This window comes from Salvia miltiorrhiza, unplaced genomic scaffold (assembly GCF_028751815.1).
Source record: "Salvia miltiorrhiza cultivar Shanhuang (shh) unplaced genomic scaffold, IMPLAD_Smil_shh original_scaffold_354_1, whole genome shotgun sequence".
Classification (NCBI taxonomy): domain Eukaryota; kingdom Viridiplantae; phylum Streptophyta; class Magnoliopsida; order Lamiales; family Lamiaceae; genus Salvia; species Salvia miltiorrhiza.
Genome location: NW_026651532.1, coordinates 134,724 through 205,523, shown reverse-complemented (window position 1 = coordinate 205,523; position 70,800 = coordinate 134,724). Strand labels below are relative to the sequence as shown.

The 70,800-nt window shown below is 39.0% G+C and overlaps 6 protein-coding genes, 1 long non-coding RNA gene and 1 pseudogene across 10 annotated transcripts; 4 read left to right on the top strand and 4 right to left on the bottom strand.

Moving 5' to 3' along the window:
- The first annotated feature begins 3,280 nt into the window (after positions 1–3,280).
- On the top strand, positions 3,281–10,165 carry LOC131004206 (uncharacterized). Of its 4 annotated transcripts, none has more exons than XM_057930829.1 (16): positions 3,281–4,010; positions 4,795–4,916; positions 5,016–5,104; positions 5,194–5,229; positions 5,351–5,453; positions 6,327–6,369; positions 6,460–6,557; positions 7,122–7,186; positions 7,303–7,799; positions 7,970–8,084; positions 8,165–8,245; positions 8,587–9,155; positions 9,288–9,426; positions 9,500–9,568; positions 9,654–9,767; positions 9,887–10,165. In XM_057930829.1, exons 1-16 carry the CDS (start codon positions 3,793–3,795, stop codon positions 9,998–10,000), a joined length of 2,472 nt encoding a protein of 823 aa, XP_057786812.1. In that variant the 5' UTR covers positions 3,281–3,792; the 3' UTR covers positions 10,001–10,165. The 4 variants fall into 4 exon arrangements, with proteins under 4 accessions (XP_057786812.1, XP_057786811.1, XP_057786815.1 ...); XM_057930828.1 differs by having other exon boundaries at positions 3,282–4,010; positions 6,454–6,557; XM_057930832.1 differs by having other exon boundaries at positions 3,283–4,010; positions 5,351–5,444.
- Positions 10,166–20,396: 10,231 nt separating this feature from the next.
- On the bottom strand, positions 20,397–23,164 carry LOC131004203 (reticulon-like protein B2). Its single transcript, XM_057930826.1, has 5 exons — positions 22,759–23,164; positions 21,518–21,698; positions 21,273–21,414; positions 20,867–20,936; positions 20,397–20,783 (listed from the first exon to the last, which is right to left on the bottom strand). Exons 1-5 carry the CDS (start codon positions 22,964–22,966, stop codon positions 20,614–20,616), a joined length of 771 nt encoding a protein of 256 aa, XP_057786809.1. The 5' UTR covers positions 22,967–23,164; the 3' UTR covers positions 20,397–20,613.
- Positions 23,165–29,282: 6,118 nt separating this feature from the next.
- LOC131004205 (uncharacterized) lies at positions 29,283–31,069 on the bottom strand. Its single transcript, XR_009094931.1, has 3 exons — positions 30,882–31,069; positions 29,974–30,032; positions 29,283–29,504 (listed from the first exon to the last, which is right to left on the bottom strand). It is a non-coding gene; the product is annotated as an uncharacterized LOC131004205 (long non-coding RNA).
- A 3,975-nt stretch (positions 31,070–35,044) lies between these two features.
- LOC131004200 (protein PECTIC ARABINOGALACTAN SYNTHESIS-RELATED-like) lies at positions 35,045–40,840 on the bottom strand. Its single transcript, XM_057930822.1, has 11 exons — positions 40,214–40,840; positions 39,323–39,373; positions 39,140–39,230; positions 38,500–38,576; positions 38,113–38,201; positions 37,366–37,485; positions 36,724–36,840; positions 36,468–36,611; positions 36,208–36,331; positions 35,930–36,121; positions 35,045–35,798 (listed from the first exon to the last, which is right to left on the bottom strand). The coding sequence occupies exons 1-11, from the start codon at positions 40,838–40,840 to the stop codon at positions 35,439–35,441; spliced, it is 1,992 nt and encodes a 663-aa protein (XP_057786805.1). The 3' UTR covers positions 35,045–35,438.
- A 2,489-nt stretch (positions 40,841–43,329) lies between these two features.
- On the top strand, positions 43,330–45,987 carry LOC131004207 (protein LOW PHOTOSYNTHETIC EFFICIENCY 1, chloroplastic-like). The gene has a single exon (XM_057930833.1). It carries the CDS (start codon positions 43,608–43,610, stop codon positions 45,912–45,914), a length of 2,307 nt encoding a protein of 768 aa, XP_057786816.1. The 5' UTR covers positions 43,330–43,607; the 3' UTR covers positions 45,915–45,987.
- Positions 45,988–46,976: 989 nt separating this feature from the next.
- LOC131004210 (uncharacterized membrane protein At3g27390-like) lies at positions 46,977–50,914 on the top strand (annotated as a pseudogene).
- LOC131004209 (very-long-chain 3-oxoacyl-CoA reductase 1-like) lies at positions 49,527–51,928 on the bottom strand. Its single transcript, XM_057930834.1, has 3 exons — positions 51,618–51,928; positions 50,422–50,491; positions 49,527–49,938 (listed from the first exon to the last, which is right to left on the bottom strand). Exons 1-3 carry the CDS (start codon positions 51,698–51,700, stop codon positions 49,708–49,710), a joined length of 384 nt encoding a protein of 127 aa, XP_057786817.1. The 5' UTR covers positions 51,701–51,928; the 3' UTR covers positions 49,527–49,707.
- Positions 51,929–60,786: 8,858 nt separating this feature from the next.
- Positions 60,787–62,386, top strand: LOC131004199 (uncharacterized). Its single transcript, XM_057930821.1, has 3 exons — positions 60,787–61,567; positions 61,625–62,204; positions 62,296–62,386. Exons 1-3 carry the CDS (start codon positions 60,787–60,789, stop codon positions 62,384–62,386), a joined length of 1,452 nt encoding a protein of 483 aa, XP_057786804.1.
- The last annotated feature ends 8,414 nt before the right edge of the window (positions 62,387–70,800 follow it).

Sequence of the window (70,800 nt, the reverse complement as noted above, 5' to 3'; positions counted from 1 at the left end):
ATTTGGCATGGGTTGCTTTCTTTATCTAGGGCCTACTGTGCTGAAAACTTAGTTGATATAATCATTTTTTGGCTGGTTTAAATGCATTTATCGTTGTCGTGTTGTTGATTATGGTAGAACTGCAGGGCTGATGGGAAATTGTTGTTTTCGTGGGATCTAGTGATGGAAGGTTGCGATCAGCGATGTCAGGAGGTCAACCATCGGGTTCGGCGCAAGCCGATAAAGATCTGTCTGTTCAACAATTTGTTGTGAATGGGGAAATTGTAAAACTAGGGGATTTAGGCGAAAATTGGGGATCTGAGAAATTAATGCCTTAATTCTATATTCTGGAAATTCGAATTTAATAGCAAAAAAAAAAAATATAATTTCCTACATGGCTGCCACATCAATTAATTTTTTTTTCCAGCATGTATATGTGGCGTTTCCGGCATCCACGTCATTTTTTCGGTTGGTGGTTGACTGATCATGTGCAATTCCAGAAGAAAAAGAAAGGTTATGTATTATGAGGCGGATTTTAAAGGTGATGTGCAATTCTAGAAAATGGGGAAATATAATGTATTTAGAGGCAATTACCCCAAAAATTAATGCTACATCAAAGTTCATTTTACCGAGAAATATATAGACAAGACATTTTTATATTAAAAAAATGGCATAATTGGCATTTTTGTTAGTTGAATTTTGTTATAGCCTTTTCAAATTTCAGTTTCAATCTTTTACTAAAACATAAGTGTTGGGAATGGATCCAACAATCAAGAAATAGGACGTCGGGTACGTTCGGGTCGGCGGGCACTAGCAACCTGAAATCACAAATACGTTAGAGCCCTTCTCGGAGCATCGGTGGGAGTGTCGATGGAAGGGCCTCCGACACTCAACTCAGTCAAACAATTCGAATTAATTGATAGGAAAAACGAATACAACGCATAAAGATAATTGAACAGTAGAGTAAAGGTGAGATAGTGAATCTCGCCGGTCGGACTGGTCTGTCTGACTGGTCAGAGCAAGCCCCAATCCAGAACATGAGAGCGTGGAGGCGTAGAGATCGAACAAATGAAGAGAGTTGGGAACATGAGTAGGTGGAGTAGCTGAGAGTACGAATGAATGGATGAGTCTGTTGACCTAGTTGATGTTTATTTATACTGTGGTAGCCTGACGGCTAGGGTTTTGCTGGCACGTCTTCTTAAACCCTAGTCATTCCGATATCCGTGGGATTGACGTTCATCCTCTCTTCCTGTCTTCCTCTCCAAGTCATTGCCCTTTCTAAGGTTTGAGTCGATGGGCTCTGATGATTTAATATATGGGCTGAATTAATTGAGATTAATTCAGTTCTCGGATTGGGCCGGATATTTGGGGCCGCGAATATATATTTAAATGGATTATACGAAATTTGTCCACTACAATAAGTATAGCCATATTCTACGCTTGTGGATAAATCTTTGATAGGGGTAATTGAGGCAATAAATACCTAGGTGATGCTTAAAATATTCACAATTTAAATGATTCATGTACTTGACGATATAACTAAATTTTGCGTCATTTCACTAGTTATAATAACATTAATTTGTTGCTTTAGCTTGTCATGATGATATTAATTCGTCGAAAATTGATAATTGTTTAAAAATTAAAATATTTGAAAATTCGTGTATTTGAAGTCAGAATTTATATTCATATGTAAAATCATAATTGAGTGAAAGTTCATGTAATTAAACACAATTAGGCCATGTTTTATTCATGCTACGTGATAACACAATCCCACAAATAATTTAACTAGCAGAAAACATAAATGTAACTATAGTTCTCTCGGATAATCTAATGTGTAGGTATTTCAAATGTAATTTATCCGTTTTATATCATTAATAGTCCATAGACCTATAGGTATTTGGTTTGAGTGATAAGGCATGATTGATAAAATAATTCATTTTAATCAAGTGTTTTGTTTGCATGATCGAGCTTATGATTGATAATTCGGTCCGCATCTAATTAACCAATTAAGTGATTATTTATCATCCTAAAATTGAAAAGATTATTTAATTATTCTTTTAATCCTATCAACCTTATCAATTCTATGTATCTCATCCATCGAACGAAAGGCCCGTTGCATAGCCATTTGTATAGAAACGTAGATTTAACTGATGCACACGCCAAGATAGTTGTTGCGAATCTCCTGAACAAAAGTAAAAGTATATTACTCCAAAAAAAAAAGTAAGTATATAAAAATGTAAAATTATGGGCAACATATAAAAATTGAAACAATGGTGTCAAATGGCCACATTGAACATGCAAACACAATATTTGGCCACTAATTGAAAAACACAAATTATTGCCATTAATTAGGCAATATGCCTAATATACCCCTAATTGGGCGAACTGGGTAGGGTCAGGAGCGCGGGTCGCGTGCCGGGTAGGATCAGGCACGCGGGTCGGGTTAGGCACTTATGGCACTATTAGTGCCATAAGTGCCAACGAAATTTTTTTTTTACTCCCCCTGCCATGTCTACCTCCCCAGACCCCCCGACCCCACCCACCCCAAGCCAAAATGAACTTTTTAAACACTTCCCCTAGGGTTTAGATATTCCATTTAGGGTTTAGATTATCCATTTAGGGTTTAAATGTTCCATTAAGGGTTTAGATGATGTTGTTGTTTCTATATTTATTCTGCATGTTTGGCACTTATGGCACTAATAGTGCCATAAGTGCTAAAAAGACCATTTTACTTTATTTTGGATTTTCGTTGGCACTTATGGCACTTAGTGCCATAAAATAAAATAACAAAAGTAAAATTTAATTTATTTTTATCTAGGGGGAGTAATTTTTTTTTTGTTTTTGGCTTGGGGGTGGGTGGGGTCGGGGGTCTAGGGGGTAGACAGGGCAGGGTGAGTAAAAAAAAAATTTCGTTGGCACTTATGGCACTAATAGTGCCATAAGTGCCTAACCCGACCCGCGTGCCTGATCCTACTCGGCACGCGACCCGCGCTCCGGACCCTACCCAATCCACCCAATTAAGGGCAAAAACGTCTCAAAGCTATAAAAATGGCCAAAATTTATATTTTTTCAATGAATGACCATAATTTGTGTTTTATGATCCATTTTGACTATTCCAAAATTTTACTCTATAAAAATTTGGTATTGCTAAAGGATAAGGGGCAAGATGCGACGACCTTTTTTTACTGTAACCTGATTGGGTATTCAACTCGGCGTAGCACGCCAGCACAGCACACAATTATTATTGTTTTTTTGCTACGCGGTACATCCTAATCTTGCACTCTCGAGCACGAATCCGGTGCGCCAGCACCCTACCACAATCATACAGCAAGACAAAATCACAGCCGTCTGAACTGCCAGATCATGCAGCTACGTTAGCCCAACGTGTTCCGCCACCTTTTAGTTTTGAGAAACCGATGCCTGATAAAGCGGGAAGAACCGCCTCTATTTCTAGTAAAACAGAAAAATAACTGACACCACCACCACTTCCGTTTTCATCTCACCATCGCGCCGCCGCCAAAAATCTCCCGCCACCGTCTCAGACAGTCACCGGAACGGCCGTGACGCGTCTCAAACCCTTCGCTACGACGGTTTACTCCGAAGAAATCCGACTAATTTAATTACTTTAGGAAATATTAACGCACTTGTAAACTTAGAATATAATTTAGGTTTGAAGTTAATTTGATCGGATTAATTCACGTGTTTGTTGTAATTTTTTGGTAGTGTCTTTTCTTTTTTCGTGTGTTTGCTTTAATTTGATTTATCTAGTTTTCCCTCTGTTATTCGGTGAGTGTACGTGAGAGTAGAGTAGAAATGGAGTCGAAGCATATGTTGATGTCGGCGTTGGGAGTGGGGATAGGAGTCGGAGTGGGGTTCGGATTGGCGTCGGGATCGCAGGCTGTGAGCAAATGGGCAGGCGGCGATGCCGTGGTCGGCGTCACTCCGTATACAATGGAGTTGGAGATGTTGAGTCTCCTTTCTAATGGAAGGGATAGCAGTGTCACCTTCGAAAAATTTCCCTACTATCTAAGGTAAATAATTTCCAATTTTGTTTCGTTTGAATATTTGCTCTGTTTTATACAGTAGTATATTATTTATATGTGTGTGTACACTCTTTATGTTAAGAAATTCTGGTTGGTGAATGTTGTAGAGTCTCAGAATGGTTGTGTTTTGACTATGGTGTATGACATAAATTTATTTTTCTCTGAACCTTAGTGACATATGTTCTTAACCACAAGATATGAACTCGCATACAACACTTTTGTTTGATAACTGTTGGTGATAGACACCAGCCTTGAATAGTTGAAGTGTGTGTACTTATCTAGTAGGTAAGCTTATTTTAAGAAGCTTATAAGCGAATTTTAAGGAGGTTATAAACTCCTACTTATTTCTCAGGTTGTAAAATTATCTTATGTTGAAAATAAGCTCCAAGTACTTGGATGGAGTTCGTAGAATGTTAATAATATCAATACTATAGTTACAATGACACAAATATTGTTAATTTTCCTAAGCAAGATGTTTTTGTTGAGAAAAAAAAATTGATTATTAAAGAGTATGAGCTGCTAACACCTCAGGAGCAAATATTTCTTTTAAATGGTGCCCAGACACTTGAAGAAGTGGTCTTAAAGAGGTTATAAGCGCAGCTCTACACCATCTAAATCATCTTTGCAGAGTAGTGCTATAGAAGTTGTAACAATTCCAAGTCTAAAAAATTAATTGCTGATGTAGCCAAAATGCATTTTGCTGCAACTACTCTTACTGAAAGTGAACCTTAGAATGGGGCTGCACTAATGTCTTCCCTTATGAAATTGCCAGTGAGCAAACAAGGGTCTTGTTAACCAGCGCAGCTTTTGTTCACTTGAAAGAAGGCGATTTCAGTAAGCACATACGAAACCTTGCTCCAGCAAGCCGTACGATTTTGCTCTCTGGACCTGCTGGTAAGTTGTTATATATAATTATTATTTTGGTTTCTTTTCATTTGTGCATTTCCAAGCATCTTACGAGAGTATTAATTGTTTCACTTACTTCTTTCTAAGAGCTGTATCAGCAAATGCTAGCTAGGGCATTAGCACACTATTTTGAAGCGAAGCTGCTGTTATTAGATGTCACTGATTTTTCTCTGAAGGTAAGTGGAAGAGCATTGAAACTTGAGCTTCCAGTTCTGATTGTTGAGGATGTTTTTTTCCTAATATATGAGCGGTTTCATTTTAGCAGATGCTTAGCAAGTATGGAGGTCTTAATGCAGGATCTGTAAGTTCAGCAACACACACACATACACAAATATAGTTTCTTCCTAGCTCATAGACACCATTCTGGTGTTCTATGCATAAAGTGACATAACTTGTGAATGTTGCTTACATCTTTGGTGCAGTCTTTTAAGAGGTCTGTATCTGAAACAACTCTAAGTCGAATGTCTGATTTCATTGGATCACTATCGTTACTTCAACAAAAGGAGGTCAATACTGGTAAGACAGGTTGATTGATACTATTGTTCCTGATGAAGCTGAATGTAACATCCATTTTTAAGCTTTGAATGGCATATAAACTAAATATTCGATCAAGGAAGTTCTTTTTTGTTCAGAAACAACTCTTCTAAAATGGTGAACGTTTCGTGTAGAATACTTTTACAAAAGATTATTTGACTTAAAATTTGGCTCTAGAATCTTGTAATGGGTATTTAATATTTCTAAGAAGTCTGAGACTTCCCAATTCATATTTATATGCTTGCGTGTGAAATAGCCATCACAATGATGGATGATCTTGTATTCATTGTAAGCTTTAGGTCTCATCTAGGGAACTCTGTTGATGTAGCGCAAACTAATTCTTGATTTGTAGTGCTATTATATACTTGCAAAATACAAAGTATTTATGCAACTTGTGATACTACACCAGCTTTAGATACAACTAGTCCATATGTTTGTGTATGATAGTTTCATGCGGTTGGTGAAGTCACTCTACCTAGGAGGATATCTTTTATGGGAGGATCTTTTATTAGGTGGATGTGCATGTTTCCTACTTTTAGCTAGGTAGATCCCCGTGCTTAAGTGCTCAATTCAAGCACAAGTTAGCTTATGATGTCTCCCAAGTTTTATCTGGATGACGATTTTTTGAATACCCATGCATTCACTGCAAAGTTTGTGACATGGAGTTCCGACGAACTGTATGCAGTCACGATTAAGGTTTCAAAACCACCCGTCTTAGTTTGCATGGAAGTTTAATGCAGCCCTTATAATATGCGGATAGCTTTTGGAAAACTATATTATGCACATAAAGATGTTAATTCTTTCTCAGCCCCCCTTGATTTGCCTATAGTATTAGATTGAATCATGAATTCTACTTTACGACAGGTGGACTACGAAGGCAAAGCAGCGGAGTTGATCTGAAATCAAAGTTAGTGCTAGAGATTTCTTTATATATTCATTAATGGTTTCAATTTTTGTGCAATGGTAAATGTGTTTATGCCATGCTTATTAGATGCAGTACACAAGAAAGCCATAATCCTGCAAAGTTGCGTAGAAATGCATCTGCCGCAGCGAACATCGATTGCCTTGGTTCAACTAGTTCACCTTCAAAACCAGGTTTGAATTTGAAAACTCGGAGACTATGAATGTAGATAAAATATCACAGAGCTATGATATTCTGGCTGCAGCAAAGAAATACTCCACAGACCATAGAGTCTCACTTTCTTGGGTTGCTTTTGCATTGTAGCCAGTTCAGAACTGTAGTAGTTATACGAAAACTAAAATTGGAAATGAGGTGTGTATATCATCGCGAGTTATTGAATTAATGAGATATATTGAACGATTCACGATAGTTAGGAATTAGGGAATAATTGAACTTAATAAGAGGCACTGATTTATATGTTATTTGGTTTCTCTGTTTGCAAAATTAGGGAATAATAGAACTTAAGAAGAGGCGCTGATCTATATGTTATTTGGTTTCTCTATATTGCAAACAATGGTTCCAGTAGTGAAGTTTATTTGCTCATTTTATTTAGTCATCACATTCATCTTCAGAGAAGATTTAAATAACCATTTTAAGTTGGATAAAGTTCCATGTGGGAATCAACTCTAGGCTTTTCTATATTATGTAAGATAGCTTCATGTTTTTTCCTCACATTTTCTATGATATCCACTTTTCAGCTCCCCTCATGCGCACAAGCAGCTGGTGTTTTGATGAGAAGCTTTTCATACAGACACTTTACAGGGTATGAGCATCTACTGATAAATTTCTGAATACTTATAATTTCCACAATCACCTGACTACAACATGTGTTTAGTCCGGCTTTAATATGTGTTTTGCGACAAATTGCCAATCATGCAGGTTCTTGTCAAAACATCAAAAGTGTGTCCTGTTGTTCTTTATCTTCGGGACGTCGAGAGAATCCTCTGCAGATCACAGAGATCATATGTCTTGTTTCAGAAAATGTTGAAGCAGCTGTCTGGATCCATATTGATCCTTGGATCAAGAATTATCAACCCTGAGAATGATTACCGAGCAATTGATGAGAAAATTTCTTCTGTATTTCCTTACAACATCGAAATAAAACCCCCAGAAGATAAGAATCATCTAGTAAGCTGGCAATCACAGCTGGAGGAAGATATGAGGATGATCCAATTCAAGGATAATAGAAATCATATAATAGAGGTACTTGCTGCTAATGATATTGACTGCGATGATTTGGACTCAATCTGTATGGCAGACACCATGGTTCTTGGCAGCTATATAGAAGAGATTGTGGTGTCAGCCATCTCATACCATCTGATGAATACAAACGAACCCGAATACAGAAATGGGAAACTTGTCATATCTTCGAAGAGGCGAGTAGTTCTTTCTTCCTCCTATGTATATGAAAGCCATATTCTATAAAATATATAGCCATGGGCCATGGCGAGATCTGTATGTTGAGTTTTTACGATGCATATATTTTGTATTGAAGAAGAATATTTCATTGAACGTGTGCTGACTTACTGTCTTGGCCTTGCATCAGTCTGTCTCATGGGTTGAGTATATTTCAGAAGGGAAAATCTGCTGGAATGAATGTCTCAAAGTTTGAACCACAAGCTGAGATTCCTAAGGTTGAACCACAAGCAGAGGTGCCTAAGGTTGGTTTGTTGGTTGCTCTGTCTGTTTCGAATCTGTATGAGTAGATTTTCTCTCAAGAACTTCTGTTTGTAACTCTTAGGCTGAGGCTAAAATTGAACCGAAGGCTGAATCTGCAGTACCTGAAAAGAAGAGTGAAGATCCACCAGTTCCGAAAACTCCAGTAAGCTCAGTAAACCAACTTCTGTAATTTGGAATCTGCCACTGGCATTGTTTTGATTTACATGCTTTTCGAAAAATTGCTACAGCTGTTTGTTATCTTAGCTTTTATAATCCAATATTTCATCAACAAGCATTATATATCAGTCAAAATTCATGGAAAAATTATGTCAAACTAGAGTACTACGCAGTAGTTTTATAGAATTTGGTGCTTGCGTACTGCCATATTGAAGAGGTGTGTGCATCTAGATGATTTGATTGAACTTGGTTCCACTTTTTCTTTCTCCTGTTTCCTCTTTTCCTTCCGTCTCCTCATGCAGCAATTTTCTTTCTTGATTGCTTCAGGAAGTCATTCCAGACAATGAATTCGAAAAGCGCATACGACCAGAAGTCATACCTGCCAGTGAAATTGGCGTGACATTCGCAGACATCGGTGCCTTGGATGAGATTAAGGACTCACTGCAGGAACTAGTGATGCTTCCTCTAAGAAGACCAGACCTTTTCGAAGGTGGTCTTTTAAAGCCTTGTCGGGGAATACTGCTTTTTGGGCCTCCTGGTACCGGGAAAACCATGCTGGCGAAGGCTATTGCTAATGAAGCTGGAGCAAGCTTCATTAACGTTTCAATGTCAACTATCACTTCCAAGTGGTTCGGTGAAGATGAAAAGAATGTCCGAGCCTTGTTCACCCTCGCGGCCAAGGTCTCACCTACTATTATTTTTGTAGATGAAGTTGACAGCATGCTTGGCCAGAGGAATAGGGCTGGAGAGCATGAAGCCATGCGAAAGATAAAAAATGAGTTCATGACTCATTGGGATGGATTGTTAACAAAAACTGGTGAAAGAATACTGGTTCTTGCTGCAACCAATAGGCCATTTGATCTTGATGAAGCAATCATCAGACGTTTCGAGAGAAGGTAGAAGTCTGCTTAACACTTTGCCGTAGTAAAAAACAAATTATGTGGGCTAGAACTGGCTGCTTATTGAAGTTTCATTTGACTTATAGACGAGAGTAACTGCTAGTAAAGACTTTTTCCACCGATATACAGGATCATGGTTGGTTTACCAGCTGTGGAGAACAGAGAGAAGATCTTGAGGACATTATTGTCCAAGGAGAAAGTTGATGAAGATCTAGATTTTCTAGAGCTTGCGACAATGACGGAAGGATACAGTGGGAGTGACCTAAAGGTCTCTTTGTACTGCTTTTAGCGTTTATTTAGACTAGTCACACCTTGCTAATGTGTATATATACTGCGTGTAGAATTTGTGCATAACTGCTGCTTACCGACCAGTGAGAGAGTTAATTAAGCAGGAGAGGCTAAAAGATCAGGTACGAACTGTAAACATGTTAAATAATAACACCATTTTCTGCTCTAGTCTTCTTATAACCTGTTTGCTACACATGCATAAACCAGCAAAAGAAGCAGAAGTCTGAGGAAGGAGCCAATACAGCTACAGATGATAAGAAGGAAAGGGTTATCACGATCAGGCCGTTGAATATGGAAGATTTTAGAGAAGCTAAAAATCAGGTGGAAATAATTTTTTTTTTCTCACTGTGGAATATGATTTTGAAAAACTCTTTTGTTAGAGGCATTTTCTGGTTTGTTGTTAGTAGATTTGTAGTAAGTTGTTGTGTATTATGCAACAGGTGGCAGCTAGCTTTGCAGCTGAAGGGTCCGTAATGGCGGAGTTGAAGCAATGGAATGAAGCGTATGGTGAAGGTGGCTCAAGGAAGAAGGAACAGTTGTCTTACTTCTTGTAGACTGAGATCATGTATTTCACATAGAAACCAATCTAAATAAGTTGAAGGAGCTTTGAAAATGTGTTGTAACGGGCTGCAGCCAGTATGTTGATGATTTGATTAATGTTGTATTTTGTTTGTAACTAGTACATTCATTCGTGCGATGCACGACGAAATTAAAATTAATTGACATTTTAAATAATAAATAAATATAATAAACATAATTAAAGTATAAATAAGTACAATATATAGTTTAAAAATAAAATATCTATTATTTAATAAAAAATTGAATTTAAAAACGTAATTTTCAACTATCTATAAAGTGTAACAATAATTATAATTATTGAACAATTTAAACTATTGGATCATGAAAATTAATATACACAGTATCATTATAAAGTACTCCACATAATAATAAATAAATAAATATTTTCATACAAAGACATAAATAAGAAAGTTAAATATTAATTTTAATAAACTATTCGTTTTTAATTCATTTTTGATGAGTTTTATACCCTATTAAAGTTCTGTTACGATTTTAAATATAGGGTTATTAGCCTGTAAATATATTTTCTGAAATTTAACATGACTTTAATTTTTAGCCCACAAATACACAAACTTAGCATTTTTTCTGATTTTTGACATCGACATGAAAAAACTCTATTTATTGTTGAGGTGTAGACCGGAATACATGACTAATAACCCTTAAACATAAGATGCATACTGCATATTTCTTAATAAATCAAATTTGATGATATTGAATTAATTGATTTTTTTTTAATGATTTTTATACCAAATTAAAGATTATGTCATAAACTTTAATTTAACAATCAATATTGAATATATCTTTTTTATGCATCAAGTTAGACAATTTTTAAAAAGAATCAAATAGGAAAAAATAGAAGACAATAAACAGAAATTTATTGGAGAAAAGAAATAAGTGAAAAAATATAACAAATTGCAATTATTCTTTCATATATTATATAAAATTAGATTATATAAATAAGGCTTCATTTCTTTTTACTATTTTTTGCTATGTACATTTCTTTTTACTATTACTATTAATAGTAAAAAAGGTTATATCAAATCTATATCTTTATCAAACATGCGGATTTACAAATACTTTAGTCACATATATTTAAAAATATTTATAAATCGTCACTATTTTTCTTAAAATTTGTATATAAAAGATATTAAGAAAAATCTCATTTCTGGATGTGTTGGCCGGTGGATGAGTGGCAAGCACACCGAATAAACATATGGACAATAATTATTGTTGTTGTAATTAATTGACATAAATTTTTCATAATTAAATTTTATGTGAAAATATAAATTTGGTGTGTGGATAAGAGAATAAGTGGTGAACTAAAATGGAAGAACGTGGAACAATTATTATTCTAGATTGTAGCAATTTTTTTTGTAAATTCAAAAAAACGTGCATTTAATTTTGTAGACGGTTTTTTAAGAAATTTACCGGAAAATAAACGATCATAAACTGTGCTTTTATATATAACTAGTACATTTGCCCGTGTGATACACGGTGAACATAGTTTTGCATCAAAATTACACGATGTAACGTGTGTATCGGTTAAACAATTATGGGCTAATGTCTAAAACCGAAGGTCTTGGGTTTGAGCCCCTGTGGCGCGACCTTTAAATTTCTTTATTTAATCATGTTAATTTATCAAAAATAAATAAATTAAATGATGGAGTATCAAATAAATAAAAAATAAATATTAAATATAGTTAGAATATAAGTAAATGTAAATTATTTTTTCTTAAAAAATAAAATAATCTACATCAATTACTCAGTAAAGATCTTTAATTTTATTTTATAATTTTGAAAAGTATCATTTTTAATTTTCCATCTATTTGATGGAAAACTTTATTTTCTTCCGTAAAATTATAGAATAAACACATTATTCAAATTAAAAGAAACGAAGAAACAATAAAAAAAAAGTTTTCATATCACAATATATAGTTTTAAAACATAAGTTAATCATGCATAAAATTAATTTTTTCTAGGGTTAAGTACCAAATACCCCCAACGTTGGGGCCCCTATCGCGTATAGGATCCTATAGTCAGGGTAGGCGCTGTTTACTACATCAATGTGGCTAAACCTAAGCAAATCCCCCCCTGCGTTTTAACACCGTTAAGTCACCGTTAAAAAAAATTATTTTTTTAAAATTTTTAATTAAGATGGTCTCTCTCTCTAGTACACAAACAATCATTTCCGAAGATCTCTCACAGATTAAACATAAGCATAGCTTCACCATCAAAGCAGAATAGACATAACTACACCAGATTAAACATAAGCATAGCTTCACCATCAAAACCTTAATTTTACAGTATTTAAATAGGAAAGCAGATCAATAACAAAATAAAGGTTAAAAAAAAAACAGAGTCTTGAGCAGTAGACGGGCTGCCTCGCCGGAGACGTCTGGGCCATCGATTCCTAAAGTAAGAAATAATTAGGAGGTGATTGGTATGATGGAATGGAGGTGGGAATGGAATGGTGATTCCTACCTCCATTCCATTCCTATGTTTGGTATAGTTTTATTTTAGGAATCACCATTCTTAAGGGAATCACCATTCCTTTACATATAGGAATCATCATTCCTTCCCTCCAACATGGTATTACCCATTCCATTCCATTTCTAATTCCACCTAAATTTAGGTTTTGACAAAATTACTCTTATATATTTTGCACCCTCATCCCCAGCCCCCTCTCCCCCCCCCCAAAAAAAATATATTTTTTTATTTTTTTTTTATTTTTCTCGCCACCCCACCCCCCCACCCCCCACCCCCAATTTTTTTTTTATTTTTTTATTTTTCTCGCCACCACCACACCCCACCCACCCCTCCCTCCCCTCCAATTTTTTTCTCCCCACCCCACCTGCCACCCCCCCACCCCCAACATTTCATTTTTTTTTTCTCGCCACCCCTCCCAACCCACCCAAAAAAAAAAAATTAACCTTTTTTTAGTTTTTCTCGCCACACCCCACCCCCAAAAATTTTATTTTATTTTTTTAAAATTTTTCTCCTCCCACCCCCACCCCCAATTTTTTATTTATTTATTTTACTCGCCACCCCCACCCCACCCCACCCATCCATCCTTCATGATGCAGAAATGCGACAAAGATACATGCCACATTGGTATTGCAACTCAAGAAGATCCAATTCTTAGGAAATTTGGTATAAAATCATAATAAATTTCTAAATTTTAGTTTTTCCCACAATCTTTCATTCTTGTTTCAAAATTCATGATAAATCATTTTTTTTGGAATTTCCCACGATGACATATTTCGATAAAAAATTTAAATAACGTGGCAATACAATGTAATTACATGAAAATTATGTGACATGACAATCGAATTGCCCCCTGCGTTTTAACGGTGATTGATCCCATTAGAGCAGCGCTTGGGGCGGCCTTTAAAACGTGGAGGCATTTTGCTTTAGTTTTGAAACGTTGAGGTAGGTAAACAACGTCAACCCTGACGTTAGGGTGTTAAAGGTGACAGGGGTGTCAACGTTGAGGGGGAAAGTGGTACTTAACCCTTAAATATGCCACATCATTCAAGTTCGGCGCCACGTCATTTAAAAAATTCGCCGAAAAATCACACTATGGAAAATTTCAAAAAAAGTGATTTATTATGTATTTTGAAACAAGAATGAAAGTTTGTGGGAAAAACCAAAATTTGAAAATTTATTAATGTTCTAAACCAAATTTACCCTAAAAAAATTGGGAGGTACGGGGGGAGGGGGAGGTGGGTGGGGGTGGCGAGATTTTTTTTAGAAAATAAAAAAATAAATTGAGGGGGGGGGGGAGGTGTGGGGGTGGTGAGTAAAATAAACAAAAATTTGGGGGACGGGGGTTGGGGGTGGGTGGGGGTGACGAGAAAAATTAAAAAAAAAAAAAAAAAAGATAGGGGGTAGGGTGGGGGGTGGGGTTGTGGGTGGCAAGAAAAAATTAATTTTTTTTCGGGTCCATGTTTCTGTGTAGTAGTAATATGCATGAAAAATAAGTCAGTTTTTTTTAAAAAAAATTGATTAATATTCTTTTTTTTTTCTTTTCGATTTTACCCCAGTGCATATTTTGGATTGTCCCTACAAATATAACACAAAATAGAGGTGGAAGAGAGATGCAAAATAATGCCAATTTGATAAATTATGATGTAAATGTTAATTTAGCAAAACAAAATAATTCCATTCCATTCCTAAAATTTATTTTTAGATACCAATCATAGGAATGGAATCAAACAAGGAATTACAATTCCATTCCTTTTGTATTCCTTGTGCATACCAAGCAAAGGAATCACCAAGGTTTGTCATTCCTTTCCTCCCTTCATTCCATTCCTACCTCCATTCCATTCCACCATCATTCCATTTCATCATACCAATCACCTCCTTAGAGATTTATTAATTTGAGCAGTAGACGGGCTGCCCGTGCCACGGTGGTCCTCGATGGCCGCCGATAGCAGAGAGAGAGGGAGATTAAGGGAGTGAAGTAGAGAGGAGACAGAGAGATAGAGATTGAGCGAGGGAGAAAATGACAGAGCGGGATAGAGGAAGAGAGAAGAGAGCAGGGTGGCGACCGTCGGCACTGCATGCGCAGCGGCGCGACATCATGAGAGAGTGAGGAAGGGAGCTTACCTGAGACAGAAACGGTGGCGGCGCGACAAGCAGCAACGGCGGCGGCGTTATTCGTTGGAGAACAAGAATTGTGGAGAGGAAATTAGAAACCCTAGATCTATTTCTGATTTGAGGAAAAGGGGAAGAAAATGAAGGAAAAGAGGGGAAAGAAAGGAGGCGCCGGCCTCGCCACGCTGGAGGCGGCGAGAACCGGCGACGCTCACTGGAAAATGAGGGAGAGAGACGATATAGCAAAGAGGGAAAGAGAACACAGACAGCTCAATGGACGGCTCAGCGCAGCAACTCCGGCGCCGCTACGTCGGAGAGTCACCCCATATTATTCACCTGTGCTACTCCTCATCCCTCCGCTCCCAAAACTACGAAAAATCGTGAGAATTCATCCTCAATTTTACAGACCACCATTTCAATTATCCCTAAATCTCCACAGCCTATTGAATCTCGGAGGAATGTGTCACGCAGGGGGCCATGGGGAAGGCCTGTGTGTGCGTGGTCTGTGAAGCAGAGCACTCGATAATAGTAGTTTTGGGAGGTGAAGGACGACGCTAGGGATGAGGCGGTGCGCGTATCTGTCGGAGAAGATCAGCGGCGACGGCGATTTCCGAGCTTGGGAGGTGAAGGACGAGGCTAGGGATGAGGTCTTTGCGAGCTTGATGTATTCGCGGTGGGGGGGAAATGGATTCGCAGCGGTGATCGCGATTTGATGCAGGACGAGGCTTAGGGTTTCGGATTCTCCTCTGCAGATTCCGACGATGGGCGACGGCGGGTTCTACGTCGGCGGCAGCGGTGGGGGTGGGGTGGGGGGAGGGAAATTAAGGTTTGGGAGTGGGGGACGGGGAAGATGATGATGAGGGTTATTCTTTTCTTCTTCTTTTTTTAATTTTTTTTTTCCACATGTTAAAATTGTGCTTAAGTGTTAATTTCGGTTGCCACCACACCAATTCCGGCTGCCACCGTGTCATTTCCGGCGTCGACGTAAGAAAAAATCGATCACCGGATAAAAACGAAAGGTTATGTATTTAGAGGCGGAGTTTTTAAAATGAGCAAAAATAAATTCTGTGTAAACGTTATGGATTTACAGACAATTAACCATAAAATAAATAAGTTATGTTTTAATTTGTACAAATAAGTTTAAAAAAAAATTACAACAAAGGAACAAAAATCAAAGTAGACAACAAAGCAGATGAGATTCTCTATCCAACAATTTAGTGTGTATCACCGTGTTCTACTCTTAATTTCTCTATTATATAATTATTTGTAATAAAATAAAAATTATTATTATATAATGAACTCTAATTAATATTTATTATTAAATATTAAAATTAAAAAAAAATTATATACCTTAACTTTGAATTAATTAATCAAAATAATCAATTATTAATTCAAATAAATATAAAAAATAGTTATAAATCCTAATTGGTTGAGTGAGCCCTTGTTAATTATCTTTCTATGATATTAAAACATAATAACTTACATTGAAGGAAAATTAATTAAAATTTATAATAAATTAAGAGTGATACACGATGATATACACTAAATAAGATTACTGGAATAGAGAAAGGAAAAATAAGAAGAAAAAAACAAAAGAAAATCGGGAAAAAATTAATAAACAAATGGTAACTCAAAAGGAAAATAAAACATAATCCGAAATTTTATAACAAAGGTAAAAAAGCAAGGGAAAAAAGAAAAAAAAACAGTCACAAAAAAGAATAGAAAATCGAAATAAAATAAACAGAAGGGAACTTAATACCTGCACAAAAAGACAAAAAAAGTAACCAACAAAGAAAAGGCTTAAACATTAACATACGAAAATTACACAAATATATACTCCATATATGAACGGATCGCAGCTGATTGGGTAATCACAATCCATAGATAGGGGGTTTGAGGCTTTGAGCCACGAAAGGAAGAAATTAGAAACTATTATCGATCATCTTTTAAAAAACGACAAAAACTAGAAAGAAATTGATGTGGAACGCACCTGTAGGATATGAAAATTGATGGCTTCATTTGTGCCTATCAAATCCAAGTCTATACTCGTCCCCTACAAAAAGAAAACCCTCCATTTCAAGAACCCATATCTACTTTGCAGCTCATAAACAAAATTCGATCAAATAATCACAAAAACTATTATGTGTTGGTTGGAACTGAGGTATGGTTGCATGTTGATGATCAACATTCTTAAGTCATTGATTGATGAAGGCGGGTTGGCATGTTTTTGGTGTGATGAGCAGTTGGAACAAGTTTTCGTTTCTCTCCCTCGTTTTATTCGTCCTCTCCTTTTACTCCATTAAATTCTCCACGAATCACATGATCCTTCAAGTGCGATTCCAGTATTTCTGTCACATTGTGTTAATCTCTCTCATCTTCCCACAACGTGCTTGCAGCTGGCCCTATTTCCGGCTGCTTTGGCTCTTCCAGCCTCGATCAAGCCTCTCATTCACTGTATCTCTCGAGGATTCCTAGATGCAACACTGTCTTCAGTATTGTTCAAGTTCATTTGGAGATGGGCAACGAGCAAGAGAGAGACTGAGCGACTGATGTTGTATTTGTTTTGTTTCTTGTTTAACTCAATCTTATATTTATTAAATAATGTGTAGATTTCACTATTTTCATTATTATTAAAGTGTTTGGTGTTTTAATTGTCTTCAATGAGACTTGGCACTTTAGTGATTACACAATAAAATATTATGGAATTTTTCAAAATTACATTAAAATATTAAATTTTAGGATTAATTGGCTGTAAATTCATACATTACAGTCAAATTTTAGTTTTTTCCATATATACACTATGAAATTAGTGCCAAAATAAATATACTTTGAGACTTTTTGGAATTTCCCATAAATTTCAATTTCACCTAAATTAAAGCTTACGTGGAAAAATTAAAATGATGTAGCAAACTTATCGATCAAAACGACGTTGTTTTGATTTTTTTTAAATTAAAATATAAAAAAAAATTCAATGGACCACAATCGAAAGTCCCACGGCGACATGAAGGTGTCAACGATAAAGCGTCAAGCAAGATTTCTTTTTATTTTTCAATTTTAAAAAAAATAATAATAATAATCAAAACGATATCGTTTTAATTGATAAGCTTACCACATAAATATTAATTTTTCCACGTAAGCTTTGCTTTGGGGAAAATTGAAATTTATGAAAAATTCCAAACAATTTCAAAGTATATGTATATTGGCACCAATTTTATAATGTATGAAAAAAACCAAAATTTATGGATTTACAGTTAATATTCAACTCTAAATTTTACAAAAAAAAAAGTAATATATATTACGAAATTTAAAATATTAAATTTAGTAATTTTATAATAACTAAGACGAACACATTAAAACTGTGTACAGAACAACTTCCATATTCTACGCATGAGATCACATTAAAGAAGTAGTGGTTGCTCCACCATCGGAGCCCTTCGACTTTTTGGCGGAGTGGACATCCCCGGCTTGCGACGTGAATCTTTGGCAGTCACGAAGCACTTTCCAAGCTTTGACGTAGGAGAATTGCTTCTTGAAATTCGCCTCGAACATCGTCTGGGCTTGTTGGAAGATTTGATCGTCGCTCATACCACTCCCCCAATTCTCCTTGCACGTGTTGTAGCAGCCCTCGAAGAATTTTGTCTCCTTTTGGACACGGGCGAAGTGGGACTTGAGATGCTCCGACTTTCGCGGCGGTGCTCCCGAAGTATTGAGCGCGTTGAACTTCTCGGCGATTGCTCCCCAATATTGGAGCAACTTTTGGGAGGTCCCCAATATAGGATTGTGGGTTGCCTCCGCCCACAATATTGCCACGAGCTCGGTCTCCTCGCTAGAATATGCAGCGCGAGTGCCCTTGGCTTTCGGCTTCACCTCCTCCGGCTCTTCTTGAACGTTGGCGTTCGCCGCCGGCGTAGGAACATTTCCTGTAGCCAAGACATTCGAGGCTGCTGAAAATGGAGCAAACCCCATCATTGGAACCCTCGATCCGCCTTGTTGCTCCATGTATTCATCGAATTCACGATCCATCTTTGGAAATGTAGAAGAGAGAATTTTTTTTGGGAGAGAATTGTAGTTGAAGGTGTTGGTGATTTTGAAAGAATGGAAGAGTGATATTTATAGAAGAGGAAAAAAAGAAAAAAAAAACAAAATAGCCGTTCCATATCAAACGGTCGAATTTTATAAAAAAAATTAAAAAAAAAATAATAATCAAACGGTCATTTTTTTAAAAAAAATAAGATTTTCGAATTTTTTTTTTTTTTAAATGGGCGCGTCCTTCGGACGCGCCACACACCACCGCTGCTCGCCCCGAGTCTTCCCTTCGCCTCGGCCTCGCATCTGGCCGCGTCTCCAGCGCGCGGCGGCCTCCTTCGACGCGGGTCGATCCCGGCTTCGACACAGCCGCTGCAGATGCTCTTAGTACTTCCTCTAATCGGTTAATCAAAGTATTAATCGGTTACCGATTACCATAATGCCTCTTATTCGATTTCGATTAATCGATAAACCGAATCGGACCGGTTACCAGCCCTATTTCTATCAATGAAGAACGACAACTCCAAATGTTACACATCCACCGCCTACCTAGGTGGCACCAACTAGATCCAATTAAGGTAAGGTCATGTCATGGCTGCCCCACTTCAGTTTTGAGGTGAAGAGTGAAAAAATCAGAAGAATGATTCATTTGGATTGCCGAGCTTTTTCAACCCAAAAATCAAGAATTAATAGAATTTTTGTCTTCGATTATAACCACTTTATAGATTAAACATTTAGTACGAGTGATAAAAACATAATTGATAAATAATTCACTTATTAAATATTTGATTTACATAATTAAATCCGTAATTGATAGTTCATCTCATATTTAATTATCCAATTGAGTAATTATTTATTATCCAAAATTAGATCTATTTAATAATCCCTTCAATCTTGTCAATCTCATCCAAATTTCCGATGACATTTCATTCAAGAAATATTTTTGTTTCTAATCCAAATTTCGGAGGTTAGGATTTTCTGCTCCCACTCTCATTTGGCGTGTTTCATTTTGTTTCATTTTGCATATCAATTTATGCATACAACTCTGATTTCAACTCCACACGATGAAAAAGATTATTTTCCTATCAATTATTTTATCATCAATCTACACGACTTAAAATCTGCAGTCTCCACAGTAACACACAGCCACTCAACAATTATAATATTTGTAGCAGCTATGTTAAATTCTAAGTCAAATTTATGTCCCCAACATTTAAATGTTTCCTCAATAATATCACATGGTTCAATAAATTATAAATAACATCTTTCAATATTTTAAAAATTCTCAAAGTGACACTTGTGGTACGTGAAATATCACACCAATGTTATGCATGTGTAGATAAATAAATTATACAGATATTTTAACTTAGATTCAAACCAAGAGTCCACGTAATTACGATTTCAAGCGACACGAAATATCACATTGCGACATAACAATAAAACTATGACATACAATAACGACTCAACAAATATTCTCTGGTTATATTTCACCTAGTTCCTCAATCTAACCTCCAACACTCCATTCTTACACAAACAATGAAAGCGCAACTGGAACTTAGGTGTATCCAATATCCCCACTACAACAAGACACGAAATCAGACAACGAAATGCAGCTCAATCGGTAACAGACTTCTCTTCCAATCAATAGATTAGAGGTTTAAGTCACCACGATGAAGAAATAAGATATCATTATTGATCTTTTAAAGAAAACAAAAAAACAAGACACCGAGCAGAGCAAACACAAAAACATGAGAAACAAAAATAACTAGCGCTCCTTCGAGGAGTTAATCAAGAAGAAACATATCATACTTTACAAAGATGAAGTCAAGTTATAACCATGTATTTTAGCGTAATAATATCAACATAGGATAGGATAGGACAATCCAACCACAATGTGATCCATCAACTGATGATTCGCGGAAAGAACTTAAAACAGACGACGTACATGCAAATATGTGAAGCATCTTCAGTCTTTCTTCTTATCTTTCAGCGGCCCCCTCGGAATCTTGCTCAAAACTTTAGCATCAAATACTGCATACTGTTTCTTGAGCTCGGCCATTGCCTTCTCAGCATAAAAGTCCACCTTGTCCTCGTATTTCTCATAGAAGATGGGCACGGTGAAAAGCGCTATAGTAACTGCCAACAATAAAAATTGAATGAGAACCAACTCAATATGCAACAAAAATTTCATAGAAGATTCTTTCTTGATCAGTTATTACTTGTGTAGAGAAGTGTCAAGAAGTCGCAGCAACCACCCACCAAGGACAAAATCCACAAGCCAGCAATCACCTGTTTGGCATCAGCATAATGAGTAGCATTCAATTAATATAAAGAAGTTACCTCTTGCCGGCTAATTGCCTATAAAATGCATTCAGTAGCTTCAACGAACATACAACAATATTCAACTGGCTGTATATATCTAATTGCAGATCATTTCTCAACCTAAAGTTAGTATCTTGCATCTAACAACAATTGTGAGATGCACATGGTAATTTGTTAACCAGATATGATGATTAGGAACTAGGACATGGTAAAAAATTGGCTTCCTATCTCGAATGAAAAGCAGAATTTGAATGAAGGAACCAGAGCAATTATCTCATTCTTCTACATTTGAATAGTACATACCGATAGGAACTTCTTTAAATCCTTTCCGGATGCAATGTCCCTCAGAACTGCAAAGCCTCGATTAATTTCAATTCTCAATGCAGAAGCACACTTCATCACAGGCTCCTCCGGGATAATCACTTGTGGAATATGTGGTGGAGATCTACACAAACAACACACAAAGTAAGAAACGGATGCAGATAACACCAATTCACCCTACCACCACTGAAAGGGATCACTTGCAAGCCAAATGGGCAGCAGCTCACTTCTTTATGAAGGTGTTAGCGGTAGACCACAAGAAGAGACCCACTAGACCAAGCATCAAACCATGACAGAGCAATGTGAGCAAATGGTACTCGAGGACATCAAACAAGACCCAAGCAGCAGTAGCCCCTCCAAGCACTCCAGCTGAAACCTTCTTGTCCCTCCATAGGAAAACATCAGCAGCTGGCCATTCATTAAGGTTCAAGTCATTATGTATGTTTATCTTATGAGAAATCACATAAAGGGTGCAATGATACTGTAAGCTCATTTAAAATTTGAATAATTGTATAAAGTTATTAGCTTTTTCGGAGAATGTGCAACCAAAAACTGTAATCACCAGCAATAAAGTATAATGTAAAGGATAGATTATTGAAACGAATTTTTTGAATCATCAAAGCATGCTTAATAATCACGACTCTTAGGCTGCCTAAAGGTGCCTACCTTTTACCCAACCAAAAGCTAATGCATACCATTACTTTCGGGCCACAGAAGATTTTTTTTATTCGAAGTTACTAAATCAACCTACTAAGATGAAATTCATCATCATAACTTATCTAAACTCTTGATTTCCAAGAATCCCATTCCCGAATCAACTAATAACAAGCATTATAGAACACCAAACATGAGTGAAAAATGGAAGGATAAATACAAGCAAGAAGATGCATCCAATATAAATTAAACAAAAACACGATCGCAGAATATTTGATACATTGAAGAACATTTCAATCTCCGGAAAAAGAGGGGAAACAAAAACACGGCAAAACGTCGAGGAAATTAAATAATGGAAAATGGAGTTTTCAACATTTGACGACCCCCAAAAAATTGAAGTAAAAATAAAATGAGATATTATAAGATTACCATAGAAAGAATAGAACTCTCGGTGCACTACCAAAAATGCAATAACCATAAAAGGCAAGTTTGAACTCCGTGCGCAGTTCACATCTCAAAAAATTGGTGAAATCCCCCAAAAATTAACAGGAAAAAAAAAATCAAAAACCAAAATCTCGAGAAGTAACAGCCCTTCCTTCCCAAACAATAACCAAAAAAAAACCCACTAAGAAGAAAATCAATTTTGTAAAAGAACAATTTAGCAGAACACCTAAAACACAAATAATTAACTCACTAGAAACCTCGATTTTTTATTAATTAACTCAACGAAAAAAAGGAGAGGAAAGAATTAACTAAATATCCCTAGAAAAAGAAGCTAAACTTGTAGACAGAGGCAAGTAACTGGTGCACATACGTTTGCCGCCGCCAAGGACTCTGTGAAGAGGTTTCTCCCGGCCGAAGAGGCGGTAGACCTTGTCCTTCAATGATTTGGACTTCTTCTTCTCGTCGTCGGAATCAGACGACGACGACGACGAATCGCGATCGTGAATTTTGTCGGCGATTTTCTCCATCAGAGACTCGTCCTTCTTCTCCTCTTCCTTGTGATGTTCGTGATCCCCCATCGCAGCAAGCTCGTGCAGAAACAGCCCGTAGATTCACGCAGATTCCAAGTGTGTGTGTGCGGTAACTTAGCTGAAAAGAATGAATCTTGAAAATAAGAGGAGTTGGGAATCTTTAATAAAAAGGGGAAAGGAGAGTAAAGGGAGTGGATGGAGGGGAAGATTGAATCTGGTTCGTTGAAATTATAGGGCCCTATTTGTAAGGCTCAGATTTCGCCGCGGGATTTTTATTTTTGTAATAGCAATTTTTTTTCTTTGTGGCTAAGTCTGTCATCTCGTCTCGTTCATATCGGAATGTGCTAGAACAATATACGTGTTGTGCCATTTACACATCCAACAATATTTTATGATTATAAATGTTTTATGCCATTAACCGGTCTGAAAGAGCTTCCTTCCACAAACAGTATGTTAAAATAATTAAATCAATTAGCCGAATATGTTAGTCAACGCTAGTGTGGCTTTAAATTGGTATGTGACGGATGCAGGTAGCTAGAAAAAAAAAAATAGTAACTTAGTATTTAAGTTTGTTGTGTGTAATAATTAAGTTTGTTTTCTCATGTAATGATTTAAAAGTCGGATTTTTTCTATTGATTTCTAAATATTGTACATTCGGATTTAGAGTTATATTGAAGCTGGTCTTCTGTTTCAAAAAAAATTTTATTGTGTGTATGCGGTTTTATTAAGTTATTGAAAAATATCAAAATAATCAGGTAACATTATGATTTGTTATTGTAAGTAATCTGGTAGAAATAGTGTATTGGAAATAAATGGTTTTTTATTATTTTAAATTTTATTGAAATTATTAATTAATTATTGTTTTGAATTATATTTTATTATATATATATATATATATATATTATAAATTTAAATAAATTCAAAAAATTAGTGGGTATTATAATATGGGTTTATGACAAGAACGCGTATTAAAATCTAGAAAATAGAATAGTCCCATGTGACATTACCATATTTTTGTATTTTTATTTATCTTAATTGTCCAAGCAATTTTATATTTATTCATTCTTATTTATCTAAATCTTCTCGTCCCATATTGATTTTTTACGAGAATTCACCAATATATAATTTATATAAAAGGATGTTTTTGAACCCTAAACCAAAAACTTACATTTAATTGGAGGAGTGATTGACATTATAATAATTTCAATTGCCTTGTCAATTTAATTTGATAAAATTTATTTGGTTAAACAAAATATTTATTTAATTTTAAAAAATAAAATTGTGATTAAATAAATTATTTCTTCAATTTAATTTGGCCATATTTTGTACTCTTCATCACTTCATGTCTCCGAAAAACATGCACATTTTGCTATTTTGGATCGTCTCTAAAAAACATGCATATTTTTGTGCCCTAGCACAATTCTAATATTTTTTCTCTACTTTTTATACTTATTATCCAAAAAAAAAAAATCATCATGGCTCAGGCCCACCATTACTTTTTGTTAAGTAACAGAACATTATATAAGTGGACTCTTTCTCCACTCATCTAATATTTCTTAAAATTTGTGTCACCCACATCGCCACATGTTTTTTAGAGACGAAGGAATTACAATTTATAAAATAAACTTTGGGTTCTTCATTATTTTTTATAAAAATTTACCAATTGATATAATTTGAATCTCTCATCGATTTTGATGAGGAGTAAACCCTTATCAGCACTGAATACCATTTTTGACCATATTATATAATTAACACATTATTTGGATAACATTTCCAACGCATGTATAATCGAAGATCTTCCGTGAAAAGACGAGAATCATGCATGCGCAGGTGAATGAGAAGTCAATGTAGTAAGGGCACACGTGTCCAATGAAGAGAAGTCCTATCCTCCCATGTGAGTCCTAGAAGCCGATTCAAGGCGCCTGCACAGCCACCAAGAGATCTGTCTGCGCAGCTAAGAGAACTCCTCTGCGCCGTCTACCATATGAACAACCTAAACTGAAAAGCTGCAAGTTAGTTAATAAAGGATGAATTTCAGAAGACAAAGACGTCTATAAGCAACTATGCATGAAGAGTACGTGAGAAATAGAAAAGTCCGATCTACCCTTTGCCCTTGTAACCTCTATAAATACTTCATGTATGTCTCTGTAATAGGGATGGAATTTCGAGAGGTAAGGAATATGAAGTGTGCTACAAGCTTTGCTCTGTTTTGAAATATTTTTCTTGGTTCGAATCTGAAGCACTCAGGTTTAAATCTTATTCTTCTGTTATAATTATTTTATGGTGAAGTTTTTAGTTTCATCAGATTTTCTCAAGCTTAAGATAATATTGTTTTCATAACTTAGTTATGATCATTCAAACTTCAAATGACATAATGTTGACAAGTTAGTTCTTCTATTTCAAACTTCAGATGAGATGATTTTTGGAACCTGGTTATGATATTTCAAGCTCCAATTGAGATTATGCACAAAAGTCTACCATGGTTTTTGAAGCTTCATACGAGAAGATGTTTATAAGTCAGTTCTGATTTTACAAGCTCCAAATTCTATAACCTCACATGTCGACTTTGATCTTTAAACTCCAAATGAAATCATGTTCAAAGTCAATTATGATCTTTAAAGCTCGAGATAGCGATGCTCAAAAGATTGACGCATAAAAGTAAGATTTAGTATTTCAATATCCAGGTGAGATGATACTCAAAAGTTGGACTTTCAAAATTAGTTGTCTTTTTTCAAGGTCTAGATGATGATTTGCAGGTCTTACATGGTTCGAATGAGATGATGCTCAAATGACAGATGTCATCTTAAATTAATTCTTATTTGTTAATGTAAAAATATTGTACGAAAATTAATAAATATTTTCTGTATATAATTGTGATGAGGATGATATTTGGCGCAGATCTGACTACAAGCCAAAAGGACTAAAACCACACAGGTGCAAATCTGAGGATAGAGCTTTTCACTCTAATAAGAAGAACATAGATCTTAACTGCAAAGCACATGACGACAAAACATTCTGTTAACGTAACAACACATAGCGATCGATGATTTGCACTTCTCTGACACGCAATCTAAAGACTGTTGAGAAAAAATCTTCATCAACAATGACAGGCTACGTCATCCATTCACACCGAACATGTGAAGATCCTGAAAAGGCAAAAATACCCTCGACATAAAAGAGCATGGGTTTGAAAGGGAAAAACTAGCCCTATGCAAATAAAGCTGAAATGATTGTTTTACCCTTCATCTTGTAACTTCTATAAATGGTGTGTACACATTCGATTCTTCATATTGTTTTACGCATGTTCATTTATATTTTACACTTAATCATGCATTTTTCAGTTTGGATTTACATTTAGTTCTGTTACAGTCATATTTAGTTAGAATCTGATGTTGAGCCTAAAACTCAGGTCAACAAATTGACAATAAACGTGGCACATCAATTCCTCTATCTTATCCTCCATCCAATTTAGATATTTTTTCTTCTCATTTTATCAACTTTTTATAAAACTTCATCAAATGAACACTTATTTAATTGAAAGAGTATTTCTATTATCCTAATAAAAAATTAACATTTAATTGACAAAAATAGTTGAGATTAATATAATTTTAACTCCCTCCGTCTACCAATTCGTGTCCTAGTTTGTCATTTTGGTTTGTCCACCAATTCGTGTCCTACCCATTTTTAGTACTCCCTCCGTCCCATAAATAATGGCATGTTTTCCTCTTTGGGTTGTCCCACAAATAATGGCCTGTTTCTATTTTTAGAAATAATTAGAGCTTCAAGGCTGCTTAATTAGCTTACTTAATTAAAACTTAATTAACCCTAAGAAAATAAAAAAAGCGGACGTCGCACCCTATTCCTCTCTCTTCTGAAATTGGGGAGACTCTCACTCGAAATCCTAGTTTCGCCTCCTTCAAGGGGCGCCGCTGAGCTTAGCACCGATCTCCACCGTCCGCCGGCCCTTTCCACCGATCTCCACCGTCCACCGGACCTTTCCACCGATTCTCCGTTTGTGGTTGCGCCGCGATGACGAAATCCCAGTGGGAGGGTTACCTGAGCGGTGATTTCGTCCCTGACACTGAAGATCCGTGCGATTGAAGCTCGCCGCCGGAGATTGAATTCCCCTGCTGGTTGCCACCGTCGGATTTTTGATCTTCGTGTCCTTCACCGGTGTCTGGAGAAGCCTCTGTCGGGCTGCCTTCTACGGAAGGGACGAGTGGAGATGGATTTGCTCCAGCCTCACCCTTGGCCACGGTTTCTCCTGTGGCCAGGAGAACGATCTATCGCCGGCCTTCAAAAATTCATAAGAGATTTGCCGAAAATGCTAAGGTTACTCCCCCTCAATCGATGTGCGTTTCCTCTAACAATGAACCATGTTCATTACTTTGTGAGGAATCATGGTCCGACGTTCTGGACACTGAATGGATGCTCGATTACACACCGGCGGCCCTTTCCATGCTTAAGATCTATCTGCCGGTTCTATTTTGGGTGAGATCTACCTTTTTACCTAATTCTTGTGTTGTTGGTGTGTTTGTCGATAATTGCATGTTCTTGTACACTGGGTGATGGATATAATTGGGTATTGAAATGATAAAAAATGTTGCTCACTGTTTTTTTTTGCCTAAAACATCAATGATTCAAGTATATTTGAATGAGGTGTTGAATTGCTCCTACTTTACTGTCTATGTGCGGTTGTTGCTGTTTGGCTGCCTGTGGCTTTGTATGCTTTTGCCCTGTGTGGCTGTTGCTCTTGCTGCCTGTGGCTTTATGTGCTTTAGCCATGTGTGGCTTTGTGTGCTGTTGCTCTTGCTACCTGTGGCTCTGTGTGCTTTAGCCCTATGTGGCTCTGCGATTTAGCCTTGTGTGGCTCTGTGTTGCTGTTGCCCTGTGTGGCTGTGTGTTGCTCTGCCTTGTTTGGCTGCCTGTGGCTTTATGTGCTTTAGCCCTGTGTGGCTTTGTGTGTTGTTGCCCTGTGTGGCTGTTGCTCTTGATGCCTGTGGCTCTATTGGTCTTTGCCTTAGCCATCTATTGAACCAAACAACATATTTTCATTGCATAAAAATTGCATACAAAAGGCATTTTTTACATATTGCATTCATATACAAAAGGCATTTTTTACAACTGAAAAATGCATACAAAAACATCTGTATTTTTTCACAAAAATCAGTTTGGCTTTCAAAAAGTAATCATTCATCTTTCCTTCACTAAGTCATGGTTCTTGAATACCTAAGTTTGTCATTAGGTATTCAATCCCATCTAATGAAATTGATCCTATACCTAGATCATTCATTAGATGGTCCATGCCCTCCTCACAGCCATTATCCACAAGATATTGTAGGCATTCCTTCACTAACTCATTAGAGACTTCCAAATTTCTCGGAAGTTCATTTTGCCTAATGAGTGTGCCCTTCTTCATGTGCGGTATCTTGTATGCATTGTGTCATTTCACCTTCATCATTTCCACCATGCATCCTTGAAGACTCAAGAACACATTGTTTAGAGTAGTAGGTGAGAGGTCTTCATATGACTTCTCAACTGCAGCCACTAGCTCCTCCACATTGTTGCACACACTTTTTGTTTGCAAGCTTTGGATTGCTCTAAAAAATCCCAAATCATTGATATTCGTGTCTGGACTGTTGGGGGGTTGCTGAATAATTCTGATGTCAAAGCCATCAGAACTTGCAGCCTGCCTAAAATCTGGATCATCATCCTTGATGTGAGACCTTGCATTGTCTTGTTGAATGAAAATCACTTTACTTGCAAATGTTGGCCATTTAAGCTATATGGCTGGTATCATCTGTATGAAAACCACTTCATTCATTACTAATGATGTAGAAATACAGAAATTAATCTAAAATACAAATGCATTCAACTCCTACTATTTTACAGTTGCATATGTCACAACAATCGTCACTAATCCATACCTTATTGATAAAACAATGCTTTGTGACTTGCTTTGTTATGCTCTCGATTGGTTTTAACTCCAAAGTTCCAGCCTCCCGGTTTTTGCTGTTCCTTTTAGCAGGCACCAATTCTGTAAATGGTTAAATCCTTATTTTTCTGTCGAATAATACGCTGCCATCTTCTGCAAATATTGGCCTACACACTGCACACATGAACATCACTTTCTTGATGTGTTTCTTTGATTTGCATGTTCTGTGCGGTTCTGCCTCTCCTGGGGTTAAGTAGAACCTGTGATTTACTTTTGTGATATTGTCGTAGCCCGGCCTAGGAGAAAGATAGCTAGACCAGGTATCGTACGACTAGGGTGGAGAACGAGAGATGGAAAGTAATTGAAAGGAAACTAAGACAAACGTATAATTAACTTACATACATAGCCATCAAACTTTAACAAAAGAAGTTTAGACCAAATAAATATCATAACCAAGACTTATCACGCTCATATACCGGTTAAGGTTTTAAAACATTCTACAACACGTCAAAAGTGATAAGAGAAATAAAGTGTTGCAGCGGAGTACATCATGGGACATTATGTATGAAGACACAACATCCTGAGCCTATTACTATTTACATAAACAAAAAGCTCCAGCTCAGCACACTTCCATCTTCATCCAAACTTAACCTGCACATTTAAAAAGATATGCAGGGCTGAGTACCACAAGCACTCAGTGAACATATGCCGAAAACATTTAAAACTCTGCATGATAATGTTATATATTGAACTTGCCACTTTAAGCAATACACAAGGGATTTTCTGAAGCAACCTGTGTTTGCTAAACTGTTTTTACATAGTATTTGAAAGTGTCTGCGCAGACTAAGTTCTCATGTAAGTATGTACCATATCTACTAGTCTCAATAAACACGTTGAGAAGTAGGCCTCCTTCCCAAACGTAACGACAAGCTAACTCAAGGTTAACCGTCACTCTGTGTACACAAATCCTGACTCGCTCAAGACCCGAATTCGTTCTTCTATGTAGATGGTATCATACAAATCTTAAACATTGGCAAGTCAACAATTTGAAAATAAATGCATACACTTAAACTTTATATAGTAAAGTATGCATCATTGTTTCTTGAGTTAGTAAGCCCACCTGATGTATCTCCTTTACTCACTTTGTACCCTAGTGTCACGCTCGTTCCTAGCTGGAACCTTAAAATAGATAAAAATTTGTAAGAAAAATAAGTAAGGAAAATTTATATATATCTAATATTGTAATAATAACTCATGTTTGCTATTCCCTTATTATCCTAACATTTCCTCACATCACATCATCAATAAACTAAAATCATTTTTCTGAATTCAATAAGGAAAGATAAAAGAATGAGTTAAAAATGTTCATCAACTCTCAATAAACATATGCATATATAGTTTAATAAACTAATATATTTAATCATCTCAATCTCTTTAAAAGAAACCTTAATGAGCTAAAATTAAACCCCACCAATGCTACTACTCTCAACTACATGCATACACATAGCAACTTTATCACTTCCCTCTCTTTATACAACAGAGCTTCATAAAAGAATTGGGTAGTAGGGCTGTTCTAATCTCCATAATTAATAAAATCACATCATAATATACATATCTCCATCAAACAATAGCATATAAACCTTCTCAATTCAAAAGCCCCAACTTTCCCTAAACTAACAAAATCAATCTCACAACCCTATAGTGCAAACTCATAATATACTCATATATAACATAATTCCAGCTCAAGAGCATATATATAAACTCATTTATTCAAGAACATAATCAGAATTTTCGAACTCAAACCTAGGGTTTACACTACCTTGAGAAAAATCCCAAAATCAAGTAACAATTACTGCAATTACCCACCACAATCATGCTTAGGACATCAGAAACATAATATATACTAATATTAGAATCATACTTCAACTCTAGTATAAAATTCCCAAATTTTTCGAAGAACCCTAGAATTTGAAATAGAAATTTTCTTCAAGTTCGAACCATAGAGAGATAAAGAATTAAAGAATTTACCCTTTTCTTTCAAGATTTTGCAGTTATCACCTGAAATTTCTCTACGAGGTTAACTTGAAAGAAGAAAATGGTGGTTCTTCTTTTTGGGAAAGAAGGTCGACGAGCTGAGGATGGAGGAAAGGAAATGACTCTTCTCAATTAGAAATAATATAGTGCTTCATTATCCTCTTTTTTTTCCTTGGAAGTCGTGTAACTAAAACAATTTGATAGAGTTAACATTGTTAAAAAAAATCTGACTCTAACTCCTAGTATTTCGATCCACTTGCATTTTCTTTTCATTTTCATTTTTTTTAATTGTTTACTAATAAATCATATAAGACCACTTGACATATATCACTAAAATTTAGGGCCACTAGAGAATATATATATATATATATATATATATATATATATATATATATATATATAACTACATACTTAAACTTTAATGACATGAAAAGAAACATATTAATACATTGATTTATAAATAAATAAAATTCTTTTAGGAACACGCCTAAATAAATATTCTCCAACTACAAAAATTTAATGAAGCTATCTACCAACAATTATTCATCTTCAAGAAAATAAAATTAAATACTCTCATATTATTCACACTATTGATTTAGTAATAAATCTTAATTACTAAACCAATAAACTCGTTAGTAAATAATACTCAAATAATTAAATAGCATCTCAAGCTATTTAATTCCTTTAACAACTATATAAATACTAATAAAAATATTATAAAAATATACGGGTATTACAGATATAAAACCACTTCTCGTCGATATGCACAGTGTTGTGCATATCTTTGAACTGAAGTACCTTCAGAATACGATCGTATTCTATGGCTTCAAGGCTGAACCGCAGGCGTAGAAGTTTGTTAGGAGCAGTTAGGTCGGGTCGTATTGCACTTGTGTGAGCTTTGATCAATCCCTTGCTTATCCATCGACCCACTGTACTTTTACTGCAATTTATGCCACTTGCAAGCCTTCGAATAGTTGATCTTTTGCTCAATTCCAGGCTGGAGATTAGCTCTAAGTCGATTTGCACTCTTTTTCGATGTGGTCGATGTATTTTCATGCTTGCCGAATGAATGTGCTCACCTCTTTCTTGTTGTTTTTTTGCCGCAGCCCAAAGCCGACTCACGGTCCTCCTAGAGCTTCCGAATTTGACAATGGCTTCTTGGATCTTCCCTCTCTTCGGCTTGTCGTTTTTGCTATCTTGAAGAAGGAATTGAACAATGGTGTTCCTTTCTCCATTACTTAGATCTTTTCTTCTCATTTTCCCTTTCTTTTTGCTGTAATTTTTGCCTTTTAGGATGAAAAACTGAATCTGCACTTGTGCCTATTTATAAGGCTTTTTGTGGTTGTAAAGAGAGGGAAATTCAAATTCTATGCAAAAGTTCATTTAAATTTGGTGTTGAAATTTTTTTGAAGCCTTTACAGCTTTTGGCGCATTAGGAGGGAAGTGAAATTTTGGGCAGTATTAACTGAATCTAAAAGTGGCGCCCTAATTTATAAAAGTTCAATTAAAATTTGAATAATAAAATTAAAGAGAAACCTAATTGTAATAAAAATTAAAGAATATTTAAATTTATAAAAAAGTAAAAGTGGGCCACCACATTCTTAATGGTTACAATTACTTCTGCTAATTAAATGGTTAAAAAGGTGGGCCACCAACTTTAACACCTTAATTCAACACTCCTTAATCTCCGTGCCCAAAAGAAACAGGCCATTATTTCTGGGACGGAGGGAGTAACTATTTCCTTATTAAATATATCATTTTTTCTTAAAAAGCGTGCCCCTTCTCCACTCAACAAATAAACAATACACGAATTGATGGACGGATGAAGTACAATTTAACTCATCTCTCTATATTTTTCCTTCTCTCTCCTCTCTCTCTCTCTCTCTCTCTCTCTCTCTCTCTTTTCTTTCCTTTCATAATATTTCATATATTTTTTTACGAAAAAGAACATGAGATAAAAAGACTGAGGACCACTAAAATTCGATAAAATTTTTCTATCTTTTCTTTATCCTTCTTTTCTCATGATAAACTTACAATTAAAGAGGACACACCCTAAAAGAATAGGATTGGAGAAATCTCACTCTTAATGATAAAAGTATTAAATCATACATTTTATCAAGGGTTAAGGTACAAATCCACCCATAAACTAGACACCCCTAGAGCGTATCACTCCTCATTCTCGACCTTGGTCCAAATACACCCCAGAGTCCATAAAAAGGGTGCATTTAAATCCAACGAGTTAACGTCGTTATCTCTCCATTAACTTTTTTTTTTAATTTAAATTATGGATTTCGCCCCTTAAAACTTTTTCGGCCAGCCTTCGCCGGAACCCCGACTTTCACCGCCATAAAAAAAACTCTTGGCTGCAGCTCCGGTCTCAACTCTTCTACCTCCCGTTGTAACCGCTCCACCGGCACTAATGTCAATGAGCTCACCCCCAGTGCCGATACCGACAGCTTCCCCCCCTCTATTGTTTCATTGTCGCCGTCTCCCGGATAAATTAAATTGTGCAGTTTGTCGTTGAGCGGCGCGCCGAAGTAGAAGGACACGCTGGAGAATTTTTTGTCATCACTGAGGATGACGTCAGCGGGAAAATCACGGTCGATTGTGCCGGCGCCGACAGTGGTGAGCCACGGTGCGAGGTTGGTCACCGACATCCCATTGGGGCTGTCGTTGCCAGTTGAGGAGGAGTCGAAAATCCCCCTCGAAACAGCGCAGTATGTGCCGATTGCGATGAAATCGAGGCAGTAAGGGGAGGAGATCCCCTCTCCGCCGCCAATCGGGATCGAAATCACGTTGACGCCACTTTGCCGTTAACTTGCTGAGTTTAAATACATCTTTTTTATGGACTCTGAGGGTGTATTTTGGCCAAGATCGAGAATGGAAAGGTATACGCTCTAGGAGTGTCTAGTTCAGGAGTGGATTTGTATCTTAACTTTTTTATCAATGATACAAAATAAATGTCCCCTACGAGTTTAGCTATAATTTTATAACATTTTTTTTTTTTTAATTTTCCTATGGTTCTCAAGGACTTTGAACGAACGTGGAATAATTTTTTTGAATCTAGCCATCTAGGGGTTATCTCTTTCAAGTGAAAATTCTAAGGTGATGACATTATTTAACAATAAAAATATAGATAGATGTTGTGTGCCTATATTAGTCTAATAATAATATGACTAATATTTGAGATTAAAGGTTTTTCGAGTTATTGTCACATAATTTTTTAAAATATTTTATTTTCTCATAAAAATGAGAGGCATGGATATTATAGGACAGATCAATTGAATCACAATGCTATACAAGAAAAGGGAAATAACAATGCATGTGTAATGTGATTAACGTCAATAATACATGCGTGAGTAAATAGTAGTATGGTTAATGTTTGAGATCAAATATCTCAAGTTCGAATGTATCGAATATATCGTGAGGCGATCTTTAGATGATTTGTTAAAATAATGAAGTTAGGATATTGCGCATTTTCACTTTAAATTATTTGTGAAAATAATAAAGTTAGGATATTGTGCATTTTCTCTTTAGGACAATTCTTTCCCATCATGAAATCATCTAAATCAGATTCTAGCTTGAAGGCAGCTGCTTTCGAAAACCTCGTAAGAGATTGAACTTGGACTTGGACGGTGGCCTTTGCATCTTTCGGATTGGTTATAATGTAGCAAACGTATACCAATGCCTTTGCATCTCTCTCTCTCTTTCTCATCACTTCATTCTCGTCCACCATTGCACTACTGTTAAGCTGAATTAATATTACACAGATATTCGAGTTCAAAAAAAATATATATATTACACTGATATTCGATATTCTGCATATTTCCACATTTTCTATGTGAATCTATGTATACGATATTTCAATGTAATTATTTATAACTATATTAGATTGAGCAGAGTGAATGATACTGTAGGTTAATCAGTAGATCAGTAGTACTCAAGGGTTCCTCATTGCAGCTTAAATCCTAATTACTCCATTTGAAAGTGGCCCACAAAGAGCCAATAAAAATTCAGTTGTTCTACTAATTATAGGCATGAGATATTTTCAAAAAAAATTATAGGCATGAGACGACAATTTCTATTACCTAGTAAATAATCCTAGACTATTATATGATTTAAAAAGTACAGAATTCGAACTCAAATTGCACCTCAAATGAAATGAAACAATCGTGGATTCGTGCAATACTGACACAGCCATAGATTTTGCAGGATTTCTTAATGCAAACTCACTCAGTTTAAAAACTTGCATTCCATGCATGCAAATAACAATTTACAAATGAAAAATTATGATCTAAAATTAATCAATATTTCAATACAATCATGTAGTGTCTTTGCGCCCCCTGCCAAGAAAGTATAGTGAAAATCTGAAGCCCCTGGTTGGCAGCAAGAGACCTTTCATCACATCCACCCAGGCTCTGATGTAAAATTTCATCACCTGCAGCTATAGCTTTTAGCTTTTTCCCAACCAAAATTTCTGCCCTCGACTAGGGTACATTGCCTTCCAGCATATTGCCTATGGTATGCGCTACACTATAACAAGTATAGTAATCAGGTTCTGCACATGCAAGGTGTCAAGGGATTCTCCCAGATGTCATAGTTGGGAAAAGTTTCTTCGGGTAGTCCACTTCGAGTCTGGTGGGTTGTGATCACATCTTCTACAAATGTGGCCCAGCCCATGTAAGGGTCTCCTAAAGATTTGGACATTAGACCCTTGTCTGGTTTTATGGATTTTAGGTGGTGGCCTAGATACCTCCGATTCCCTATAATTAGTTTAGCAAAGTTTCCACCATGTGTCATGACAAAGACATCAGACTTCAAACAGACCAAAAAGTCTAGAGCCGCCAAACTTGTCACGTGCTTTCTAAATCCATCCAACTCCAACTTGGTTGCTAATTCCTCCTTCGTGACCTGTAACGGATCCTTAATGAAACTAAAACTATGGTGCATGGTCAACAATATAAATTTCGGGGCCAGCAGAGATTTCACAGTATCTTGTTTTTTTAGATGACAATGGGAATAGATTGAAGAATGGAACTTACAAGATTGGGGAACATGTTCCTCAGTGGTGCCATGCGGTTCTGTCCACCATAAACCTGCCCTGAAGCTACATATATTTGTGTTTCTTTAGGATAGCCCATAGCACGAAGCATCACTGCTACCTCACCGGGTTCAAGAGGGCAACGTCCTTCCTTTCGCTTCTGAAGAGCCAGTGCCCAAAGATGGGAACCATCCTGTAGCACAAAGCCCAAGAAAGATATCACAACTAGCCTGAATTTAAATCAAAATAGAAAAAAACGCAACTTGAGGAAAATGATACCTTGAAGCGTCGGGGCCATTCTTTAAGTCTGTATAAAGCCATCAGAGCTTTCTCCACCCTAGTCCCCACAAAATCACAGAAAGAAAGACCCACCATACCTTTCTCAAACCTTAAATGCAGAGCCCTGATGTACATGTGGAAATAGATACATATGAAAAGATTTTGGAGACCTTTCATCTGAAAGGACAAATTTATAGCAATTATAACTTTATATGATATGGTTCAGGAGAACCAGAAATACGATAGTGTACATCACTTACATGAAAGGATTAGAATTGCCCGTCCGATTTCTCATTCTCGATACAAGTAAATCAGCCATATTTTCAATTTCAGGAAGAAACTTCAAGGCATGATAATTCACTCTGCACCTTAGCCTGTTGATTTCTTGAGGAACATTATCATACCTTGTGAACAAGAAAGGTAGGTTGAGTCAACACTGACATATATACTGTCCTTGATGTACATGTTTGTGAGTGAAAAATGTAAGAAACACATCAATTGAAACAAACAACTCACCCCAGTCGATCAACAAAAGGTTTCAAGGCCATTATCTTCTTTTCCTTGACCCGAGGCAAAACATTGTCAATGTAGAATTGTGCAGGAGCATACTTTGGAATGTTCTTTACAGTACGTCTGTCATGAGTATATGCAAATAAAGTAAGATCCACAAGAAGCAAAACTCTCAGTTTGTAAAATAGAACATCCAAAGGGATCAGAGAAGTTCATCAAAAACTAGTACTAATTTTTTTGCTTTCTAGTTGTAGTGAATTGCTGAAAACCCTTTTATCATAAAATAAATAAATAAATAACTGAAAACCCTTGGGTTAAAACACCATTATTATTATTATCACAATTTAACTCCTTTTTCCATCCCAGACAGCATAACCTATGCTGACAAAGAACAAATATACACAGTAGAATTTTTAAATAAAGCATTAAACGAGTATGTTTTTGAGCAACTACTGGATAAGAATAACTCCTAGTTGTACATATGAAAAAACTAAGCTTCTATTTACCTATCAGATGTTTGAAATTAAGAGAAAGTATTCCAAATGTTTAGCAACTGTTCTTTAGATGGAGCTAGGTGGAGACATATTCTTTAGTCTATCAAGGCTCAGTAACATATTTAAAGAGTACGTACGCAAATAAACACCAAACCTTATGCTAGAAAACAGCTCTGCTTTATCTGTAAACCATTTCGGGATATCTCTCACGATAGTAACATCATCTTTCAAGTAGTCAATAAAATGATCTACATCAAATATATCTTCAAATTTCCTGCAGTCAACAGGTCAACATATAAGTGATCCTATTAAATAGAATGATCTACATCAAATATGACCTGAATTTTTTGCAGACAACTATATATTATAAACTCAGAATCCTACTATAGAATTTGCATCACATTGCAAAATATTGTTGGTGTTCATAAGCCAAGGGTGCAATGCATCAAACTTCAAAAACCCATCAGTAAACTGGAACCCACTTGATCAAATAAAAAAGATTTAAGTAGTAACAGCAGCAGGCTTGACAAAGGTCACCATGAAAAGACTCAGAAACCAGAATACATCATAGCTAGAAGTGATTAAAGCACATCGCTTGCAATGCAAAGTCATTTGCACCAGTGCATTAAATTTCAAGTACATGAAGCAGGCTAAGAAGTTAGGGTAACCATTTTGGGAAGGGCCAAGGTCGTTTTGTTCTAATTTTACAGCTGGGCACCAGAAACAAAGCCAAAGAAAGAGCTAGGGCAAATGTATATAGAGTGGCCTAACACAAAGTTCTCTTCAGTATTACAGATTTACAGTAATCTTGCAGTCACTATTGCAGTACAGATAAGAAGACTCTCAATGTTAGGGCAATATAGAATGAAATCCATATGTAGCTTTAGGAAAGTTCACCCACGTTTGATCTTTCCATATCTGGTCTTGCTTCAGCACAGGTAAAATAAGAGTAGCATTCATGATCTTTGCCACAGCAACAGCATTGCATATCTGTAGAGAAAGATAGATTCTCATAACCAAGTTCAGAATATAAAGCAAGTATTGGAAATCAAAGAGTACTCCATGGTCCATGCAATATCAAGATAAAAGAAGAAATATCAAAAACTAATCTCTGCAGCACAAAAACTGACTGTTATCAAATGGAGGAAATCAATTCAAAAGGTCAACAATTTTTTAAAAGTAAATAATTAGATGTGACAGCTGAACTTATAGATCCAAATAGCATATCTTCCGTAATGAAAAAATTGATGCAGACGATGATTTGAAACTTTCCACAAGAATCTCTTACAGCAATTCTTTGCTGATTGAGACCGCCCTCAGCATGAATAAAGATATAACCGTTTGTTGCATTCTTAGATGGAAGATCTGCAAGAAGAAAGAAAAAAAAGCCAATTTATATCTGCTAATACATTCCAAAAGTTTGTCTTAGCAAAAGCCATACTATATATTCTACAATAATGAGATAAGTAGACAGTATACTGTTAAAGTTACACCCAAGCAGCCAGCACACTATTTTAAAGAGTAAAAGACAATATAGTCTTCTGCTTTTACTAACCATCAAGAAAGAACTGTAACCTAATTCCTGAACCATAACAAACAGCAAATAAAATCATTGGAAAGATGCGCATGGTATGATGATTCATTACTAAAATACATAAAGCATTGAAGTGGCATATCTTAACAGTGTCTTATGTAGTTATGAGTAAACAGCCACCCGCCTGCACTTACATAATTCACTTTCCCGAATCATCACATAAGTAGTCGTATGTTTCAATCAGTTAAGCTTTCAATTATTAAGTTTAGTAAAATACCATTCAACAATTTAGCCATAAGGGAATTGAAAAAAGGTTTAATTTCAGTGCTGATGTCAGTTCGGGGTAACTGCACCAATGATTTTTGTTCATACATTCATCCACATATTTGAGTACCTGAAATTACACCCTCACGTCTTTCTGCACAAGGTTTCCATGATGTAGTGGCTGAATAAGGATTTTCCCAGAGTGAGGGAGGCTCCTTAACCTGCTTATAATGAAAGTAATGACATTAAGAAAACACAATCAGAATGAAAAGAAGATGACATGAGAGAGAAGTGGATAACCATTTTAGCTTACATGAGGGCACTGAAGAGTAATACCATCTTTTCTGCACAAGTAAGGGGCATTCTGCAGCCAATGTGGAGAGGTCAAAGAATTAATATGATCAGAATTTGGAGGAAATCATGGAATCGTAGAATAAGTGCAAATAAGATCAGAAGTTAGAATCCACAAGTGAGTTCTATCATGAAAAGAAAATCAAAAACCTCCCACGCCACAGGATGCGACATAGGGCAGACCCACCGTTCAATAAATTGTAGCAAAAAAGTTAGCACCAGCCATCATTTATAATGCATCAATGTGCACTCAAGGATATTATGTGATGCAAATTAACAATGCTCATCTGAGAAAATTCTTCTGCTGCAACTTCAAGCAAGCTAGGGTTTCCTTTGTTTGTTTCAACCAACTCAAAACTAATTAAATAAATCCCAATTCCGAGTAAATATCGTTCTCCTAACTTTGCACATCTCAACTCATGAACATTGCTAGCAGGCAGAAGCTTATTCATTTTCACAAATAAATGTATATTCTGTATTCACTATAGCTTGAATGATAACCATCTGTTGTCCAAAGTTGTTACCATCTCTGAAATCTTTCCATGGGATTTACATTTTTGGTCTCAAAGAATGGAAGGAAGCAGTAAATGCCAAATTTCCATGTTCAGCATATATTTTTCAGGTTTTTAGGGTCCAGATAATTTGATAAAAGTAAGTAACTCAATCGAAGTATCACCATGATATCATAAAAATAACTAGGAAAAAACCAATCAAAACAGCAATGAACTTTAAACCACAATGCACAAAGAGTATAGTGAGAGTTTCGGACCACCAAAGAATAACAAACCAAACACGCAAGCACATTCACACATAAACAAATAGGCAACTCACGAAGAGGGCATTCGGCATATACCAATCGTTGAACGACGGAAGAAACCGAAATCACGGCCGCGAAAACAATAGCGACGAGTATGACTATCGAGATCTTAGATCTATGGGGATGGGCTCTGTAGAGATCGTCGTTGGGGAAAAGGAAGTGCGGGAGAAAAGGTTGGAAATAGGAGCGGAATGAGCGATCCCGGGAATGCCGATCGCGGCCATTATCATCGTCGGCGGCGGCAGTGACGGAGTTGTAGTCGGATGAGAATGGGGACGAGGCCACGGCGGAGGCGGAGGGGGACGGGGTGGCGCGGTTGCCGATGGAGCTCGAGTGGCGGAGCTCCGCCGTCGCTCTCTTCGGGCTGTACGCCAGCTTGAGATTCGGGGATGTACTCGAATTGACGCGGTTAGGCTTCCTTGGCCTCCGATTTTGTTCCGGTGCAGGGCGATGGGAGCTCCAGAGTGTGTGGTGTGTGAGAGAGAAAGGGGCAGGGAAGGGGATTGAGTAATAATCTAGTGTCGCTGACAGTCCATGTGACTGACTCAGATCATCTCCAGGGGTTAATTTTGGTGGAGAAAATAAATAATCATTTATAGTAAGAAAGTGGCAAAATGATTCGAACCAGAGGTTTGGGTTCCAAATCAATGGTTCTCGTTCCATTGGAAACAATCGAACCGTGTGATGTATGGTTACAACTTACAACTCGGTCTAAGCAACCGTCGGTTCACATCAGGACCAACGGTTTATTATATGTTTTGTACACTTGCTAATTTGTATAGAGTCAATCACAAGTATTATTTTTTTTATTTAAGGTGTATTTGCTTTTTCATCCCTACTATACAAAAGGTATAAATTTATTATTTAAAGTGAAATTATATTTTATTTATTTTAAATAATAATATATTTATCTCTCTATTTATAAAGGGTTAATGCCGTGAAAAACCATGAACTTTGGGCCTATTTCCAAATTTTCCATGAACTTTTTTTTTTTATCAAATTTTCCATGAACTTAAGGGGTTGAACTATTTTTCCATGCTTTTTTGCTTCGGTGAACCTCCGAGCTGACGTGTCGCTTACGTGGTAATACCAAGCTGACCTGTCGGTAGAGCACAGCTCGGCAGAGCAGAGCTCTGGCAAGGCTTAGTCAGCTCTGGAACTCTTCGTCATCTTCAATTTTAGGCTCGCATCAATCCAGTCTCCTCCACCACCATTAACGGCAGCGTAGCCATCTGCCCGCCCCTCCACTGCCTTCCCCCACCACCACACCAAATTCGCCGCCTTCTTCTTCCCCCAACAACCTCCGCAGATTCGCCGCACCCCTCCGCTGCCCTCCCTCCAAAAATCGAATCTGCCATCCTCTTCCTCCAAATTAGGGATTTATTGCATGGGTGTGCTCCTAAATTGAGAAATTGAGAAGAGAGATCGAGAGATGAATGTATAACTTTACGAATTCTGTCATTGAGAAATTGTGTGAGTGTGCTCCTGAATTGAGAGATAGGAGTAGAAGCTGTAACGGCGGCGCAACCATCTGCCCGCCCCTCCGCTGCCTTCCCCCACCACCACACCAATCCTGCCCCTCCAGCGAAAATCTACACTCCGGCGAGCTCGGCCACCACCTGAGAGAGAGAGAGAGAGAGAGAGAGAGAGAGAGGGGTTTGGATTCAAAACGACGTCGTTTTACTCCTAACTAAACGACGTCGTTTTGATTCACCGCAGGTGACGCCATGTCACTTTTCAGGTCACTTAAAAATGCCATGTCAGCATTAAATTTGAGGATTTTTGAAAATCATGAAAAAATTGTTCGAGTGTTTAAGTTCATGAAAAATTTGATAAAAAAAAATAGTTCATGGAAAGTTTGGAAATCGCACCAAAGTTCATGGTTTTTCACGGCATTAACACATTTATAAACTACCATAAAATTATACTCTTCAAGAATTTTATAGTATGATTTATTCGAATTTTTTATTAAATCAAAACAAACGAAATATAAAGTGATAAATAAAATTTATTCCTTATTTATACTTCAAAGTAAACACACTCTTTAAATAAAAGAAAATATATATTATTAAGAGGATGAACACCTAAAAGTGAAACAAATCAACTACAACACTATTAGATGTCTCAGACTCTCAAGCTCAGGCCATATATAAGGATATGTAAACAGTTTAGCATTTTAGCTGAACGGGGTAATAGATAAAGATGATGTTTACGTTGCATGATTGAATATTTTTACTCTTACGAGTAGGATTTTCCTAACCACACTCTTTTAATGGAATAGGAATCAAGGACCTTAGGATTAGGGCTGGCAATTTTCGACACGACACGAAACCGCACGAAATTAATGGGTTAGTAACACGCACGATAAGGTTTGGATCCTTATCGGGTCGACCTGATAAGGACCTGATAATTTCGGGTCGGGTTCAGGTAACCTGATAGTAATATTATTATTTTTATTAAATATTTATTTTAATTTTTAAATTTTTGATTTCAAATTTTTTATCTTCACTTCAGTTTAGAGTTTTAATATCTTCCATTTTTTAACTATTGTTTCTTTTATTATACTTTTATGCCTCATTCTAAATTCCTCCTATGTCGATTGGATATGTTGAGCATATGTGACGAATCTTGTATTATTATTATTATTATTATTGTTGTTGTTGTTGTTGTTGTTGTTGTGAATGAATCAAATCAAATTCGTGTTGTTATCATGTCGTAATCGGATCGTGTCGTTATTGTGTCGTGTCAACCCGATTCAAATCGTGTTGTTATCAGGTTATTATCAGATCGTGTCGCTATCGTGTCGTGTCAATCCGGTTCAAATCGTGTTGATATCGGGTTCGTGTTGGGTTCGGGTTGAGTTTGAGCATTCCCTTATCAGGTCGGGTTCGGGTTCGGGTTTGGCCTTATCAGGTTGGGTCGATATCAGGTCGACCCGTTAGCGACCCGACCTGCACGATTTGCCAGCCCTAGCCGGATCTGGGTTTTAAATCTACTACTCTAGATCTGGACCCGAGAATTTAGAGAGTGGTCCAGATCCGGTCCAGTCCGTCGGGTCCAAATTCGAAAAAAAGAGTCTGAATCCGTGGATCTGGATCGGGTCTGGGATCCATTGACATCCCTACTCCGAATTGATTTCACGTCTTAATTCGGATATTGAATGGCTGTGAGAAAGCCAGCGACTTAAGCTCCTCTAAACAAAACCCAAAACCTCTACATGTCCATTCAAACCAAGGTATGATTTTATCTCCAAATTAATCATAAAGCAAGCTTTCTTTCTTTTTTTTGAGGCTTCTGTTGTTTGATCTTGATGGTTGGAAATCCTTTCGCGCAATTCTGTTATGGGGTAAAACTAGTATGCCACAATTTTTGGTTGGATAGTTCAATCTTGAAGTTTTGCTCTCACTTTTAGAGTTATTTGGGATCAAATATGCAAGCTCTGACGATTTGGCCTTCAACGAGTGAATCTTGGCACTCTTGTGTAGTACCTCAGTTGGATTTAGAATTAATTTCATTTTGTAGTTTGGTTAAATGGGGAGAGAGGAGGAAAAGATTGGATTTTTGCAATTTTCATGGCCATGGTTCATTGCGTTTGTCGAGATATTTTAAGGGTTGTAGAAATGGAGTGTATCTTGCTGGCCAAAACTATGAGTTGAAGTGCAAAATGCTTTATTTGGGCTCTGCAACTGCAAGCATGATTAATGGCTTTTATAAGCCTAAGAAGGGCTTTCTTGGTGCAGCGTGTGCTGTGTCGTGGGCATTGGATGAGCCCACGGTTGGAGAGAATTGTTCCATTGACGAGTTAGGCCGCGTAGATGAGGTTTCAGGGGAGATAGATAGGGTAGAATGTGCTCATCCCAAGCTGGATGTAGCGGAGGGGAAGGATTGTGGTAGTGAATTTGATGGTGCAAATAATAGTGGTGATGATGATGGAGAGAAAGTTAAGAATGTGAGTAGTCAAAGGGTTGATGTTCGTGCACTAGCACGTAGATTGAGCTCAGCTAGAACTGCTGATGATGTGGAGGAAGTGCTGAAGGTGGAGAGGATCCTTCCCCTTCAGGTCTATTCGACTGTGATTCGAAGTTTTGGTAAAGAAAATAATTTAGAATCGGCAATGGCTCTCTTTGAGTGGCTTAAGAGGAAGAGTGAAGAGAGTGGTGGTTTGGTCCGGCCGAACCTTTTCATATACAACAGCCTTTTGGGAGCGATGAAGGAAACTAGGAAGTTCGATTTTGTTGAGGATGTTATGAATGATATGGCCGCTAAAGGGGTGCATCCGAGTGTTGTGACGTACAACACTTTGATGGGGATCTACACAGAACAAGGGAGGGAAAGCAAGGCCCTCCAAATTTTTGAAGAGATGCCAAGTAAAGGTATATCACCATCACCTGCATCCTTTTCAATTGTGTTGTTTGCTTATCGTAGGCTAGAAGATGGATTTGGATCTCTAGCATTTTTCGTTGAAATACGAGATAAATACAAAGGAGGTGAAATTGGGAGAGGTGATGATGGTGAGGATTGGGATTGGGATCATGAGTTCTCTAAGCTAGAAAGCTTCACCATTCGTATATGCTACCAAGTGATGCGACGTTGGCTTGTGATGAGGGAGAACCGGAGCAGTGAGGTGTTTAGGCTGCTGAGAAAGATGGATGAGGCCGGCTTGCAGCATGGCCGTGCAGAGCACGAGCGCCTCATATGGGCGTGCACACGAGAGGAGCATTGTGTCGTGGCTAAGGAGCTCTATACTCGGATAAGAGAAGTGGACAACGAGATGAGCTTGTCTGTTTGCAACCATCTCATTTGGCTATTGGGGAAGGCCAAGAAGTGGTGGGCGGCTCTAGAGATCTACGAGGATATGTTAGACAAAGGGCCTAAACCGAATAACATGTCGTACGAGTTGATCATCTCTCATTTTAACATATTGCTCTCTGCAGCTAGGAAGAAGGGGATTTGGAGATGGGGTGTGAGGTTGCTAAATAAAATGGAGGAGAAAGGGCTTAAACCGGGCAGTAGAGAGTGGAACTCGGTTCTTGTTGCTTGCTCGAAAGCTTCAGAGACCTCGGCTGCCATTGAGATATTCAAGAGGATGGTTGAGCAGGGCGAGAAGCCCACAATCATCTCGTATGGGGCTCTCCTCAGCGCGCTCGAGAAAGGGAAGCTCTACGAGCAGGCCCTTCAGGTGTGGGAGCACATGATCAGAGTCGGGTTCGAGCCAAATTTGCACGCCTACACGATCATGGCTTCGATCTATGCCGGCCAAGGGAAGTTTGATCTCTTGGACTCCATCATCAAGGAGATGGTTGCTGCTGGTGTTGATCCCACGGTCATCACGTTCAACGCGATCATAAGCTCGTGTGGTCGGAACAATCATGGGGGCGTGGGGTACGAGTGGTTCGAGCGAATGAAGCTTCACAACATCACCCCCAACGAGGTCACCTACGAGATGCTGATCGAGGCTCTTGCTAGAGATGGGAAGCCTAGGCTGGCTTATGAGCTGCACCTGAGGGCTCGGAACGAGGGCCTCGAGCTCTCAGCCAAGGCCTACGACGCTGTCGTGCAGTCCGCACAGTTGCATGGGGCGACACTCGAGGTTGCTGCTCTCGGGTCTCGGCCGCCAGAGAGGAAGAAGAAGGTGCAGATCAGGAAGAATTTGTCAGAGTTCTGTAAACTAGCTGATGTTCCTAGAAGAAGTAAACCTTTTGTTAGGAAAGAAATTTATACATCAAAGGGCGAATAAACTCTTTGTTGAATGTATGATTTGTTGTGACAATTTTGAAATGGAATGTGATGAATCATCTTTCCAACTCCAAGTTATATTCGCACTATGTATATTTTAAATTATAGAAAATGATTTTTTAAATTATGAATTGTTGATTTTGTATCGATTGTACTCTTCATTCATTTTTTGAATCTAAAAAGTTGACGTAGCTTACTGGATGTCATAGTGTATATATTTATTCTTTTTTTTAATTACATGGTTGTTTTGTGCCTTACTAGTTGAAAAATCTTGAAGAATAATTGTGCATTTTTTTGTTGTATTTTCCAATTAACAAGACACAAAATAACGTCGTTTTGTACTATGTAAGTTAAAAAAAAAAGAATGATTCTAAATATATTGTGAGCTATGTGACTTTTTGAAGCTAAAACATGGACGTAAGATAGTTCATGATTTTAAAAAATAATTGTGATAATTAGTAAAAAAATAAAATGGAGTTCAAAGTGATATTTAATTCTTTTTTTTTTTTTATTATTAGTTTTTGAATGATCATATTTGATTTTCAATGATAACTTGAAATTTCACTTAATCAAGAATCCAAAATCATCATCCAATACACACTTTGTCCATGAAGGAAAGTACACATAAAAAATCACCATCCCATTTCTTGTTTCACAATTAGTAATCTGATTTTTTTTTTTTGAGAAAATGAAAGAGCTTTTGGATTTTATTAAACTTATTAAATCCATTCTTAGAAGTTGTTAAACTCTTTAAGTTAGATTCCTTTTGAGATTACCATTTTCTTTGTCTTGTTGTCTTGTTTGTTAATATAAGAGCATGTAATTTGGGAAAGAGAGGAAATAGAAAATGTAGAATTCTCAACTCAGTAGCAGTAAGATGAAAAACTATTTCATCCCCACTAATAAAAATCCATAATTTTTTAACCAAAATTTTCCCCTCATGTTAACAATTTGAAACTCTTAGGTTAGTTAATTTTTCCCCCTCGTTTTGAGAACCCCACTAGTCTTGTCTCCTAGTATTTGATGAAGAGATTAAGGTTAAGTGAAGTAAAAACCGGTCTTCTTTACTAATTTTCTACTTTCTTTTTCCTTCTTGAGGAAGCCATTGGCAGAAATTTTGAGATAGATTTTAGGTGATTGAGTTGATCAGAGGCAAAATGGAAACTTCTAGAGGGTTTTGGGCTTCTTTGTGGAACTTCCTATGTTTCTTGCCCTTCTTCATTGGCCTCCTCATTCTTGGTTCCATTAAAGGTTTGTACAAATTTCCTCATGTTTACTAATTGTTTTGCTTACTTGTTGTTTTTCCTTTACAACTTCAATTATTGCAGTTGAGCTTTTTTTGCCATTCTTGACTATGGGCTTTAATTGTAGAAGCTTGCATCATTAAATAATCAACAATTTCTTTTCTCTCATTTTAGGTATCATAATGTTTCCAATAATACTTCTCATAGTGACAGTAGGAATTTCTGGGATAATATTACTTCTTAGGCCTCTGCACTGTTTCTACACATATTATTGCATTCTAAGGTTAGTTCTTGAGCCTTTATTTGACCCTCATTTCAAGCACATTGCCTATTGTTATTGAGCTTATATAAGCACTCATATTTCTTGCAAATGCAGCACAAAGCAGTTTGGTCCAGCTTTGAAGCTCCTAATCTGCATATGTTTAGCTGTTGTCTTAATTTCATGGCCACCAATCGGCATTGCCTGCAGCATTCTATCCGGGGCAGCATACGGCCTCTTTGCCCCGATTCTTGCCACTTTCCGTGCAGTCGAAGAAGGGAAGACGAGCAAATTCTCCCACTGCATTTGTGTATGCATTCTGTTGCTGAGCTCAAGACCTTCAATCTCCTCACTCTCTCACTGGTGTTTTTCCCTCTCATTGCAGGATGGGACTTGGAGTGCTGTGGAGGGGAGCTTCACTATGATCCGGGATTTCACAGATGTTTGCTATCATTCCTACTTCTCAATCATGGATGATCTACGCCACGAAGAGGAAAAACGCTATGATATCCGGTGTGTTTAGATCAGTCTTTACTCGTGTTTCTGTCAGTAGGCCGTCTTGGGTTTCATGTTAGGTGAATTTGAGGTTGCTCATGCTGCGTGTGTATGCAGGTTGCTGCACGTTCCTCTAGCTCTCGTTGCTGGAGTTGTGGGCGTGGCTGTGGACCTGCCTGTGATCTCGACACTGGCCTTGTGCAAGAGCCCGTATATGCTCGTGAAGGGGTGGCGTCGCTTGTTGCAAGACTGCATTGGCCGTGAAGGACCGTTCTCGGAGACTATATGTGTGCCCTTTGCAGGGCTCGCAATCTTGCTCTGGCCGTTGGTCGTGGCTGCAGCCATTGTCTGCTCCATCTTGTCGTCTGTCTTTGTGGGCGCTTGTGCAGCTGTGATCGTGTATCAGGTTGGGGAGAGAGAGAGAGTCTTGTTGGACTTAACTTCAACTTGTGCTGAAATCCCATGTTTTCTTTTTGGGTGCAGGAGAGCTCAATCTGGTTTGGACTGTGCTACATTGTTGCCTCGGTGTCTATCTACGACGAATACAGCAACGACGTTCTTGACATGCCCGAAGGGTCATGCTTAGACCGCGTTACAGAGAGAAGGCCTCTCCGCTGCCAACTTCTCTCTCAACTCGAAACCCGCCTTCTCCTATGTCTTCCCGGATGCTCGATTTGAAGCCTCTCGAGGTATGGATTACGTTTTCAAAACTTTGTCTCGACTGCTGCTAAGATCTTCGCCATCTCTTCCGTGTAGCTAGCTGATGCCTTGTTCAAGGAGTGTCGGCGTCTGGGTGAAGTTTTAGTGTCCAAGAGCACAATAAAACTGACCGATATCGAAGAGGCGAAGAACCGGCGATACCGTGGGAGAATGCTGACCGTTGGATTGCCTGCTTACTGCATTCTTCAAACACTTCTAAGATCAGCTAGAGCTGATTGTGGTGGCATTTTGCTGAGTAAGTTGAAGAAAAAGTTGCTAATATTCCATCTTGTTTGAGTAATTTTGTCGTATTTTTTTAAGAAATGTGAAAGAAAAGATCGTTGGTACAGGTGACGACGTGGAAATAACGTCTTCGAATAGGCCTAAAGACATGTTTTATGAGTGGTTTCTCAAGCCTTTGCTGATCATCAAAGAGCAGATCAAAGCTGTTAGCCTCTCTGAGATGGAAGAGCAATACTTGTGTAAGTTAGTGCTGTTTAGTGGCGACGCCGTCGAGCCAGAGCCGGAGCCCGAATCGGAAGTTAAACGAGCCGAGCCTGAGGCTCTGGGGCGAAGGCTTGTCGGGATCACCAAGTCGATATCGAGATACCCGACTTTCAGACGCCGGTTCGATCAGAGCATGAGGGCCGTCTTAGCGCAGCTCAGTAAGAAATCGGGCAGCGGCGGACTGAGGAGATCGACGAGCTTGTTCACACGTATTTTTACGTGGAAACGCAGCCGTGAATCAGGTCAAGAAGATCCAATCCGACGGTGTAGAAATGAATTTTCACTCAATTCTTGATTTGTTACTCGTTAAACCACATTTGGTTTCGACTGAATGATCAGCTTCGTCTCCTATTTCATTTCATCAATACATGTCACGCACACGGACGCACAAGATTATCAATATAAGCAATAGTACAGGAATTATTTTTCAAGAATATTGAGAAAATACTTCAAAGTTGTAAACAAATAAAGTTACACTAGTCTTGCATATTAAGTTACACAAATAACTAACAACATTCTTGGTTGATGAGGGTGGAAACTAAAGAATGAAACATAGAGATAGAATGAGTGTAAGTGGATTGACTTGGCTTCTACTCCTGCTTCCTCGAATCCTTGAGCTGTCCTCGCTTTCGAATGGCGAGGCAGAACTTGAGGCGCCACGCATCAATGGCTGACTCGGGCAGAGAATTTGCCACGGCCCAGAAGAGGGTGTGTGGCCAGTAAGGAGTACAACGTGGCTCGTAGCCTATCCAACGCAGAGCTGCACGAGCATAACCATCTGCTGATGGAACGAAGAAGGACGACCTTCTGATTGATGCCATCTTTGTGGCAACGTACAGTGCAGCATATCAGATTTAGCCCTTTTAAATGAAACAACACAAGTGATGCTATTTTCTTGTTATTTAGTAGCTAGTCATCCATGTTAGTCATGACGATGGTATATAAAGGCATCAACGTGGAATCAAACGACAGTCATAGCGAGTCTCTAAGCTGTTCTATAAAACCAGCTAAATTTCAATTTTTTCTTTTCTTTTCTTTTTTCTTCTACTAGCCCGTGATGATTTAGTCATGCTCACTCGAAATGAATGCTACACAGCGACTCATATCCAATGGAGCTTGAAATCTGTTGGTTTCATCAGACAGGGACTTATAATCATGGCCTATGGAGCTTGACCTAAACGTGAGTCCCATTTCTCGAAATCTAAAGGCAATACACTCAGCAACAGAACAATACGATCCCCGATACAAAATACTCCAAAGAACATGTAAAAGAGGATACGTTGAAGGTAGACGAGTGCGCATACCTGACAGTGTACATCAATCCCACTCTTTTTGTACTCCACGTAAAGGCATCTTGAGAACTGATCGATGTACCTGAAAAAGCCAACCTCAACTTAGTACTAGTAGTTCGAACAAAACACATTAATCACCTTTGTCCGGTAATCTCACGCAAAATTAGTACGCCATTAAGATTCCAAAACTTAGTACAAGTATTAGCACATTCTTAATCATTCAGATTCCAAAGCCACAAGAATCTTGTTCTCTATAAGTAACGTGAAACCAAATTCTAAAATAGGAACAAAACGTAACCACTTTTACATCTAACAACTTCTAGCCTACAATACTTCAATTCCAGCATCAAGCAAAAAGACGAAACTGGATAGATCAAAAGCCACCAAACTTATGACAACTCATTAATTACCAAGTATGCCATTCAGAAAGCTTCGATCTTAACTCAATGAGCCAACGAATCAAGCCCAACTAAGATTTAAAAATAAAAAAATAAAAAATAAAAAATTAAACATCAAACAGAAGAACCAGATTCTAAAATAGGCACAAAAGGCAACCACTTTTCACATCCATCCACTTCTAGTATACTAAAATTCCAGAATCAAGAAAAACAAGGAAGACATGTAAGGAACTACCAAACCAGCTGCAACTCAGTCTCAGATTCGTTAATTTCAAACTACGCCATTCAATAAATTTTACTCTCAGCACAAAGAGGCAACAAATCAGCCATCAACAAGATCAGCTAATCAAATATCAAACAATCTAACCAGATTCTAGATTTGGCATACAAAGCTAAACATCAAACAAGCAACCTCAAAACACTACTTCGAACTAAAAAGCAGCAAAGCAATCGATCCAAGTAACAGATCAGAGAGAGCCAAACACAAAAACAACAACAAAAGGGCCAAAAACAAGAGAAAACTTTCAAGAAAAGAAAAAAGACTCAATCTAACCAGATTCTAGATTTGGCACGCAATGAAACCATTTTTCCCCCATATTTCACATCTACCACTTCCATTATACTAAATTCCAGCATCAAGCTAGATAGATGAAACCCCACGACGATAAACTAAACATCAAACAACCAACCTCAAACACTACTTCAAACTAAAAGCAGCAAAGCAATCGATCCACGCAACAAAACAGAGAGACCCAAAAACGAAAACAGCAACAAAAGCAAGAAAAGAGAAATCTTTAAAAAACGAATCACGCTTTAGTAGCAGCATAAACAGAGTAAATCTGTGCCCTGGGTTTATTTCCCGGCGCATGGAAGTATTTTGATCGGGAATTCATAATGGCCTTCGCGCTAGTATTCGGGATTTCTTATGTCGAGGATTCCTCTGACAGGGTATTGAATAGACTAGGCTGTAGATTGTAGACGAAGAACTCATGTTTATTGAATATGAAAATCAGATCTACAAGATGTAGAAGCTGCTCTATTTATACAACGAAAATAGAAGCTTCAAGAAGATGATTACGATTAACTTGCTAACTACCGTCTACTGTAGCTAACTAACCTCTGTTATAACTAACTAACAGAAACTAACGCAACAAAATTAACTTTGCTGCAACATTTCAAATATACTCCAATACTCCCCCATGAAACTAGACCTTCATCATGTGCGATGCTCAACAAGATTTAACCTTTCCCGTAACATACAGAATCGTGTATCAGCTAACAGTTTGGTGATTATGTCAGCTAATTGATCCGTGGAAGGCACATACCCTACGTCCACAGCGATTGCACTCACATTATCACACCAAAGCTTGTGAGGAGTTGTGATAGAGAGGCCAAGTTCGTGACATAAGGCTTGCAGCCAAACAATTTCTGTAGTGGCATTAGCCACGCTCCGATATTCGGACTCTGCACTACTTCGTGACACAACCTCTTGCTTTTCGGCAGACCATGTAATGAGATTAGGCCCTAAGAAGACACAATGCCCTCCGGTGGATCGTCTATCATCCGGGCAGCTGGCCAAATCTGCATCTGAGAAACCAACAATATGAGATGAAGAGGAAGAATGAAATGCTAATCTGAGAGAAGCAGTGCCCTTCAAATAACGAAGTAGGCGTTTACACACATTCCAGTGAACAGTAGTGGGATTTGTCAAAAACTGACTTAGTTTATTGACAGAAAAGGTAATGTCTGGCCTTGTGATAGTGAGATATTGCAATGCTCCAATAGTACTGCGGTATAGAGTAGGATCAGGAAAGAATTCACCATCATTTTTGGAAAGCTTAGCAGCTGGAAGCATAGGCGTAGGGCAAGGTTTGCTGTCAACCATCTTTGTTTTAACCAAAAGCTCATGAAGATACTTATGTTGGCATAAGTAAAAACTCTTGCTGTGATGAAGCACTTCAATTCCCAAAAAATAGCTAACACCCCCAAGGTTTTTAACTGAAAACTTATTGTGAAGATGATCAATAACAGAGTTGACAATAATAGGATCATCACCAGTAACTAGTATATCATCAACATATACCAAGATTAAAGTAAGGGCAGAACCTGATTTCTGATAGAATAAGGAGAAGTCAGCAGTGGACTTTTGAAAACCAAGACTGCAGATTTCAGTAGTGAGGATGTCATACCAGGCCCGAGGAGCCTGCTTCAAGCCATATAAAGCTTTCTGCAACTTACAAACATAATCAAGGTGTTTAGGATCCTCAAACCCAGCTGGTTGAGCCATATAAATCGTATCAGTTAATGCTCCATTTAAAAACGCATTATTCACATCTGTTTGTTGTATAGACCACCCATGTTTTGCTGCAAGTGAGAACATTAACCTGATAGTGGAAGCTTTCACCACTGGACTGAAAGTTTCAACAAAGTCTACCCCAGCCATTTGTTCGAAACCCCGTGCCACCAATCTAGCTTTCAACTTGTCTAAGGTGTAATCTGGATTGAGTTTTACCCTGAATACCCACTTATTACTGATAACCTTTTGAGTAGGGTCAGGTGGAATAAGTACCCACGTGCCTTTGCCCAATATAGCATCAAACTCTTGAGCCATAACATCATACCAACCATTATGAGACAGAGCTTCCTCCAGTGTCAAAGGTAAAGCAGGAATAGACTTGTGAGCAGGAGGTCCATCAAGTACAGCTATATATGCTTTAGGTTTGAAAATACCATTTTTAGATCGTGTAACCATGTGATGAGTATTAGAGGAAGGAGATGAAGCTTCAGCAGAAGATGGACTAGACATATCTGATGCTAAGGGAATAGAGAGATTAGAAGTGTCTGTGACAGAAATATCTAGAGAAGAAGAGGCAGGAGAGATATCAGGAAATGTAGTAGCATGAATACTTATGACAGGAGAAGTAGGTGTAGCAGACTGAGGATGAGTGAGAGTGTTAGTGTGAGTGGATGGAGTGAGAGGAGTAGATTCAGTTGAATTAGAGCTAATAGCAGGAGAGAAAGGTGTAGTGTTTGAGATGATGGGAGAGAGACTTGGGAGTGACCTAGGGATAGAGGGAGACTGTGAAGCAGATGAAGGAAACAAGGATGTATATGGAAACTCAAACTCATTAAACTTGACTGTATCAGCTATGTAAAGTCTGCCACTTGAGTGTAAACACTTATAACCTTTGTGATGAGCACTGTAGCCTAGAAAAATGCACTTTGAAGACCTAAACTGAAGCTTATGATTATTATATGGTTTTAAGTAAGGAAAGCAAGAGCAACCAAAGACATATAAGGAGGTATAATCTGGAGCTTTTCCATTTAGAACGAAAAAAGGTGATTTCATTTTGAGTGTGGCAGAAGGAAGCCTATTTATGAGATAGGTGGCAGCTTCAAACGCATGCCACCAATATTCCCCACCCCAATCTTGACTAAGCAATGTAAGTCCTAAATCTACTATGTGTTGATGTTTCCTCTCAGCTTTGCCATTCTGAGTATGAATACGTGGGCAAGGATGTTGAAAGTGAACACCTAATTGCTTGAAAAAAGGAACTAATGGCCTATATTCCCCACCCCAATCGGATTGAAAAGTTTTGATAGAGGCAGAGTATTGGCATTGAACCATTTTAAAAAATTGATGGATTACTGAGCTGGCTTTAGATTTAAGAGTAAAGGGATAAATCCATGTGTACCTACTGTAGTCATCAACAAAATGAATATAGTATTTATAGCCTTGAGCAGTAGGTATGTATGATGGCCCCCAGATATCTGAGTGAACTAATTCAAAAGGATGAGTAGTTTTCTGAGGTTGAGTGATATAGGGTTGTTGATGAAGTTTTCCTATGCTACATGCATCACAAAATGTAATGGCAGAAACTTTAGCTGAAACATTAAGTTTATGAAGCACATGAGTTAACACATTGAGATTAGGATGACCTAAACGTTTATGCCAAAGATCCAATTTATTAATAGTAGGAGCAGAATCAGTACATTGTTGCTGAGTATTACAAGTAAAAACAAGAGCCTGATGTACAGATTTGGATTGTGCTAAATTAGAAGAAGAAAAAGTGGATGTAGAAGGTCCTGACCGATTTTGTAGCTGAGAGAGCTGAGAGAGATCTAACTGATATAATCCTTTATGAAGCTTGCCCTCCATCAGAGTTCTGAGGCTCTTCTTGTCCTTAACAAGATAGCAAGAATCATGAAATTCAAACAATACATCATTGTCTTTTGTAAATTGAGAAATGCTAATAAAGTTTTTTGTAATTTGAGGGACAAAGAGAATGTTGTTTAAAAGAAGAGAAGTGGAAGGAGATGGTTGTATAATATTTGAACCAATAGAGGCTATAGAAATTTGCTTACCATTGCCTACTGTGAGAGCTTCTGTCCCATCATATGGTGATTGAAGCTGAAGATTGCTCATATTGTTTGTGATATGATTGGTGGCACCACTGTCAACATACCAAAGACCAGCATCCTCATCAAATTCATACTCTGGTAGTTGAGTGAGATCTGTGATATAAGCCTGAGGTGAACCAAAAGAGGTATCTGCACCAGTAAAGTGAACATCAAAACGCTTATAACATTTCAAAGCCACATAACCTGGTTTACTGCATAATTAACAAACGACAGAAGCTCTGCCAGGTGCTTTGAATCCTCTTCCAACCATGCTTCGACCCCTTGAATTAGCACCACCTCTCTGAACATAATGAGCCATTGGATCAACCACATAGGAGGTCTGATGCGATCTGATTTCATGAGATTGAAGAGCAAATTGTATTTCCTGAAGAGATGGAGGCTCAGTTCTATGCATAAGAGTGACCACAACTGCTTCAGATTCTGGTCCACAGCCATTTAGAATAGAATCGCCGAGTTCATCATCGAGAATTTGATGACCTGCAGCACTTAATTGGTCAGCATAGCTTCTCATTCGAATAAAGTAGTCATCAACACACAGAGAGCCTTTTTTCTATGAATGAAGCATTTTCTTCAATTGAAGAACGCGCGCTCGTGATTGAGATTGGAACAATTGTTCCAATGTGTTCCAGATATCAGATGCAGAAGTGCATCTAACAACGTGACCAAGCATGGTTTCGCCAATGGAGGTGAGCATCCAGCTCATCAAATGTTGATCCTTGCGAATCCATAGAAGATAGTCAGGATTTGAGCGTGGAGGTGTGCGTGGTGCGATCTGAATTTGAGGAAGAAGTTGAGATGGCGGTGCAGCTGTTGGAGCAAATAGATCTTCCAGACCATGCGCTCGAATTGTGCTTAACACTTGTATTCTCCAGAAGGTGTAGTTGCTCCGATCAAGACGAAGGAACAGAGGATGCAAATTTGGAAGTGAGGCAGCGGCGATGGTGGTGGTGAGATGATTTGCCATGAGATCTAGATCTAATACTTCACAGGAATTGTGGATCGAGAAAGAAGAAGATTGACAGATACTCAATTTTGGAGAAAAAAACTGATGCAGTTTCAAAACTGCCGAAAAACTTTTGGATGAATTGAAATTTCAATCATACAAGCTCTAGATACCATATTGAATAGACTAGGCTGTAGATTGTAGACGAAGAACTCATGTTTATTGAATATGAAAATCAGATCTACAAGATGTAGAAGCTGCTCTATTTATACAACGAAAATAGAAGCTTCAAGAAGATGATTACAATTAACTTGCTAACTACCGTCTACTGTAGCTAACTAACCTCTGTTATAACTAACTAACAGAAACTAAGGCAACAAAATTAACTTTGTTGCAACATTTCAAATATACTCCAATACAGGGGGTGGATCGATCTGTCTTTTATTGGAAATTTTCTCACATTTTCTATGTGTAGGTACCATGGACTCTTCTGACGTTCGCCGCACCCTTGAGAAGGACCTTGACAACACTGGGCTCAACTCTGTCACCCGTACTGAAGTGCCCGTTTCTCTGCTAAGCAGTCTGCCAGTCAGCACTGTTTTCTCCACACCGCCGGGCTTCCTCAACATCTCTGCTACCCCGCTATCGGGCCAGAATGTCACCCCCAGAGATCTGCTCTGGTTGCTGCTGGGTCTGAGTTACAAGGCTTGGTCCCCACGTCTGGTGGTGGGCCATTGAATTTTGCTTTGGCAGAGCAGATGATGGCTCTGTTGAATTACGCTGCTGTGCGACAGGCACTGGGAACTCCGTTTTTATCAACTGTCCCCACTACGGCTCCTCTGCTGGGAGTGCTCAACCAGCAGGGCACTGAACTCCCACCTCATGCCGCTCTGGAGGTGAACGAACAACTTGCCAACAAACAACGTGCACTTCCGAAAGAAATACAAAAATTCCTCACTGAGAGGGAACCGGAAAGGAGGCCAGAGGGGAGCCGCATTGTGTTGCATAGCATTTTCAGAAGGGAGGGGGTGGACGAGTCTGATAGTCATTCCATTACTCCTATCTTTGAAGAAGAGAGGCCAAGGGAAACTGCAAAGTTGAAAAATCAGGTGTCACAACTGAAAAACCAACTTAAAGATCTGGAGGATACCCTGAGGGAGAAATCTCAGAGGGTTGAAAAATCACAGAGGTCAGAGAGATCCCACAGAGCAGAGAAGTCATACCGGTCAGAGAAGTCCCGCCCGACTGAGAGGTCAGAGGGACGGGAACAGGAGCACACCTCTGGCAAGCAGGGACACAGGGGCCACAAACGCCACCACGCTCATGATTCACCAAGAGACAGGAGGGAACACGGGAAATACAAGGATGAAGGGCGTGCTAAAACATCAAGTATCCAAACCACCACTAGCTGGAGCCCATTTTCCGCTGATATCCTGGCAGATACCTTGCTAATGAGCTACAAACCTATTTCACTTTACTACGATGGTACCACTGACCCGGAGGTGCACCTCAACCGGTTCGAAGGGCTAGTCACGCTACACATGTATTCAGAGGGCATCAAGTGCCGTATATTTTCTACCACTTTGTCTGGACCCGCCCAGCTATGGTTCGGGACGTTGGCCCCGAACTCCATTCACTCTTTTGAGGACCTGCAAACACGTTTTCTCAGACAGTTCGCGAGCTCGCGAAGGGTGGGAAAGTCAGCCCTTTCCTTGATGGATATAAAACAGGATCAACATGAAACGCTACGGGAGTACACCGCCCGGTTTAATCTCGCTGCTCTGGAGGTTCCAGAGGCAGAGTCACAAATAAAAAACTGCGCATACGTCAGAGGGTTGAAGCCTGGGCTTTTCTTTGACGAGTTACAGATCAGGCCAGCCTGAGATTTTGATGACATCATGTCGAGACTACCAGGGTATTTGCAATTAGAGGATGCTCGAACAGCACGAAAGACAGAAAATGATAAGCACAAGGCCAAAAGGATCGAGGCCGCGCCAGAGCAGAACAACAGGAATCAGGATCGGGCACCCCCTTCAGAGGGTTGCCCCCTAGGGTACTTCCTCCTCAGACAGAGGTACCACCCCACCAACAGCGCACTGTGAACGAAGTCAACCACTTTGATGAATACACTCCCCTGAACAAGCCACAAGAAGAAATCTTTCACCTGATTAAGAACCAACCGTTTTTCCAGGCACCGGGCACTTACAGGGATGGGCAGCCACAGCCGGGGCCTAATAATAAATTATGTGAATACCACAACTCTTATGGGCACTATACTAGGTATTGTGGGCATCTCAGGCATCAATTGGAACTCTTGGTACGCCAGGGCAACCAGGATCAATTCATAGCCAGAGGGAATGAGATTCAGGGTCAGCAGGCCCAAGGAAATGATCAGAGGCAAGCTCAAGGAAATGACCGAGACCGATGTCCAGAGGAAAACCGCGATCAACGTAGAGGAGTCGTACAGGGTTGAGTACCTCCCCATCCAGCTAGAAGGGAGGTGCACATGATCTTTGAGAAAAACGGGCTATCAACCTCCAACCGAGCCAAGAAACAGGTTGTGCGGGCAGTGAGGTCAGGATATTACCCAAAACAAGTAATGGAAATCACGGGCGCAGCAGAGGAACCAGCCATAACCTTCGGGTCAGAGGACCTGAGGACACTCATCTACCCCCACGACGACGCGTTGGTTTTCACGGCCGACATAGCAAGCTATATCGTACATCGTATTTTTGTGGATTCTGGGAGTGTGGTGAATATCTTATATTTGGAATGTCTCCAAGCTATGGGGATCGAGGCCACTATCGAACCCACGAACGCTCCTTTGTTCGGATTTGGCGGAGAAATAATCATGCCGCTGGAGTTTGTGGAGTTACCAGTTAGTCTCGGCAGAGCAGACACCAGCAAGACCAGGGTGATACGATTTTTGGTGGTAGACATATCCAAACCATCTTACAACGTCATACTTGGGCGCCCTGCTCTGACGGCGTTCAGAGCAATCATTTCAATGTTCCACCTAAAAATAAAATTCCCAATCGGAGGTGGAAGAGTGGGGGAAGTGTGGGGTGATCAAAAGATGTCAAAGGAATGTCATGTGCGAATGCTCACACACTCTTCAGGTCAAAAAAGAGATAGGGTGACAGAAGGATTAGACACTAGGAAGAAGGGAGAGACGGGTGATATCGCTGCTCCGGCAGAGAAACGGCGGGAATGGACAGAACTGTTAAATGCTCGAGAAAATTCAGAGAAATCTGCCTTGATATCTACCAATGACGTGTGTAACATGATTGAGCTATTTCCGGGAAAAGAGGGCTTCCAGACAAAAATCGGGTCATCCATGGATAAACAAGCCAGAGCAGAGTTAATCAACTGCCTTCAGAGGAATGCAGATGTGTTTGCTTTCAGCACAGCTGACTTAAAGGGCATTGACAGAGGATTGGCGGAACATTGCCTTAATGTAGATCCCAATGTAAAACCAGTAAAACAAAGAACGAGACACTTTGGGGCCGAAAAAGATGCTGCGATCAGAGAGCAGGTCCAGGGATTACTGGATGCGGGTCACATCGAGGAGGTGCAGTACCCGGAATGGATTTCAAACGCCGTGATGGTGGCTAAAAAGACAAACACTTGGCGCATGTGTGTGGACTACAGGGACTTGAATGCTGCTTGCCCTAAGGATCATTATCCTTTGCCGAGGATTGACCAACTTGTGGATTCTACCTTGGGTTGCGCATTGCTATCCATGATGGATGCATATCAGGGGTATCACCAAGTCAAAATGCATAAAGGAGATATCGCCAAAACGGCCTTTGCCGTCTGCGGCGGGGTATTTGGCTGGCGGAGCATGCCGTTCGGTCTTAAAAACGTGGGGGCTACATATCAAAGAATGATGGAAAAATATTCAAGGAACAACTCTCGAAGAATATATCAGTATACGTGGATGACATGCTTGTGCGAAGTGTCAGAGCGGAGGATCACATTTCTGACTTGGAGGAAGTTTTCACAGTCATCAGAAATCACAGACTCATGCTTAACCCAGCGAAGTGCACCTTCGGGGCCACCACAGGGAAACTTTTGGGGTATAAGGTCACCCCGGCGGGGATCGAGGTCAACACGGACAAGGTGAAGGCCATAATGGATATGACATCACCCAGAGGAATCAAAGAGGTGCAAACTTTGAATGGGCGTATCACTGCCCTGAGTAGGTTTATTTCTCGATCAGCAGAGCGAAGCTTGCCATTTTTCAAGATTTTAAGGAAGGGGACCAGATTTGAATGGGAAGCGGAATGTCGGAAAGCCTTCGAGGATCTCACAGCATACTTAGCAGAGCTCCGACTCTGACCAAACCAATTCCCGGGGAGGTATTATAAGCAGTGGGTGAGGAATCAGTTAGCTCTGTCCTTATCAGAGAAGAGGGGAGTCATCAGAGGCCGATATACTTTGTCAGCAGGGTAATTCAGGGGCCCGAATTAAACTATTCAGAAATTGAAAAGGCTGCTCTGGCGGTCATGGTCACAGCTCAGAAGCTAAGGCCTTACTTTCTATCACCGCGTGGTAGTTCGAACTGCCTTACCTTTCAAACAAGTGTTAGGGAGGCTAGACCATTCAGGGCGCATGGTGAAGTGGGCCGTGGAATTAGGGAAATATGAGGTGGATTATGAGCCGATGATGGCTATCAAGGCCCAAGCCCTTGTGGATTTCATTCAAGAAACTACTCGTCACCCTGTGCAAGAGTTTTGGGTGGCTTTCGTGGATGGATCGGTTACAAAAGAGGGATGTGGGATCGGAGTGTATATCATCTCTCCAGGATCAGAGGTATACCAATTCGCTATCAAATTCACTTGTAAGATGTCCAACAATGAAGCCGAGTATGAGGCCGTGGTCAGAGCAGCACACATTTTGTCAGAGTTGCGGGCGGAGTGTGTCATCATCAGAATCGACTCACAATTGGTGGCCCAACAATTTTCGGGAGGATATCATATCAAAGAGGATCGGATGCGGGCATACCATTGTAAGATTACTGAACTGAAGAAAAAATTTATAGAATTCAGAATAGAACAGATCTCTCGAGAAGAGAACACTCGGACAGATTTACTGGCACGAGTCGCTAGTGCAGTGGAACAAATGTGGAACGATGAGATCACGCTGCTCTGCGACACCAGAGAAATGGGGAATTCTCAGGTTTTTGCGGTGGAAATTCGGGACGATTGGCGGGCTCCAATTATACATTTTCTCAGAACAGGGGAACGACTGAACAGAAAGTCCAATCAGAGGGCTCGATACGAGAATTATTGCTTGATCAATGATCAACACTACAAGCGTTCCTTCACCCATCCCTTACTGAAATGTTTATCTCCTGAGGAGGCTAACTTTGCTCTGACAAAAATTCATGCAGGTTGATGTGGTGGGCACACGGGATTCAGGGATCTTATACGAAAAACCATTCGGGCAGGGTTTTATTGGCCAACCATCACTAATGACGCCAGAGAATTCGTCCGCAAATGTGAAGCTTGTCAGAGGCATGCTGGCAAGATCATTATTCCAGGGGAGACTATGGGAGTAATGTATGCTGCTTGCCCATTTGACAAATGGGGCATAGATATCATCGGGAAATTACCTACGGCACCAGGAGGCAAATGCTTTCTCATCGTGGCAGTGGATTATTTCTCCAAGTGGGTAGAAGCCGAGGCCGTGTCAAAGATTGACGAAGGAACGATAGAACGGTTCATCTGGCGAAACATATGTTGCCGATATGGAGTCCCTAGAATCATTGTATCGGATAATGGAACCCAATTCACAGGGCAGAGGATCACCGATTTCTGTGATCGCATGGACATAACGCAACGCTTCGTTTCCGTAGCCCATCCGCAAGAAAATGGGCAGATGGAGTTGGCAAATAGAACAGTTTGTGAGGGGATCAAGAAGCGGCTAAATCATAGCAGGGGCAAATGGGTCGAGGAGCTAGATACCGTACTTTGGGCTTATCGCACCAGCCCAAAAACAGCAACTGGGGAGGCACCATTCACTCTGGTGTATGGATCCAACGCAGTGATACCAGCGGAGGCCAGGCTGGAATCGTATCGGATAACAACATATAATAGAGAAAAACTCAGAACTCCGCAGAGCAGAGCTAGACCTAGTGGAAGCGCAGAGGGATGAAGCCCAGGTCAGTGCAGCGAAATACAAGAGCATCATCAAGGCCGGATATGACTAAAGGGTCAGAGCACGAAAGCTGTCCAAAGGAGACCTAGTTCTCAATAGAGCCGACGCGCTGAAACCAGTGGGAAAGTTTAAGCCCAATTGGGAGGGTCCTTTCATAGTCACAGAGGTTCTGGTTGGCAGAGCATACGTATTGTCGGATCCAGACGGCAGAGCTCTCCCACGACCGTGGAATATCAACACCCTGAAAAAGTTCTATGTGTAATTTTGTTAAACGAAATACCAAATTGTAGACCGGATACTATTTTTCCCCACAGGATTTTAACGAGGTTCGGGGCCATGTTATCAATAAAATTGAATGCGTGGTTTTAGGAATTCCGCGGTGTTGTCTCGATTCATTTTAATTATCTCATTTTATGATGCACATTTTTACTTAAATATGTTCATGCAGAGCATTGCACATGTCACCAGAGGGGGGAGTACGGTATATACCCATAATTCATAATTCCAATCCAAATTGCTGCTTAGCAAGTCAAAGGGAAGACAAACATCGAGGGTCAACATCCACGTAAAGGGAAAAGTAGAGGGTTCGTTTTAATCGTAAGTTGTGAAAGTTGGATGCATCCCCCAGATCATCCATGCTCCGCGCAGAGGGTTCGTTTTAACCGTAAGCCACAAAAGTTAGATGCATCCCCCGGATCATCCATGCTCCGTGCAGGGTGTTCTCTTAACTGTAAGCCACGAAAGTTGGATGCATCCCCCGGATCATCCATGCTCCGTGCAGGGTGTTCTCTTAACCGTAAGCCACGAAAGTTAGGCAGGTCCCTCTGACCGTCTATGCTCCGTGCAGGGTATTCTCTTAACTGTAAGCCACGAAAGTTGGATGCATCCCCCGGATCATCCATGCTCCGTGCAGGGTGTTCTCTTAACCGTAAGCCACGAAAGTTGGATGCATCCCCCGGATCATCCATGCTCCGTGCAGGGTGTTCTCTTAACCGTAAACTACGAAAGTTAGGCGGGTCCCTCTGATCTTCTATGCTCCGTGCAGGGTGTTCTCTTAACCGTAAGCCACGAAAGTTAGGCGGGTCCCTCTGACCGTCTATGCTTTGTGCAGGGTGTTCTCTTAACCGTAAGCCACGAAAGTTAGGTGGGTCCCTCTGACCGTCTATGCTTCGTGCAGGGTGTTCTCTTAATCGTAAGCCGCGAAAGTTGGATGCATCCCCCGGATCATCCATGCTCCGCGCAGAGGGTTCTTTCTTAACCGTAAGCCACGAAAGTTAGGCGGGTCCCTCTGACCGTCTATGCGCCGTGCAGGGTGTTCTCTTAATCGCAAGCCGCAAAAGTTGGATGCATCCCCCGGATCATCGATGCTCCGCGCATAGGGTTCTTTCTTAATCGTAAGCCGCGAAAGTTAGCTGAGTCCATATGACCAGCTATGCTCCGCGCAGAGTATTCCAGCCAGCACGAGAGAACCGTCAGAGAAATGCCTAGGAGGGAAGCGTCAGAGAAAGGCATCCGAGGGAAGCATCAGAGAAATGCATATGAGGAAGAGTCAGAGCAACAAAAGGAAAAGTCAAAGCAGGGCATGCTAAAAAGAAGTCAGAGCTACGGAAGGCAGAAGAATCGCACATACCTCAACAACATAAACAAGTAGAAACTGACCAGAGAAACCCCAGCAATTTCAACAACACACTCAGAGGAAAGCTGATCAGAGGAATCATGAACACTTCAACAAAAAATCAAAACCCTACTGTTTATAGAGGAAATAACAGTTACATCTCAGAACACTGAAATACAACTCACATCAATTCAAAGGCAAGACAACAGCAATAAGACGACACGAAGGGCAAATAAATGCGGAGCCAGATCAAAAATGAACTCATGTCATTTCAAGATAAAGAAGAAATCATCATGGGAGTTCATCAATAATGCAAAAGGACAAAACCTTACACCACAGCGAAAAAGGAAAAAAGTATCGTTCAAATGTAGCAGAATATTTACAAGTTAAAATTTATAAATTTTGGCAAAAAAAAGAAGAGGATAACAGTAGTCAGGAGGAAGGAGCAGCAGCAGAGGAGTCCGGGGCAACAACTTCAGCGGCAGAGTTAGAGGCTCCAGCAGAGGGGACCCCTTCTTCGAGCACCTTCAATGTATCCGAATCATCCACCTCGCGCAGTCGCTGTTCCACGTCCAACAGCTTCAGAGCCTCTTTGGTATATTCCTTTTCATCCCGGTACAAGGTAAATAGCTGATCCACAGCTTCAGAGGCGGAGACGGAAGCATCAAAGGTGGGAGGCAAAGGGGGGTCCATGCTGAATTGGTCGAACCCCCCGGGAGTCAACACTAGTCCAGCCCCTCAGTTGTCCCACAAATGTTTTCAGGGCCTCGCAGAAAGGGGCTTGGTACTTGGGAGCAACCGGCGCAGGATCAGAACAAACCCCGAAGGCAAATAGGGAAATGACTCTCTCCAGAACCGGATACCACCACCGAGGCTTCTCCGGGGATTCAGTAGTTATGCCCAACAGCGCATTGAGGTCTTCATCCTTGATGTTGTTCATCAAGGCCTCTAGATCCAGAGCAGAGGCCTGCTCGGCTGATGCTCCCAACACTTCCGCCGTCTTCATCGCCATCTCCTTGATAACATGGGCGAAAAGCTGGGAGAACCCCTCCAAATACTCTGGCGTCCTCTGAAATGCCGCCAGGGTATCCTCCAGCATTATGTCTAGGAACTGTTGGCCCCAAGGGGAGATGAGGAACTCCAGACGGTGGTCCCGGGCACCCAGCACGTGGCCCCGCCTCAGAGCATCTTCTTAGGCCTCTTTCCAGGGGCGCTTGGACTCCTTATACTCCATTTGATATCGGGCCCGGAAACGCACCAGGTTCTCATACCCCTCCTTCTTGGTCCTCTCCAGCTCAGAGCCCAGGGAGGCCTTTTCCACCTCCAACTGATTGACCTTGGCTCGCAATGCGGCCATGTCTGTATCAGCCTGGCTGAAGCGCTCCACTAGGACCGTGACCTCCTGGTCACACTTCGCCTGCGCCTCCTTCTCCTTCTTCAAGTCTTTCTCCAGTGCATCGTAATCATCGATACACTGGATTGCCTCACCTATTTGGGACTCTAGCTGCAGGGAATCAGAGGGAAAATGTCAGAGCAGAGAAATTAAAAGGTAAACACCAAACATCACCAAGGTAAAGATAAATGCAAGGTACCTGAATCCACAATTGGCCGATGCTGCTGGCCAATCTCGCCCTCTTCATCTTTACGGTTGCATCCCGATCCTTGGGATGGATTTGGGTAAGCAATTTCTGTACAAAGTCTCGTCCCTTCATGGACGAGACGGGCTTGGAACCAGAGGCCTCCGATGCCTCTGCAGTAAGGGCAAGAAGATTTCCCCCTTCGGCATCCACGGAGGTGGTCTCCATTTCATCTGCCGGTTCTTCCTCCCCCACCAGCGTACTCCCCTTTTGCAGGGCTTCCCTTCTCCTCTTCTCTCCAAGTGACACCAAGGCACCCTTCCTCTTTTTTCTTGTGAATGTAGGGGTAGGGATGTCCTGGGTCTTCTCAGGAGCGGGAGCATCTTCAGAGATATCCACCACGGGGATACTACCCCCAAAAATGGCAGACCCTCCTTCGGCCCTGTGGGAACCAGAGCCAGAGCCACCAGCCCTCTGACTATCCGGGCTTAACATCGCCAGGACCTCCATGGAATTGCCCTTGCCCGGAGGAAGACCTCGAGTGGGGGTGGTCACCCCGGCGACATCAGACACCGTTCGAGAGGTTACCATCCCAGAGCCAGCAGGCTGCTCTGACGTATCCGCTCTGGAGCTGGCGTCTCCAGAGCCACACTCCCTGGTACCAGAGAGATGGTCGGCCGAAAGAATGGATCGGCACTTCTGTCTCCACGACATGCCTGCAGAACAAACAATGTTATACTATCAGAATCAGAGTAATGACAACACATATATTTACTAACACGTGATATTACCTATAGCTGTGCGTGGATACAGGGGGAATAAGTCATTGGCTGCTAGAGCCGAGTTGCTCTCAGTGAGCTGTTTGCAGAGGAAGGGCTCTTCGTTATTAAGGGCGTTAAGGTGGGCTATCACCCCCAGATCAAAATCACTGGGGGTTCCTTGGGAAGCGAGCTTATGTTTGGTGCGGATGTCATGCCACTTTAGCTCTTGGGCACCGTATTGGCGCCAAGTACCAGTGGAGGTCACCACGAAGAAATAATAGGGCAGAAAGCCCTTATCGTAGGAATTCAGGGAGTTGAGGAAGGTGGTGGGGTATATTTTGCGGGCGGCGAAGCCATACATGGGACCACCCTGTAATCTCAGGGATTGGGTCTGAAGCAATAGCTTTTTGGTGTCTTCGACACCATGAGCTCTACACAAAATGTGAAAACAAAATAACCTCCGAAGGGCGGAGGGGGCTACTTGGTAAAAGGGAATCTGGAAATAATTACAAACCTCCACTAAGAGTGGAGGAGGGGGAAGTCTCAATCCGGTGTCAATCTAGGCCCGCCATATGGCCACAGTATTCATTTACATCCTACGGAATGGCTCTAAAGATTTGGATTGGGGTTCGAACCTCAGGCCGGCAGGATTTCTACACATCTCGGCCATCCTGTTCATGTCCGCAATATTTAGCCGGGAGTCGGGAATGGGCTTAGGCATTTTGGGAGGAGGTGGGGGAGATTCAGGGGAGACCGAAGGGTCCTGAGGATTCAGAGGAGCAGAAGAAGTCGGAAGGTCCTGGGGATTCTGGGGATCGGGAGAAGAAGGTGGAGAAGCCGGAGGAGAGGGAGAAGGGGAAAAAATAGGTTGGTCGGCGGAGGAAGAAACCATAGATGTTTTAACCTAGGGTTTTCAAGCTCTAAACGAGAGCACCAACAAATTCAATACAATCAACCCACGCCGAACACAAGTACCATGGAGAGGGGATATAGGATTTACCTAGGTCTGCGGTGGAAACTGAGGAAGATTAATCGCAAGGTTTACACCGGAATCAGGAAAGGAAGGCCGTCGAAAACAATGGGAGTAGTTGAAGCGTATGAAATAATAGTGAAGAAGATGAAAAGTGAAAATTGAGTTTGAATCCACTAAGGTATAACGTACGCGGGCAACAGCAAAGTAGCGGGATGAACGACACGTGGCACTGGGGAAAGGATCGACGGTTGAGGATTTCTACGGAAAACCGAAAAGACAGAAAGGCTGAAAAGGTAGCCTCGGGATGCGGAAAAGTAAACTGCAAAAGGGCGGGCATTTAATGCAGGTGACGTCAGCAATGCGGGCGAACACTCTGACTAGTTACTTCGTTTCAAAGCAACTAGCCAGACGAGAGGGGGGAGTAGCTGATGAGGAGTAATATATGCGGAGCAGATGAATGGACTTGGACAGAGGAATCGTTCGGGTTAGAGGAACCATTTGGGTCAGAGGAATGGGTTCGGTCAGAGGAATCGCTAAAGTCAGAGGAATCACTGAAGTCAGAGGGATGATCTACCCACGAGACAGTCAACGGTAGAAATGACCAGTTCACCCGGGAAGCGCCAGAGCAGAGGAATCACTCGTTCGCAGAGGAATCCAAAGCTCCGCGATACATACGCTTCTCTGTCCCTGAGCAGAGGAATGAGCAAAGGCAGGCGAAATTACCACCGTATCCCTGACCACGCGGGGAGCATGACTTCTAGGATGAAATTACTATTTTACCCCTCGAATGTACTCTATAAATACCCCATGCACCCATATTGTGTATTTTCACGTGTTCTCTATCAATATAACAACAAGCTTACTTTTCTCTCAGCAATTCAACTCTATTCTCTCAATTTCCACGATCAACACTAGGTAAAACTCATAATCTACTCACAATTCACCGATTAAAAGGCTATCCACTCAATCACGATTCACCACATACATAATTTTTTCAAATGTTCACTTTTCTATTTTTATGTAGAGTATGATTGAATAATCAATTACTTAGAAGAGAGTATTAAAAGGTACGTGTACATGCTTTTTTATATACACTTTTAAGAAAGATTTATAAAATCAATTAATTGGATGAGAGTTTGAGAAAGTACGTGTACATGGATTTGTACGTAATTTATAATTTTAGAAATAACTTAATTTTCAATTTGTTGGATAAGATTATTGAATTGTTGCCTCTTAAAATAAATTTTAATGTATAGTATGATATTATTTTATCACAATTGAATAATGGAATATTAATAATTTGTTTTAAATATAAAATAAATATAATTATATAATTTAAAATTTTTAAATGTTAGAATAAAGAAAAAAAAACTAAATTAAATGAGTTAAAATATGGTTCCTCATTTTAAGGAAAATATCACTTCTTAAAATATATAACTTTAATATGTTAAAATTATAAATTATCACAACTTGCTCATTTTAATTTTTAATTTTTTACATATTATATATATATATATATATATATATATATATATATATTAAATTAAAGATAATTTCATGACCTTTCAATCAAGATGTATATTACATATTTTGTTTAAACTATAATTTCATGAAATGAGAAAAATATGTTTTGTCAACAAAATGAGAAAGAAAAAAGGAATTAAAAATGTAAACTTAATTCACAACAATAGCAACATTAAACTTGGGCAGTTTTCGCCTCAAAAAATAGTTATAAATTTATCATATAAAATAAGTTGTCTATGAATTCGCTACGTAAATTATAAATTTCTTGTGAAAATGCTTAATTAAATTCAACCTATAAGATTCAAACTCTGGACCAAATATTTTTTAGTGAAGCTATATATCCATCAAAGATCTTCACAATTTAAGGGATAAAAATAGTTGTTATTAAGCATATTAGTTCTTTTTAATTAATTAAATTAGGATTTTATTAAAAAAAGAAAAAGGAAGAACAAAGAAACCCTTGAGAGCACAAGAGAGCAAACTAAGAGCCGAGTCTCATTAAAACCTCAAGGCGAGGAAAAAGAGTACTCGTTAAGCATATTGGTTCTTGACAGATCATATCTCAACACATTATTTTGAAATATTAATAGACACGTAAAATATCCAAACTTAATTTAGTACTTATAAAAGATAATTGTACGAATACAAAAAAATACATTCATTAATAAAAAATTAAAAAGTTATCATATTTAAAAGCAACAAAATTTTTGAACAAATTCAAACATGTATGAGTTTATTTATCTCTTAATTATAACTTTTGATTCAATAAAGTTCATTTAACTATAAAATTTGAAGTATATAAATTTTAACTAAAAAATATACTTCAAATTTTATAGTTAAATGAATTTTATAGTGTGTTCATCAATAATTAAATATTTAATTTTCAATTAATTTAGATTAGTAAAAAGATTATTTAATATTGAATTAGTTAGCTTATTTGGAGAGATAACATCACAACAATTCAATTATTTAAATTTATATTTATTTATATCTTTTTGAAAGAGAAGGATTTGATTTATTTTTAACAGAAATCATTTAATATTGGTTTTTTGCTATACCAAACTCATTTTGTTTGTCTTGGATATAAGTTCATAATTTTCAATAGTTTTGGGACAGTGACTATCAGAATTTTCGTAGAAGGTTTTTTAATGACAGTGAATAAATGCATAGAAATAAATTTTGTTGTCAGTTTTTTTTCCAATATTTTCGACGGTTGGAATTAGAGTAGTGGGTGTATTTTTTTTCAATTCTATTTATATCCTTGCAATTGAATTATTTACATTTACTTTGTTTTTTATATGTATAAACATAAAGATGTGTGATGCTAACTTAATTAAATTCATAGGGGGAAACATGAATATATTTATACGATGGTGGGAAATAAAAAATATTCCGTTGATAGAAATAATTATGGGTCGAAAGATGGTGAGAAGATGACAGTTGGATTGATAGCATTTAATTTGGAGGTTGAATTAGTTGAGCGCTTCACAAACCAAAATATTGTTGGTTGAATCATATTTAGGCCATTTAGGTGAACCATAATAACAACATTATATTCACCAATATAATAAATATAATCAATATAAAAGTTATATATACTTTTTTCCGCCGCCCCCCTCCGCAGTACCAGGTGGTTAGAAGAGCTCTGTCCACGGAGACGGAAAACCTTCTTTCCGGCGAGCTCGACCACTAACACGCACACACACACACACACACAGAGAGAGAGAGAGAGAGAGAGAGAGAGAGAGAGAGAGAGAAAGTTTTGGGCTCAAAACGACGTCGTTTTGATTCACCGCCGGTGACGCCATGTCACTTTTCAAGTCACTTAATAATGCCATGTCAGCACTCAATTTGGGGATTTTTGAAAATCATGGCAAAATTGATCAACCCCTTAAGTTCTGAGAAAATTTGATAAAAAAAAAAGTTCATGGCAAACTTGGAAATCTGACCAAAGTTCATGATTTTTTACGTAATTAACCCTACCTTTTTTTTTTTTCGTAAAAGAAGATATAAGAA

Coding starts and splice junctions, on each gene's coding strand:
- LOC131004206 (XM_057930828.1), top strand. CDS start 3,793: ATGGAGTCGAAGCATATGTTGATGTCGGCGTTGGGAGTGGGGATAGGA. Junction 6,370..6,453: donor GGAGTTGATCTGAAATCAAA/GTTAGTGCTAGA, acceptor CATGCTTATTAG/ATGCAGTACACAAGAAAGCC. Junction 9,569..9,653: donor AGGAGAGGCTAAAAGATCAG/GTACGAACTGTA, acceptor TGCATAAACCAG/CAAAAGAAGCAGAAGTCTGA.
- LOC131004209 (XM_057930834.1), bottom strand. CDS start 51,700: ATGAATTCCCGATCAAAATACTTCCATGCGCCGGGAAATAAACCCAGG. Junction 50,492..51,617: donor GTTTATGCTGCTACTAAAGC/GTGATTCGTTTT, acceptor TGGCTTTTTCAG/GTACATCGATCAGTTCTCAA. Junction 49,939..50,421: donor GGATTGATGTACACTGTCAG/GTATGCGCACTC, acceptor GTTGCCACAAAG/ATGGCATCAATCAGAAGGTC.
- LOC131004200 (XM_057930822.1), bottom strand. CDS start 40,840: ATGGAACGAGAACCATTGATTTGGAACCCAAACCTCTGGTTCGAATCA. Junction 38,202..38,499: donor TCAATCAGCAAAGAATTGCT/GTAAGAGATTCT, acceptor CTTTCTCTACAG/ATATGCAATGCTGTTGCTGT. Junction 36,612..36,723: donor CCTTTTGTTGATCGACTGGG/GTGAGTTGTTTG, acceptor CTTGTTCACAAG/GTATGATAATGTTCCTCAAG.
- LOC131004203 (XM_057930826.1), bottom strand. CDS start 22,966: ATGGGGGATCACGAACATCACAAGGAAGAGGAGAAGAAGGACGAGTCT. Junction 20,937..21,272: donor ATTTAAAGAAGTTCCTATCG/GTATGTACTATT, acceptor GATGCCAAACAG/GTGATTGCTGGCTTGTGGAT. Junction 20,784..20,866: donor CTTGACACTTCTCTACACAA/GTAATAACTGAT, acceptor TATTGTTGGCAG/TTACTATAGCGCTTTTCACC.
- LOC131004207 (XM_057930833.1), top strand. CDS start 43,608: ATGCAAGCTCTGACGATTTGGCCTTCAACGAGTGAATCTTGGCACTCT.
- LOC131004199 (XM_057930821.1), top strand. CDS start 60,787: ATGGTGAAGTGGGCCGTGGAATTAGGGAAATATGAGGTGGATTATGAG. Junction 61,568..61,624: donor TCTGACAAAAATTCATGCAG/GTTGATGTGGTG, acceptor CCATTCGGGCAG/GGTTTTATTGGCCAACCATC. Junction 62,205..62,295: donor GAGGCACCATTCACTCTGGT/GTATGGATCCAA, acceptor AGAACTCCGCAG/AGCAGAGCTAGACCTAGTGG.